This window comes from Rhododendron vialii, chromosome 8a, assembly GCF_030253575.1.
Source record: "Rhododendron vialii isolate Sample 1 chromosome 8a, ASM3025357v1".
Classification (NCBI taxonomy): Eukaryota; Viridiplantae; Streptophyta; class Magnoliopsida; order Ericales; family Ericaceae; genus Rhododendron; species Rhododendron vialii.
The window spans coordinates 24,178,302-24,244,780 of NC_080564.1; the positions used below are offsets into that span (position 1 = coordinate 24,178,302).

The window sequence follows — 66,479 nt, forward strand, 5'->3', positions numbered from 1 at the left end:
AAGATGTACCTTGGATACAAAACTAAGGAAGTGATCAAAGATGCTAAAAAGTAAAGCTTACATTGTTCTATTTATGATGATGTATATCTGAAGGTCCAGATAAAGAATGGAGGGAGAATTATAAATATACAAATACAAATACATATATATAGGTACTATACATGAGAAGGAAATGGTTTTCATGCCGTGTATGTTAGGATGAGAGAGTGTTTGTTGAGGAAGATGAGACGAACGGAACAAAGCAAGAGCTGTACTATACATGAGGTGGAAATGGTTTTCTTGCCCTGTATGTTAGGATGAGAGAGTGTTTGTTGAGGAAGATGAGACGAACGGAACAAAGCAAGAGCTGTATTCGAAAACTATCAAATGAAAACCATTTAAGCCAATGAGCAGATTATTTAACTCCTACAACGAATTCTTCTTTAAATTAGGATAACTGAGGTGAAGGATGCTATAGAAAAGGAAATGTTTTAAGACCAGGTGTAATTTTTCTAGAAGCTTGGAAGTGTATAGAGATGGAGAAGGTTGGGTTACTAGTTTATCTAGCAAGAACTTGCGTAAGTAATGTCTAACTAAATAGAAAGTGTGCAATCCTTGCTAACCCTACACAGAACCAATAAAATTCTGTATTTGCTCTGATTGTGATAGCATAGAACTTATGGGACGCCATGGGACTTTGGGGTAGCTATATTAGATGAAGATTAAGACATGGCAATGCTTTAATTAATTTAGGTTTATGCTTGAAACATTTGCAATGCAAGCTATTTTCCTTCAAGGCCACTGACAGAAATGCAAGGAAAAGCTCTCATTTGTAATTATTGACAACAAAAAGTTCACGAGATGCATGGTGAAGCTCTCTTGTTAAAGCTAAGATAGAATACAACATTATAGCTGATGCCTTTATGCAGCAGCCCTAGTTGTACAATAGTTAAGGTTTGTGTCGGCGAGAACATATTATAGTTGCCAGCCAAACTTAAAATATAACACAATATGCAAACTCTGGAGTGAAGCTTTTACCTTTCCAGCCATTAGTTGTAGTTGTACGAACTACATAGTTCGAACTTTCCACGTACTGAAAACGTTGGGAATCATGTGGACTTTCATGCTTTATAGTCAATTGAAATCTTTTAAATATATGTTCAGGCAGAGAAACCCACATTGTCAAATATCAACTTGGACATACCAGTTGGCAGCCTAGTCGCAGTTGTTGGTGGCACTGGTGAAGAAAAGACGTCACTTATATCAGCAATGATTGGGGAGCTTCCGCCTATAGATGATTCAACTGTTGTCATCAGGGAAACCGTTGCTTATGTTCCCCAAATTTCATGGATTTTCAATGCTACTATGAGTTACAGCACTCTCCTCTTTTATGAAAACTAGGTCTCAAAGCTGAAGATTTACAGTATTGAACATTCTAGGGTCTATGCTGGTGCCCATTAAACCCATGACATTCATGAATCTTATGTGCTAAGTTTATCCTTTACAGGTACGGGAGAACATACTATTTGGTTCTAACTTTGAAACTTCTAGATACTGGAAGACAATTGATGTAACTGCATTGCAGCACGACCTGGACCTACTTCCTGTTAAGTATCAGTATCTTTTGTTTCTGACAAGTAAATTTTAGTTTCTCCGTACCATAATGTTTGTCCATTTACAGCATTCTTGTCGTTACAACTTGTTCAAAAGATCTCAATTAGTTATTTTAGACAAAACTTTCCAATACACTTAATAGTAATAAAGTGGAATAGAAGACGTTATTTTGGGATGATAGTTGGAATGGACAAACAATTAGGACGGAGGCAGTATGATGTAGACAAGTTCTCATTAGTCGTGATCTTACAGAGATTGGTGAAAGAGGTGTGAATATTAGCGGGGGGCAAAAGCAAAGGGTTCCATGGCCAGGGCTGTGTATTCCAATGCAGATGTATACATATTCGATGACCCTTTAAGTGCTCTAGATGCCCATGTTGGTCGACAGGTAAACATATCATGTTAAACCAATTAAATAAAGAAATGCAGAAATGCGATCCAGAAATTCCTCAGAGCACAGTCATTAAATGTAGCATTAGTCTTCTATGCTTTTCTATGACATAGAGGGTCATTTGTATTGAAATTTTTACCCTATATAGATAAAAGATCCCCAGAAACTGATAAACTTTCCTTCCCAGTGGAATAATCAAGCTGAAGAGGCTTTCTCCTTTTCATCTTTTCTTTATTTCTTTCCAGAATGTCATCCGGTGTTCGAAATATACTCAGATACTCTTAATTCAATCTCCCTTTGAAATTACCTCAAGCTAGTTGATTTATTTTTTCTTCTTGTTTAATCTCCTATAAAAATTTGTCCAGGTTTTTAACAACTGCATCAAAGAAGAGTTGCAAGGGAAAACCAGAGTGCTCGTAACAAACCAGCTGCATTTTCTTCCTGAGGTGGATAAAATTATTCTTATAAACGAAGGCATGGTCAAGGAGGAGGGAACATTTGAGGAGCTTTCTAGAAGTGGCATAGTTCCAAAAGCTTATGGAGAATGTGGAGAAAATGGAAGAGCATGTGGATGAAAAGGAGGACGACAATAATAGTGATTTTAAATCCTTGAAGTCTGCTGATAGTGTAATGCAGAATGGATTACCAGAAAGTGGGAACCCAAAAAGTACAAGTAGTAAAATCTGTTCTTATCGAGCAAGAAGAAAGGGGGACAGGTGTTGTCAGTTGGAAGGTTTTAATGAGGTAGTATTCTACGTTATTTTTAGTTAAACTATGATGCTACTAACTGTTCATTGACTCCTTGATTTGCTGCCAGTATTCTGTAACAAAGCTGTTTGTCTGACTTATGTCTCGAAAATTGACTGCTGCAGTGCTGCCTTTATTCATTCCCTAGTATTTTAACCGCAGAAAATGGTTGCTGATATGCTGATATCAATAGAATTTTAACTTAATTCCAGCTTTCCATTGTGTTCCACTCACAAAACATTTGACACAAGTTTTGCGTATGACTCCCACGCAAATGATTGGAGCCGTTCAATTTATTTAAAACATGTTTTTAAGAGCTCCCATAAAAAATCAACTCATTGATATCTGTAAGGGCTTTATCGGTTCATTCAGTTGATTCCTGTCAAATTTTACAAGATATACCTATGTCTCTCCTAGCATAGGTCACTTCTAATGTTTTCTAGTACACCGTAGCTTTACCAAAAGTACCATATACTGAGTACTTTTTGTTGCTCATCTGCTCAGGTATAAGGATGCTATAGGAGGTTTTTGGGTTGTCATGGTCCTATTTATGTGCTACGTTTTGACAGAAGTCCTTCGAGTTTCGAGTGGCACATGGTTAAGTTTTTGGACAAACCATAGCAGTTCGAGTTCAGGACCGGGTTTCTTCATTCTGATTTACGCACTTTCAACATTTGGTCAGGTACTTGGGAAACTTCATCTTGCAACTTCATCCTCCTAAGATTGCTTTTCCAAATTTCAACGCGGTTGTGTATGTCCTCTTTGGTTCAATACTTTCATTCTTTTCAATCACATGACCAAAATTCTTGGTCCACATTTGTATAACATTGGAAAAACGTGTACACTTATATGCATCAATATGTTAGTATTAGGATTCATGACATTGAACAACCACGCCAGTGTTACTCACTGTGTGCTGGTATATGCTGTTTTAGATGTTACCAAACACTAAATTGTTCAGAAACATTTTCTCCCCAGTTTTCATGGTTCCAAGTCTTTGGGTGAAAGATCGCAACATTTTGAGGTCCCTTTCGTTGCTTACTTTGGAGACTTACCCTGCCTGTGCATTATTCAGGTGATGGTGACCCTGTTAAACTCTTTCTGGTTAATCACTTCAAGTCTTCACGCAGCTAGAAGATTGCATGATACCATGCTACAGTCTGTACTCAGAGCTCCTATGCTATTCTTTCAGACCAATCCAATCGGGCGGGTAATCAACAGATTTGCAAAGGATCTGGGCGATATAGACCGCAATTTTGCTAATTTTGCGAATGTTTCTTGGCCAAGTTTGGCAGCTTCTGTAAACTTTTGTACTGATTGGTATTGTGAGCACCATCTCCCTCTAGGATTTGTTCTATGCAGCCTACCTATATCATCAGGTCAGTTTTCTTCCTTTTTATTTTCTTCTTTGATACTTTGCTCTTTCAAATGTCACATTTGTTTTCTGAATCGCAAGTGGAACGCAAGATCAAATCATTACCCGTTCCTGACGGTGGGGATGTTAAGCCCTTTTTAGATTCTGGTGAAGGTTTATTTGAGAATGGTTCAATGAAACTGTTTCGACGGTATAGTGTAAGAAATTTGGCTGATTAGAAAATTAGATAAGTAAATTGATTAATAATAAGAGGTGATCTGTTGAGCCATAAGACTTGTGATACTTTGATAAATGTATCTTTGAGGATTAAAGAGTTGGATAGTAGAAATTTGGATTTTTGAGACTGTTCAAATGGTAGTAATCAATTTTAGACGTTGAATATCTAGAGCTTGATTACTTGGTTTGGGGTAGAAATATTTTGGATTCTTTCCACGACTTCTAATTCTAACTTGACATATGAATCCATTAGTTATCTTCTATGTTGTTCCGAGATAGTCATTTTAGGTGAAGTTGAATTATAGTTTCGGAGATATTCTTATTGCTTTATTGTTGGTTCGTAGCTGAGGATGGTAGTAAGATGCTACACACAAAAAAAAAAAAAAAACACTGTGAGAGCAATTTTCGTATTCTGGGAATATGATTATTTCGGAATTAGATGTGAAAGAGATGAATGGATAGCTAGAAATTGGATATAGAACCTCATAATATCACTTCATTAGAAGAAAAAGATTTTAGGATGTTTAGGCATTTAATTGTTGTGTATGTTATATTGACGGTGGAGCTTTATAGCTATATGTTAAGGGATTGATGGGTGTACACAATTTTGTGGATTAGGTGTCTGTTTTGTTTAGAATATTTTTTTTTAAAAGTTGTAATTTCTTCGGTACAGCATTATACAGTGGTGATTTTGAAGTGTGTAGAGTCATTATACTAGAGTGTGGATAGTGTTTTTTTTTCTTCATTATGTCAGAGTTTGAAGGAACCCTAAGAATTGATCTTGTGAGTGATTTGATGTTGTTTTGGTGGCTAGCTAAAAATTTAAAGTTGTAGATGGTTAAAGAAAGAATACAAGTTGGAGGTTTAGATTTCTTTTTCTTAGAAGACATGATACCATTTGATTTGGTGATCTTATTGGTTGAATTAGAAAATGTATGCCAGGTTGTAAGCATCGGTGGTCCACTTGGAACTAGATTTGATGCACTTGGGTGTACTTATGTGGGACATAATGAGGCAGTAACTATTGAATGGTTGGCAAACTTTTGGGGTTTCTTGATATTCGAGGTGTTCAATCTTATGGAGGCATGATTCTTTTTGGAGTTTCAAATAGCTACTTACATTTTTATTTTTTGATCTTGATGAGAGTGATTTGGAGTTGTAAAGAGATTGGAACGGTTACATGAATGTCAAGATGGGGGTTGTAGTTGATCGGCGCACTAAGTCAATTAATTTTGTTGCTACTACGATGAGACATACACATTATATTGTTTGGCGCAGTTGTATGTTAGGGAGATTGTTTGACTCCATGGTGCACATGTGTCATATATGATCGTGTCCCCGTTTTGTATCCAAATTTTGGAATGCCTAATATGCAGCGATGGGTACTCGTTTAATTTTTTGCTTTGCTTGCCACCCGCAAACCGATGGTCAGAGTGGGAGGACTATATAGACTTTGGAGGATTTATGGTGAGCATGTACCTTTGAGTGGATAGGAAATGGGGATTATCAATTGTCGTTTATGGAATTTGCGTTCAAAAACAATTATCATTCGAGTTTAGGAGTTGGTCTATCTGAGGCTTTGTATCGACGGAAGTGTAGATAACCTATCTGTTGTCTTAGAGTGGAAAGGAAATTGGGATTATCAATTGTCGTTGATGGAATTTGCATACAATAACATTTATAATTTCAGTGGTACCCGTGTTAATCTGAATTTTATTATATTTGTTTTGACTCTTGTGAAGGTTTATTTAAGAATGGTTCAATGAAACTGTTTCGACGGTATGGTGTAAGAAATTTGGCTGATTAGAAAATTAGTTAAGTAAATTGATTAATAATAAGAGGTGATTTTTTGAGCCATAAGAGTTGTGATACTTTGATAAATGTATCTGTGAGGATTAAAGGGTTGGATTGTACAAATTTGGATTTTTGAGACTGTTCAAATAGTAGTAATCAATTTAAGATGTTGAATATCTAGAGCTTGATTACTTGGTTTGGGGTAGAAATATTTTGGATTCTTTCCAGGACTTCTACTTCTAACTTGAGAGATGAATTCGTTAGTTATCTTCTATGTTGTTCCGAGATAGTCATTTTAGGTGAAGTTGAATTATAGTTTCGGAGATATTCTTATTGCTTTATTGTTGGTTCGTAGCTGTGGATGGTAGTAAGATGCTACACACACAAAAAAAAGAACAATGTATGAGGAATTTACGTATTCTAGGAACATGATTATTTCAGAGTTAGATGTAAAAGAGATGAATGGATAGCTGGAAACTTGATATAGAACCTCATAATATCACTTCATTAGAAGAAAAAGATTTTAGAATGTTTAGACATTTAATTGTTGTGTATGTTATATTGATGGTGGGGCTTTATAGCTATATGTTAAGGGATTGATGGATGTACACAATTTTGTGGATTATGTGTTTGTTTTGTTTAGCATATATGTTCTTAAAAGTTGTAATTTCTTTGGTGCAACATTTATACAGTGGTGATTTTGAAGTGTGTAGAGTCATTATACTAGAGTGTGGATAGTGTTTTTTTTTTCATTATGTCAGAGTTTGAAGGAACCCTAAGAATTGATCTCGTGAGTGATTTGATGTTGTTTTGGTGGCTAGCTAAAAATTTAAAGTTGTAGATGGTTAAAAAGAGAATACAAGTTGGAGGTTTAGATTTCTTTTTCGTACAAGACATGATACCATTTGATTTGGTGATCTTATTGGTTGAATTAGAAAATGTATGCCAGGTTGTAAGCATCGGTGGTCCACTTGGAACTAGATTTGATGCACTTGGGTGTACTTATGTGGGACATAATGAGGCAGTAACTATTGAATGGTTGGCAAACTTTTGGAGTTTCTTGATATTCGAGGTGTTCAATCTTATGGAGGCATGATTCTTTTTGGAGTTTCAAATAGCTACTTACATTTTTATTTTTTGATCTTGATGAGAGTGATTTGGAGTTATAAAGAGATTGGAACGGTTACATGAATGTCAAGATGGGGGTTGTAGTTGATCGGCGCACTAAGTCAATTAATTTTGTTGCTACTACGATGAGACATACACATTATATTGTTTGGCGCAGTTGTATGTTCGGGAGATTGTTTGACTCCATGGTGCACCTGTGTCATATATGATCGTGTCCCCGTTTTGTATCCAAATTTTGGAATGCCTAATATGCAGCGATGGGTACTCGTTTAGTTTTTGGCTTTGCTTGCCACCCACAAACCGATGGTCAGAGTGGGAGGACTATATAGACTTTGGAGGATTTATGGTGAGCATGTACCTTTGAGTGGATAGGAAATGGGGATTATCAATTGTCGTTTATGGAATTTGCGTTCAAAAACAATTATCGTTCGAGTTTAGGAGTTGGTCTATATGAGGCTTTGTATCGACGGAAGTGTAGATAACCTATCTGTTGTCTTAGAGTGGAAAGGAAATTGGGATTATCAATTGTCGTTGATGGAATTTGCATACAATAACATTTATAATTTCAGTGGTACCCGTGTTAATCTGAATTTGATTATATTTGTTTTGACTCTTGTGAAGGTTTATTTGAGAATGGTTCAATGAAACTGTTTCGACGGTATGGTGTAAGAAATTTGGCTGATTAGAAAGTTAGTTAAGTAAATTGATTAATAATAAGAGGTGATTTTTTGAGCCATAAGAGTTGTGATACTTTGATAAATGTATCTGTGAGGATTGAAGGGTTGGATTGTACAAATTTGGATTTTTGAGACTGTTCAAATAGTAGTAATCAATTTAAGATGTTGAATATCTAGAGCTTGATTACTTGGTTTGGGGTAGAAATATTTTGGATTCTTTCCAGGACTTCTACTTCTAACTTGAGAGATGAATTCGTTAGTTATCTTCTATGTTGTTCCGAGATAGTCATTTTAGGTGAAGTTGAATTATAGTTTCGGAGATATTCTTATTGCTTTATTGTTGGTTCGTAGCTGAGGATGGTAGTGAGATGCTACACACACAAAAAAAAAAAAACTGAGAGGAATTTACGTATTCTGGGAACATGATTATTTCGGAGTTAGATGTGAGAGATGAATGGATAGCTAGAAACTGGATATAGAACCTCATAATATCACTTCATTAGAAGAAAAAGATTTTAGGATGTTTAGACATTTAATTGTTTTGTATGTTATATTGATTGTAAGGACCCGTATTTTTTCGGATATTATTTGAACATTTTAAAAAAAAAAAAAAATAATAATAAAATAAAATGTGAAATTGATTGAGTTTATTTTAATTGTGGGTCAATGTGCAAGAGTTTAAAATATGTGGGTGTTAGTGTGATAAGGTGCATGTGTGTATAAGTGTGTGTGTGCCAGGGGAAAATAATTCCCAAAACCCCATCCCATTCTCTCTCCCGTTCTCTCTCTCGGCTCTCTCTACCTCTCTCACTCCCTCACCCAAAAACTCACCTCTAAATTCAAAACCCACAACAAATAACCTCCATTCCATCTTCTACTCGTGTATTGTGGTCCGTATCGCTCCGGTTCGAGCTCGGAGAAGTTGTATTCCGGTTGGAACAAGGTTTTCGGAAAGCTAGGGCTTGTAACTTCTTGGGTTTCGTGCTCCGACTTCGAGGTAGGGAATTCTACCTCACTTTATATGCTATTTGAGTGTTTTTATGCCTTATTCGAGCTGGTATTGGTTGTCGTTGAGATTGGATCGAAACTTAAAATTTTCTGTCGAAATCTGTTGAAATCGTCTGTAAGTAACTCCTCCTACCGGTAGGAGCTTTTACCCTACCGGTAGAACGATTGAGAAATTTTGTCAACCAGCTCAAACGTACAGCAGCAGCTCAAAAGCTGCTCAATGTATCGAACTTCTACCGGTAGGAATTCCTTACCTACCGGTAGGTCAAGCATGTATCGAACTTCTACCGGTAGGAATTTCTTGCCTACCGGTAGGTCACGCTCGAATTTGAATGTTGACCTTTCTGTTTCCAAGTTCTACCGGTAGGACTTGCTTGCCTACCGGTAGGTTGCGTGAATTGGAGTTTCTACCGGTAGGACTTGTTCACCTACCGGTAGGTCTAGGTTTTATCGGAATGTTAGCCTTTCTGTTTTCAAGTTCTACCGGTAGGACTTGCTTGCCTACCGGTAGGAGACTAGAAGTTTCACCTGCTTTCACCTGCTTATTTGAGCTGCTGCAGTATCTTTCAGCTGCTTTCCTATATCTTTCAACTTGCATGTCAAAGCCTCTCATCGACTCTAATGAGCTTGTTTGTGTATTCTTCCAAGTGTTTTGATGAGTATTACTCATTTCTCACTTAGAGTGGCATCCAATGGACTAGAGTGAACATGTCTAGGGATTCGATGAGTAGTGTTGCAATCCGTTCCCTCTCTCGATTCGTAAATTTCTTAGATTCGTTTAGTACATGCTTTTACGGACTCCAAGTATAGAAACTAGATGATCAGGCATCGTAAAGTCTAGTCATGGGTTACTATGTGGCGTGTGAAGGTACGGGAAATGTACTTAGAGGTACGGTGAGGACGCGTGAGGTTATGGTGTACTTAAAGGAATAGGCGTGTAATAATTAATTAGTCCGAGTCTTGATATGGATGACAGTTAGGAACGGTTTGAGACGTAGTCAACGTGGTAGATTGGTAGATTGTTTGGAATGCTTGAAGTGAAAATTGATGTGAGAAAGAATTGTTTGAAATGAGGAAATAACTCGTGTCCTCTCGACTCGTCAAGCCTTTTAATCCTTTTGACACTCTCTCTATGAGGCTCAAGTGTAGAAACTAACGGATAAAGTATGGTAGGATTATATGTACGGGCTTAGTATGCTATGTCAAATGTGAATGGCTAAATTAATGAAAAGGCATGAACATGTATATTTGTGGAGTCACGTAATGATTAATTAAAATTCAGTGGTATAACCGTTAAAGGGATGATGAAATTGATTATGAAATGATGTCGATTGTGAAAAGTGTGAAAGGTGACCCAAGTGGTCGTTATTGAGGGAAAAGACTCGGGGTGACCCTGCGCTCGAGGGAACTAGACCCGAGGTGACCCAACTGATTCATATTATTGGAGGAAAAGACTTGGGGTGACCCTGCGCTCGAGGGAACTAGACCCAAGGTGACCCCACCTGATTATTGTTATTGAGGGAAAAGACTCGGGGTGACCCTGCGCTCGAGGGAACTAGACCCGAGGTGACCCTAGTGATTATTTGATGGGAAATACCGGATTAAAGGAAAAGAAAGGTTTTGCAATTAAGGGATTTAATGAAGATCAATGTGGACACGAGAAAGATTGTACTATCATACGGAGAATAATAAGATGTTTTGATTTGATTATAGACAAGTGTGAGATGACGTGAGTTTAATAATGTAACTAGTTAAAGAAGTAAACGGCTAGTGACATTGATGTGAAGTCTAGGACTCTTAGGCGATAATTCGCAGCTTGTTGGTAGTCATTTGTGGTATAGGCGTATCTGTCAGTACTCATTCATTCTCGGTGCATGGTTCATTCAAATTGCATATAGCTTGAGTTTAGAATTTTCTACTGGGCTAGTGTAGCTCAACCAAATCTTTCTTTTCAGGTTCTGATGCCGGGCAATAGACTGCATGCATTATGTGCTTGACAGTAAAAGACTTTTGGAAGCTGACATCACTGGTTATTTTGTCATCTTTGTGAAGATCTCATTTTGTTAAAGGTGGTTTTGTAACTAATTATTACTGAATTTTCTTTTGACTAAAGTTGTAATTATCTAAACTTAAGGACTTGTTTGTAAATTAAACAGGTGGGAAACTCATTTGGGTAACGTATATGATATGCGAGGTTTCTCTTTTATTGAAATGTACTACTTAATTATGTTGAAAATCGAGGGCGTGACAACTTGGTATCAGAGCGTAAGTTTAGAATACCTTGAGACCGTGGGGAGACTTTTGGTCTCATGGGTTCAAAAAAAATCGATGCATCTTTTTACAAAAATCACAGGTGTGCTTGCATGAAGAGTCAGTATGTCGATGTGACATTGCATATATATATCACATAGAGTGGCACAAAGTTGTTGACTTCGGTTGGAAAGGTTGGAGACCTGTAGCACATAATTAGGTGGCTAATGTTGATGATTTCATTTCTTATGCTTCCATAGTAGGATGTCTTCGAGACGTGGAGATAGGTGTGGTGAGACTGGGGATCGTGAGCACCAGGGCTGTAGTGCAAACGGGGAGAATGAAGTGAGTCAATGTACCAGGGATGAAGCGATGTTTCCTGAGATTGCTGAGTGCGGAAAAGGTGTCGAGACACTGGAAGGTGCGCAAGGTGGTGTGAATGTGGGAGAAATTAGGCATCGAGTCGTTAGCACAAAATCATCTTCTAAGAGTGTTGAGAGTTCAGGAAGGCAGAAACCTAGAGTATTAAATCACTTTACTCAGGACCAGCAGGGCTTTAAGCCACCTCTTTATATCGGGACTCCAAGAGCTCTTCTCAAGTGTCAGACTATGTGTTATCGATGTCGTCAGTTTGGCCATATTCGTTCTCAATGTCCACGGCGTGGGGGATCTTGTTATACTTGCGGTGAACGTGGCCACATGGCAAGGAATTGTCCTCGGGGATTGGGAGTACATGGTGAGTCGAGCTCGATGCAGCAGGAAACACATACGTCGAAACAGCAACAGATGCAGTTCCGCCGCTAAACTACCACCCCCCCTTATTCTCTAGCTCTTAGAAGCGTCACTTGTTTGAGGTATCATTTATTCCTAGTTGTGCTACTCATTCTCTACAATACTTTTGATTTGGAAGCATTTCACTCATTGAGAATCCTATTCTTGTCCATGTTTGGAATAGAAAATAAGAAATCTTAGTCCACGCGTGTTGAGAAATATCGATAGATCATATTTGCCGAGATTAGAGGTTAATCATTCCGTATTGAAGTGTTGTCTTTGACCTCTTTAAATTGCTTATATCGAGATTTGGTCTGATTTGGACAGGGATTGTTTGTATCCATGATGATTGGTGACATCTCAAATGTGAGTTTAGAAGAGTTGTTTCTTTTATTACCATCTTTCATTGGCCGAGCTGAATATTGCCAGAATTGTATCGTAATTTATTCTTCCATGAAATCCAGTGGGTGGATGACCCGTTATAATTCTCAGTATTTGAGTCAATTGTCATGCGATCCCTTCCTAACTTTTCTTGGGCATATTTAAATTCTTATAGCGAAGTATCTTATGACACTGTTGCTATCAAATTTGAAAAGTGTTTCTCGTTCCCTATTCAAGGTCTTATTTGACATCATCCTGCTTGAGATAAATTTTCATTGGTCAGTTTAGATTTCCTTGATGCGATTATCATTTTCGTCGTTTGCTTGTAACCGTTATCCCATATGAGTATTTAATTTGCAAACATCAATCTATTGAACCCAACCTTTGACTATGTACCGTATGAAATACAAATTCGTTAGCACTATCAAAATTTAGACCTTGTTCCCATTATTGCCTGCTTGGGCCATCATCCATTTTGGTCCCATGACTAAGAAGTCATATGATTTGAACTCATATCCGTTTTGTATCTGTTTGTTTGCCCTTGCCTGTTTGGTTGGTTCGAATTTCCATTGTTGGAGTCAATCTTGTGGTGACATATCTATTGATGTCTATTCATTGACACCGTTCAATACAAATTCAATTGTGGAAATTTCTTTCAGTGGTATTTTACTCTGTCGTGGTTCCTCAATTCTGGAGGCACATGATTCATCTTGTAATGCTTAGTCTCAAATTGTTGAAAGTTCTACTCATTTCTAGTATGGGAAATTTCCTATTTTGGATCAATTGGTTTGCGAGAGATCAGTCTCATTACCTAGTACTTATTCTTAATATCGAAATCTTTTGTTTGAGAAATGTTATCCGTTGACTCCTCTGACTTGTAAAGCAATAAGAGAGTTATGACCTGTCACTTCAAATTTCGTGAGTTGGCATAAATAGGTACTTCGAGTTTGTTGCCGAACCGCCGTAAAGATTCCAAGTGCTCTCTAAATTTCAGATGCCCTATTGCTGTTCTTCAAATTCTTGATTAATGCTGCTTGAGTTTTGTAGCTTATTCGTTTCATTTGAGATGACGAATCGAATCCTTCTCGTAATATAGAATGACCCAACCTAGAGTGAAAATTTGGTGCGGCCTTTAGAAGGATTGGCTTGTGTTATGGACCCGCTAAAACAATTAATTCGATTCGCCAACGATAGTTGGAAGCTCGAGGGAGAATGACCGAAAAGAGAAAGGTAAAGATCGTCAAAGATTGCTAACTGCGGAGGGCTGACCAAAGGATTGTGTTGACCGTCGACGTCACCCAATGTTATTTGAAGAAGGGAAATCATGAATTTCGTAAAGCATAGTTGCGTTGGGGCTTGTCTCGTTCTGGCAGAAAGGAAGCGTTCACCGTAAGAAGGATAGTCTAAGTGTCGGACACTATGTGCGTGTTTTGGGATACCCAGGCGACAACCGGTGAAATCCACTTGGAAGAGGCGCTTGATCACCGCCCATTCTAGATGGAAGTCTCGGGAAGTCAAATGGATTATCTGATTATACTTAGGAGGTAAGATCTCCATGGTGAGATAGATAATTGTGTATAGGATTTGTATAATAAAGAAAAGTTTAGAAACTGTGTACCGTTTGACGTTACCGCCTGACTTTTTCAAAATATATGATGCATTATGTATACGGAGATTGAGGAGGTATGAAATAAATCCATTGCATGTGTTAGAGAGGTCCGAAATTGAATTAGAAGCTCAAGTGTCCTATGAAAAGAAACCGATGCGTACCTTAGACTCGCGTAGTCCATTGTTGAAAGGTAAGCTGATGTTGTTAGTGCATGGTTACGTGGAAATGGGGGTACGAAGTTCGAAAGATATACGCGTGTTTGTTGTGGTTTGCTTGATATGAATCTAGACGTGGACTTCGATGATTATTGAATTGTTGCGTGATGGATAGTGCTACGGTTCGAGTGTGTTGATATGTTATTTGGCATGGCTAGATTAGTTTTAGCAAATTTCGAGGACGAAATTTCTTTAAGGAGGGTAGGGTGTAAGGACCCGTATTTTTTCGGATATTATTTGAACATTTTAAAAAAAAAAAAAAATAATAATAAAATAAAATGTGAAATTGATTGAGTTTATTTTAATTGTGGGTCAATGTGCAAGAGTTTAAAATATGTGGGTGTTAGTGTGATAAGGTGCATGTGTGTATAAGTGTGTGTGTGCCAGGGGAAAATAATTCCCAAAACCCCATCCCATTCTCTCTCCCGTTCTCTCTCTCGGCTCTCTCTACCTCTCTCACTCCCTCACCCAAAAACTCACCTCTAAATTCAAAACCCACAACAAATAACCTCCATTCCATCTTCTACTCGTGTATTGTGGTCCGTATCGCTCCGGTTCGAGCTCGGAGAAGTTGTATTCCGGTTGGAACAAGGTTTTCGGAAAGCTAGGGCTTGTAACTTCTTGGGTTTCGTGCTCCGACTTCGAGGTAGGGAATTCTACCTCACTTTATATGCTATTTGAGTGTTTTTATGCCTTATTCGAGCTGGTATTGGTTGTCGTTGAGATTGGATCGAAACTTAAAATTTTCTGTCGAAATCTGTTGAAATCGTCTGTAAGTAACTCCTCCTACCGGTAGGAGCTTTTACCCTACCGGTAGAACGATTGAGAAATTTTGTCAACCAGCTCAAACGTACAGCAGCAGCTCAAAAGCTGCTCAATGTATCGAACTTCTACCGGTAGGAATTCCTTACCTACCGGTAGGTCAAGCATGTATCGAACTTCTACCGGTAGGAATTTCTTGCCTACCGGTAGGTCACGCTCGAATTTGAATGTTGACCTTTCTGTTTCCAAGTTCTACCGGTAGGACTTGCTTGCCTACCGGTAGGTTGCGTGAATTGGAGTTTCTACCGGTAGGACTTGTTCACCTACCGGTAGGTCTAGGTTTTATCGGAATGTTAGCCTTTCTGTTTTCAAGTTCTACCGGTAGGACTTGCTTGCCTACCGGTAGGAGACTAGAAGTTTCACCTGCTTTCACCTGCTTATTTGAGCTGCTGCAGTATCTTTCAGCTGCTTTCCTATATCTTTCAACTTGCATGTCAAAGCCTCTCATCGACTCTAATGAGCTTGTTTGTGTATTCTTCCAAGTGTTTTGATGAGTATTACTCATTTCTCACTTAGAGTGGCATCCAATGGACTAGAGTGAACATGTCTAGGGATTCGATGAGTAGTGTTGCAATCCGTTCCCTCTCTCGATTCGTAAATTTCTTAGATTCGTTTAGTACATGCTTTTACGGACTCCAAGTATAGAAACTAGATGATCAGGCATCGTAAAGTCTAGTCATGGGTTACTATGTGGCGTGTGAAGGTACGGGAAATGTACTTAGAGGTACGGTGAGGACGCGTGAGGTTATGGTGTACTTAAAGGAATAGGCGTGTAATAATTAATTAGTCCGAGTCTTGATATGGATGACAGTTAGGAACGGTTTGAGACGTAGTCAACGTGGTAGATTGGTAGATTGTTTGGAATGCTTGAAGTGAAAATTGATGTGAGAAAGAATTGTTTGAAATGAGGAAATAACTCGTGTCCTCTCGACTCGTCAAGCCTTTTAATCCTTTTGACACTCTCTCTATGAGGCTCAAGTGTAGAAACTAACGGATAAAGTATGGTAGGATTATATGTACGGGCTTAGTATGCTATGTCAAATGTGAATGGCTAAATTAATGAAAAGGCATGAACATGTATATTTGTGGAGTCACGTAATGATTAATTAAAATTCAGTGGTATAACCGTTAAAGGGATGATGAAATTGATTATGAAATGATGTCGATTGTGAAAAGTGTGAAAGGTGACCCAAGTGGTCGTTATTGAGGGAAAAGACTCGGGGTGACCCTGCGCTCGAGGGAACTAGACCCGAGGTGACCCAACTGATTCATATTATTGGAGGAAAAGACTTGGGGTGACCCTGCGCTCGAGGGAACTAGACCCAAGGTGACCCCACCTGATTATTGTTATTGAGGGAAAAGACTCGGGGTGACCCTGCGCTCGAGGGAACTAGACCCGAGGTGACCCTAGTGATTATTTGATGGGAAATACCGGATTAAAGGAAAAGAAAGGTTTTGCAATTAAGGGATTTAATGAAGATCAATGTGGACACGAGAAAGATTGTACTATCATACGGAGAATAATAAGATGTTTTGATTTGATTATAGACAAGTGTGAGATGACGTGAGTTTAATAATGTAACTAGTTAAAGAAGTAAACGGCTAGTGACATTGATGTGAAGTCTAGGACTCTTAGGCGATAATTCGCAGCTTGTTGGTAGTCATTTGTGGTATAGGCGTATCTGTCAGTACTCATTCATTCTCGGTGCATGGTTCATTCAAATTGCATATAGCTTGAGTTTAGAATTTTCTACTGGGCTAGTGTAGCTCAACCAAATCTTTCTTTTCAGGTTCTGATGCCGGGCAATAGACTGCATGCATTATGTGCTTGACAGTAAAAGACTTTTGGAAGCTGACATCACTGGTTATTTTGTCATCTTTGTGAAGATCTCATTTTGTTAAAGGTGGTTTTGTAACTAATTATTACTGAATTTTCTTTTGACTAAAGTTGTAATTATCTAAACTTAAGGACTTGTTTGTAAATTAAACAGGTGGGAAACTCATTTGGGTAACGTATATGATATGCGAGGTTTCTCTTTTATTGAAATGTACTACTTAATTATGTTGAAAATCGAGGGCGTGACATTGATGGTGGAGCTTTATAGCTCTATGTTAAAGGGATTGATGGATGTACACAATTTTGTGGATTAGTTGTCTGTTTTGTTTAGCATATATTTTTTTTTTAAGTTGTAATTTCTTTGATGCAGCATATATATACAGTGGTGATTTTGGAAGTGTGTGGGGTACGCTATACTGGAGTGTGGATAATGTATTTTTTTTTCCTGTTATGTTAGAGTTTTGGCGGAACCCTAAGAATTTATCTTGTGAGTGATTTGATGCTGTTTTGGTGGCTAGCTAAACATTTGAAGTTTTAGATGGTTAAAGAGAGAATACAAGTTGGAGGTTTAGATTTCTTTTTCTTAGAAGACATGATACCATTTGATTTGGTGATCTTATTGGTTGAATTAGAAAATGTTTGCCAGGTTCTAAGCATCGGTGGTCCACTTGGAACCGGATTAGATGCACTTGGGTGTACTTATGTTGGACATAATGAGGCAGTAACTATTGAATGGTTGGCAAACATTTGCAGTTTCTTGATATTCAAGGTGTTCAATCTTATGGAGGCATGATTCTTTTCAGAGTTTCAAATAGCTACTTACATTTTTTTTTTTTGATCTTGATGAGAGTGATTTGGAGTTGTAAAGAGATTGGAACGGTTACATGAATGTCAAGATGGGGGTTGTAGTTGATCAGCTCTCTAAGTCAATTAATTTTGTTGCTACTACGATGAGACATACATATTATATTGTTTGGCGCAGTTGTGTGGTAGGGAGATTGTTAGACTCCATGGTGCACCTCTATCATTTGTGTATGATCGTGTCCCCGTTTTGTATCTAAATTTTGGAATGCCTAATATGCAGCAATGGGTACTCGTTTAATTTTTGGCTTTGCTTACCACCCGTAAACCGATGGTCAGAGTGGGAGGACTATATAGACTTTGGAGGATTTGTGGTGAGCATGTACCTCTAAGTGCATAGGAAATGGGGATTATCAATTGTCGTTGATGGAATTTGCGTTCAAAAACAGTTATCATTCGAGTTTGGGAGTTGCTCCATATGAGGCTTTGTATCAACGAAAGTGTAGATAACCTATCTGTTGCCTTAGAGTGGAAAGGAAATCTGGATTATCAATTATCGTTGATGGAATTTGCATACAATAACATTTATAATTTCAGTGGCACCCGTGTTAATTTGAATTTGATTATACTTGATTTGACTCTCGAGAAGGTTTATTTGAGAATGGTTCAATGAAACTGTTTCGACGGTATGGTGTAAGAAATTTGGCTGATTAGAAAATTAGATAAGTAAATTGATTAATAATAAGAGATGATTTGTTGAGCCATAAGACTTGTGATACTTTCATAAATGTATCTTTGAGGATTAAAAAGTTGGATAGTAGAAATTTTGATTTTTGAGAGTGTTCAAATTGTAGTAATCAATTTTAGATGTCGAATATCTAGAGCTTGATTACTTAGTTTGGGGTGGAAATATTTGGGATTCTTTCCACGACTTCTAATTCTAATTTGACTGATGGATTCGTTAGTTATCTTCTATGTTGTTCCGAGATAGTCATTTTAGGTGAAGCTAAATTATAGTTTCGATGATATTCCTATTGATTTGTTGTTGGTTTGTAGCTGAGGATGGTAGTAAGATGCTACACACACACAAAGTATGGAGTATCACCAATTTGATCATTTGTAGTTTTGGAGTTCTTACGTTATTTGCTACTAAGGGTTTCAACTCTTCCTTTTGGGGATAATATAGGGACGTGGTATTGAAATGACGAGAAAATTTTAATTCAAGTTTCAGTGGTGTTAGATTTTGGGTTAGTGCATAGAGTTAGTGTCCAAGATGCGACGTGAATTTCAGAAATTTGAGGCAGTGATGTGTAGTATATGTTCTTTTGGAAAGTGAGACTATGAGTTAGTTAGTTCGATCATTAGCTTTGAAAGCACTATTGAGTTTGGGTAATTGACAAAGGCCGTAGACATGTGCACAATGACCTTTGATATTTTCTTTTTTTGGACTCTCGTGAAGGTTTATTTGAGAATGGTTCAATGAAACTATTTCAACGGTATGGTGTAAGAAATTTGGCTTATTAGAAAATCAAATAAGTAAATTGATTAATAATAAGAGGTGATCTGTTGGGCCATCGGATTCGTGATACTTTGATAAATTATTTTTGAGGATTAAAGAGTTGAATAGTAGAAATTTGAAATTTTGAGACTGTTCGGATAGTAGTAATCTATTTTAGATGTCGAATATCTAGAGATTGATTACTTTGTTTGGGGTGGAAATATTTTGGATTCTTTCCATGACTTTAAGTTGACTGATGACTTCGTTAGTTATCTTCTATGTTGTTCCCAGATAGTCATTTTAGGTGAAGTTGAATTATAGCTCCAGAGATATTCTTATTGATTTGTTGTTCGTTCGTAGCTGGGGATGGTAGTAAGATGTTACATACACAAACCAGAAAAAACCCATTGTGGGAGGACTTTTACATATTATGGGAACATGATTATTTTGGAGTTAGGTGTGAAAGACATAAATGGATAGCTAGAAACTGGATTTAGGACCTCATAATATCACTTCATTAGAAGAAAAAGATTTTAGGATGTTCAGACATTTAGTTGTTGTGTATGCTATAGTAATGGTGCAGCTATATGTTAAGGGATTGATGGATGTATGCAATTTTCTGGATTAGGTGTCTGTGTAGTTTAGCTTTTTTTTTTTTTTTCAAGTTGTAATTTCTTCGGTGCAACATATATACAGTGCTGATTTTTGAAGTGTGTGAGGTCACTATACTAGAGTGTGGATAATGTTTTTTTTTTTTTTTAATTATTTCTGAGTTTGGAGTAACCCTAAAAATTGATCTTGTGATTTATTTGATGCTGTTTTGGTGGCTAGTTAAAAATTAAAGTTGTAGAAGGTTAAAGGTTTTTTTTTCTTAGAAGACATGATAGCATTTGCTTTGGTGATCTTATTGGTTGAATTCTATAATGCATGCGAGATTCTAAGTATCGGTGGTCCATTTGGAACTAGATTAGATGCACTTGGGTGTACTAATGTTGGACATAATGAGGCAGTAACTATTGAATGGTTGGCAAACTTTTGGAGTTCTTGGATATTCAAGATGTTCAATCTTATGGAGGCATGATTCTTTTTGGAGTTTCAAATAACTACTTACATTTTTTTTTTGATCTTGTTGAGAGTGATGTGGAGTTGTAAGGAGATTTGAACGGTTACATGAATGTCAAGTTGGGGGTTGTAGTTGATCAGCTCACTAAGTTAATGCATTTTGTTGCTACTAAGATGAGACATATACATTGTATTGTTTGGCGCGGTTATATGTTAAGGAGATTGTTTGACTTCATGGTGCACCTGTATTAATTGTGTCTGATCGTGTCCCCCTTTTGTATCTAAATTTTTGGAGTGCCTAACAGGCAACGATGAGTACTCGTTTACTTTTTATCTCTGCTTACCACCCTCAAACCAATGGTCAAAGTGAGAGGACTATACACACTTGGGAGGATTTATGGAGAGCATGTACCTTAGAGTGGAAAGTAAATTGGGATTATCAATTGTTGTTGATGGAATTTGCGTACAATAACAGTTATCGTTCGAGTTTTTTTATGTAATTATTTTTATTTCCATTTATTATTTGGTATTATGTTTGGGTCGTAATTAGTTATTTTTGTGCGCATTATGGGTATTATTGACACAATTGTAATTCTTTGAGTATGAGATTGATTTTGGGTAAAATAGTGGTATTGTGTAATAATTCTATAAATTTGTGTTAGGTTAGATTGGATTGGATTTTAGTTAATTTATTTTTCTTACTTATCTACCTGAATTCTAATAACCTGATTAGCTATAATTGTTGGAAACATGGGTTAGTGCTTCAGTTTACATATTCCTATATATGGTTAAGAGTTTGGGTTTAGTTTTCACACCATATTAAGATAAGAGAGGAGCCTTTGACTGGTATTTTGGCTAGTTGGTGATTTGGTAAGTTTGATCTTGTTCTTCATTATTGATCTCTTTCCCTTGTTCTCTTTTTCTCTCAATTCACCAGTCTTGCGTATGAACTAAGAACTTGGGGTTGTTTTTGGAGTCTTGTTAGGTGTGGTTTTGGCTTTGTGTGGTGGTGTCAAGTTCAAAGTTTAATTTGTGGAAAATGCAAAATTGGGGGTTTGGGCAGTTTGTGGTTCCATGATCTTGGTTTGTTCCGAGATAGTCATTTTAGGTGAAGCTGAATTATAGTTTCGGAGATATTCTTATTGATTTGTTGTTGGTTTGTAGCTGAGGATGGTAGTAAGATGCTACACACACAACAAAAAAACACAATGGGAGGAATTTACGTATTCTGGGAACATGATTATTTTGGAGTTAGATGTGAAAGATAAATGGATATCTAGAAATTGAATATAGGACCTCATAATATCACTTCATTAGAAGAAAAAGATTTTTGGATGTTTAAACATTTAGTGTTGTGAATGTTATATTAATGGCGGAGCGTTATAGCTATATGTTAATGGATTGATGGATGAACGCAATTTTGTGGATTAGGTTTCTGTTTAGTTTAGCATTTTTTTTAAAAGTTGTAATTTCTTTGGTGCAGCATATATATATAGTGGTGATTTTGGAAGTGTGTGGGGTACGCTGTACTGGAGTGTGGATAATGTTTTTTTTTTTTTCCCATTATGTTAGAGTTTTGGAGGAACCCTAAGAATTGATCTTGTGAGTGATTTGATGCTGTTTTGGTGGCTAGTTAAAAATTTAAAGTTGTAGATGGTTAAAGAAAGAATTCAAGTTGGAGGTTTAGATTTCTTTTTCTTAGAAGACATGATACCATTTGATTTGGTGATCTTATTGGTTGAATTAGAAAATGTATGCCAGGTTCTAAGCATCGGTGGTCCACTTGGAACTAGATTAGATGCACTTGGGTGTACTAATGTTGAACATAATGAGGCAGTAACTATTGAATGGTTGGCAAACTTTTGGAGTTCTTGGATATTCGTGATGTTCATGTTAGACTTGTCCTACATCGCTCATCTAAGCCACTCAAGCTTGGTTAATAAATTCTAGAGGCTACTCCACCTATTGCCAATTGGTTTTAGGTTGGAACCCTCCAAGAAATCTAACATGGTATCAGAGCTAGGTCTTGGGTGGCCTCATCTCTCGTGGGAAAGTCTCTGTCATCTCTGTCGCCCGAGTCAGTCAGTCAGCTCCTAGTCTGTCACCTTCACGTGCATTCAGGCTGCACGTGTGGGGGAGTGTTAGACTTGTCCTACATCACTCATCTAAGCCACTCAAGCTTGGTTAATAAATTCTAGAGGCTACTCCACCTATTGCCAATTGGTTTTAGGTTGGAACCCTCCAAGAAATCTAACAGTTCAATCTTATGGAGGCATGATTCTTTTTGGAGTTTCAAATAACTACTTACACTTTTTTTGATTTTGATTTTGATGAGAGTGATATGGGGTTGAAAAGAGATTGGCACGGCTACATGAATGTCAGGTTGGGGGTTGTAGTTGATCGGGTCACTAAGTCAATGCATTTTATTGCTACTAAGATGAGACATACATATTGTATTGTTTGGCGCGGTTGTATGTTAGGGAGATTGTTAGACTTCATGGTGCACTTGTATCAATTGTGTCGGATTGTGTCCCTGTTTTGTATCTAAAATTTGGAGTGCCATACTGGCAGCGATGGGTATTTGTATACTTTTTAGCTCTGCTTACCACCCTCAAACTAATGGTCAGATTGAGAGGACTATATTGACTTTGGAGGATTTATGGAGAGCATGTACCTTAGAGTGGAAAGGAAATTGGGATTATCAATTGCCGTTGATGGAATTTGCATACAATAACAGTTATCATTCGAGTTTGGGAGTTGCTTCATATGAGGCTTTGTATCGACGGAAGTGTAGATCACCTATCTGTTGCCTTAGAGTGGAAAGGAAATTGGGATTATCACTTGTCGTTGATGGAATTTGCATACAATAACATTTATCATTCGAGTTTGGGAGTTGCTCTATATGAGGCTTTGTATAGACGGAAGTGTAGATCACCTATCTACTTGGGTGAGGTTCAAGATCGGCGACTTTTTGGGCCTGACTTGGTTGAGGATACAACTCAAAAGATTCCACTGTTCGGGAAAGACTCGTAACAGCTCAGAGTGGACAAAAAAGTTATGCGGACAATCGTAGGAGGGATTTGGAGTTTGCAATAGGAGATGTGGTGTCCCCATAGAAAGGAGTTACTTGGTTTGGCAAAAAGAGAAAGTGAGTCCTCGCTATATTGGGCCATTTGAGGTTTTGGAAAGGATTGGTAAGGTGGCTTATTGTTTTTGTGTTATCGCATAGTTTTGGCTAATGTTCATAATATTTTTCATGTGTCGGTGTTGAAGAGGTATGTGCATAGTCCGTCCCAAGTTATCGATTACGAGCCACTTCATATTCAAGAAAATTTAACCTATGATGAACAACCCGTTGAGATTCTTGATACAAAGGAAAATGTGCTTCGCAACAAAACAATTCTATTGGTCAAAGTGTTGTGGCACAATCATGAGATTGAAGAAGCTACATGGGAGCATGGCAAAGAGATGCGCGTGAAGTACCCACATTTGTATGCATGAAGTAAGTAAGTAATTTCGAGGACGAAATTTATTTTAAGGGGGGAAGGATTTACGATCTAGCATTTTTTTTTTATGTAATGTAATTATTTATATTGCCATTTATTATTGGGTATTATGGTTGGGTCGTAATTATTTATTTTTGTGCTTTTTATGGGTATTATTGACACGATTGTAATTCTTGGAGTATGAGATTGATTTTGGGTAAAAAGGTGGTACTGAATGGTAATTCTATAAATTTGTGTTTGGTTAGATTGGATTTTAGGTAATTTATTTTTCTTACTTATCTACATAAATTCTAATAACCTGATTAGCTATAATCGTGGGAGACGTGGGTTAGTGCTTCAGTTTACATATTCCTATATATGTTTAAGAGTTAGGGTTTAGTTCTTACAACGACTCTTGTAGGTTGAACAACTTCTCCTTGAACAGGGCAGTTTACCCACCATTCTCACTATCTCTCTCTCTCTCTCTCTCTCTCTCTGGTCTGAAAAATCCTGTTAGGCTCCCTCTGTTGTATTTATGCATCCATTCCCATTTTTTGAGAGTGGTATTTTTGTTTCACGGCCATTTCAAAGGTTAGATGGTTATTCTTGCTTCAATTTCACCATTAGTTTACTTTTTATGTTTCCCAATTGTTTTGCGATGAAGACAGAAGATCCCCATGCAAACTTATGAAAGGAGTCCTTATGATTTTGGCTACTAACTATTCTATACAATCTTCCAATGACAGCGAAAAAACTCTCCTTATCCAATTCATGACAATTGCTTATAAATGCTCTAATTCATGAATGATTATACTTTCACAATTTATTATTTCCATTAAATGCATTTTGCCCCCTTTTCCTTGTCCCTTCTTTTCATCGAATTTTAATGTTATAAATTTAAAAGTTTCCTCTTATGCAAATGTTCCTGTAAGTAGTTTAGGAATTGCAACTTTGAGTTGTAATGGATGACCTCTCATATGAAAGCGTAGGACCATTTGAACCTTCTATTTTTACCATTTTGAGTTGTTTACATTTTTTCTTTTACTTTTTTGAAAAGCATTTTGGGTTATTTACTTGATCTTTGGTCCATGTTGACCATTACTGTTTCTGCGGCACACATGATGCACGTGCATATTGTACCAAATGAAATAGAACAATATCTTAAACTAAAAACCAAAATGAGTAATAATAGTATTCAAATGAGCAATATCACTATCTATCTATACAAATAATAGGGTACAAACCTGCGTACTCCAATGACATTGACACATCATTTTGAAGAAGACACTAAAATGGAATCTCCCTTTAATTATTTGTCCCCTAATTTGTCATTTGCATATTTGGTATTAACTATTGAACTTACTCTAGCTACAGCCATTGAATTCTCCTTTCATGCTTCATTTCGTCTATAAAAAGTCTACTTCTCCATACCAAAAGCTTGTTTACATTCAAAAGTTTTAAGTTTCTGACCAATTGTCTTGTCCCATAAGGCGAGAAATGTGAGAAGCTAGAATTGAGAGGACTCACCGAAGACCAAAAAGCTCTGGCGTTGAAGTTTTGGAATTCAATGAGAGGAATGATGGATAATTTGGTCTCAAATCCTCCTTCAAGTAATTAGTTTTGGGTTAGTTTATCTGTAATTTATTTTTTATATTTTGTTCCCTTTTGCTCGACTTAGCCATATGTCCAGTGAAACACGAAGTCCTTAATTTGGAGACTGTTCGGTACAAAGTGTTATTGACCTGGAAAACTAGCATCTACATCTCACTGAACCTTATCTTGGTTCATGACAAAAAACTGCTCATCATTTTATGATTCTTGCTGAACTGACAGAAAACCAAAATCCAGCTGACAAACTGGACTGACATTCTGGAACAAGATGGAAATAGAAGAGAATTGAAGAATAGTATGAAGTCTTCGGCAGGTTGAATTTAAGGCTGTCTCTCCATATCCTGACAGGGATGGAGAGACAGCTTGGAACTGTTCTGATCAGCGTGGAGCTGTACATCTTTGTTTAGTAGGGTTTTAGATATATCCATTTGATTAGCTACTTATAACAAGAAATTTGAAATCGGTTGGAATAGCTACCTACAAAAGACTAAATGGGATATAGCATATTCTTTGCAAAATTCTGAGAACTAAAAAGAACTCTATTTTAAATATATTATCCTGTGTTGTTTTTGTGTTGTACTACCATCCTTTATGCCCCTAGTACCTAAAAAAAGCAGTCTTCACTGGTCCTGAACTGGATACGGTTATGGCTCAGAAGTCAAATATGTTCACGTGTTTAGCCGGTGAATTTTGTATTCACAGTCTCGTGAAAAGTAGTTGGGACATCGTATTGCTAATGTATGCGATATGTCATCCTTAGAAGTAATACACGAATTGGATCCATCAATGTGGGAAGTCCTTTTTATTGAAGCAAAGTGAGTTTTATATGTTTCTGCGGATTCATTGTAGTTCATGTGTCAATAAGTCACCATTTTTATTTTGGATCAGCCATAAGCTCCTGCTATAATTAGTTTGGAGTCCACGATTTTCAATTTTGAAAGACAATCAGTCAATACTTACCAAAAGTCTGCTGAATAATTATTCTACTAGCAATTTGAGTTCAGTTTTTTTGTATCACCTCTAAATGCCTTGGAATGTTTTATCTTGTGTAACTTCTCCCTGACAATCTCACACACAGGGACATCAGACTCGTCCAGCTAGTGAGTTCTTGATCTGGTAGTGTTTAGTCCGCTACTTTTGTTTTATGTCATATTTTAGTTTGGTAGTTTCTCTAACCAATTCTGGAAACAAATAGCATCACCAGGTGGTATTATGTCACCTTCTAGTCTCTACCAAGTACTCTCCACATCCATGATCTTATTGGGGTTAGGCTGTTAGTGATTTCATGTTCACATCCTTGTTTGCTTTTAAAGCGCTTGTGGCAGCATTTTGGGTCCACTCCTTTCTAGACTGCCTGTTGCAGGAGCAACAGATGCAGATTTGAAGGGCAAGATGGATAGAACAGTTGCATTTCCATGAAGGGTAGCAAATTGACTGGATTAAAAGAGTTGCATTTCAGCATTGATGAAACATACTTAGAGGCTCGTTTACTAAATAGTCTCCTTTCTGTAAAAGTGTTCTATTTTCTGGTTTTTCATCATCTAAGTTGCATATCCGCAGATCCGCGTTTGTATATTTTGATTCTTTTCACTACTTTTTCTTCTCATTAGATGGGATTTTATTTGAGAGAAACAAATAGGAGAAGACTAGGATATCATGGAAGATATGTTAATTTATCCCTACAATTGTAACGTGAACTCATCAGAGGTTGGAACAGATTCAAGTCACTAGGTGTTTCACAATAGCTGCTTCTTAACTATTGCTGCCGAGACAAGGTCAGTTTGACATCTTGGTACATCCCCAGTGGTGGAGTTGCTATTTGTCTAGATAGTATTATAATGTAGAAATCGTAGTGTCAATTTGTTGAATTATAGAAATGTTCTGTTGTTGGACCGACAGATACTTTAACCATAGGCCATATACCATCGGAGCATAACTTTGAAGCTTCCCAAGTTATGATAACCAAATAGGATGCCATTAAAGTCTTTTTTCGTCAACTTGCAGACATCAGAATGGTGATTATGGTCCTCTTTTCGTGGCTAATGAGATGTGAAAGATGGGCCCTAAAAGCTAAATTGAAGATGTCACAAAAAAACAATAGCTGCTTCTGAGTTTGGATTAGTGGTGACAATTATGACACTATATAAAGATGCATACAGTCCCTTGTCGTAGGCAATAGAATGAGTGGCCTGAAAGAAGTAATTGACACCGTTTAAGCTTGCTGTGCGTGCACTTATATTTTCTTGAGCTTTAAGTTTTGCTGCTTCTATGCCTAATTATCAGATCCATTTTCGATTCCTATTCATATTTTGGGGTACTAAATTCCTTCTAACAGACTTTGTCACAGTTGCTGAATCATGAGCTCCGTACCTTTAAATTCCTTGAGCAATATCTAGACTCTGTAGTTCTAGAGAGCCTGCACGGCCTGTAGGCAAAAATTAAGTGTACGACTGCGCAAAATGCAAACTCTTCTTGCGGGTTGCTTTTTGGAGCCTTCAGGAGATATGGTTTGAAATTCAGTAGTGCAGACACGGCAGCTCTCGACAAGTTCGTATATGTTGGGTTTTGCCTATGTGATTTTGAAAAAGAAAAAGGAAATAATTATGGTTAGTTTGTTTTTTAATTGGTTCGGTGGTGCAGCAGTGAAATGGGTTGGCTGTTTGGCTCTAGAATCCTCTCTTTAATTAGCCGGCTGTGCTTGGAAAGTCCCAAGGAGCATTTGTGGCTAGTTCAAGATATATCTCGGCAGATGAAGAGGCGTGTGCCAGCCTTTGTCAAGCCTATTAATAGGCTTACTATGCCGTGTGTGACAAGTGAGTAAAAAAAGGCAGAGAACCAAGAGAAAAGTCAAGTGTGCTGTGTGAGTGAAAAGAAAAAAAGGCAGAGAGCAAAATTGTGTGAGAATATTGGTGAGTTTGTGGGAGGGATAAAAATACCGAGAGCTTGAGAGCTAGAATAGGGTATTTTGTATCTCATTGTACTCATTCAATATTAGTGGAAGTTGTTCTTTCTCCGTGGACGTACCCGAGTTTTGGGAACCACGTAATCTTGGGTCTCTTTTGTGTGATTGTTTTTTCGTTACGCTTCCGTTGTGCGGGTGATCGGGTTTTTTACCCAATAGTATACCCATATTGCTCTGTTTCACCGCTCTCAATCTCAACGTCCACTTTTGGACAATCCAGATTTAAGGAAGAGTTCTTTTAAAATTCGGACCACTGTTGCCGAGCCAAATGGTGAGATTGAGAGCTGCGGTGAAATGTGAAACAGAGCTGTGCACATAGCACCATTGTATTTTTTGCAAGAAAAAATTCACTTGATCTCTAGTCGTGCTGTGGTTACCCGCTTAACATATAAAACTTAGTTAACAATTAATGTTTGATAGTATACCTGAATTCACAAATTATTACATCCTTTTTAAAATTATTAAGATGAAAATTGATTTTAGCACTCTTTTTTTGTTTTTTTTAATCTTCTATTGTGCGAAACTGCATTACAAAGATATTGTTGTAAAATGCTGATCCTGTATATAACTGTATTTATTTGCGAATATCTTCAGAGCACCATAGCTTAAAAGTCTATTTGCCATATTACCAAGGCAACTACTCCAGAAGAGTTCATAGAAATATTTCGCTTCTAAAATCTAAAAACAAATTAACAGTACTATTATAAATTCCCAATTGAGAAAAACAAGAATAAGAGTACGTGTATAAGGGGGGAAAATACAACCAATAGGTTTGGCCAATGACCATGAGACTATAAAAGGTTTTGTCCTCCAAAAAGGTGCAAGGTCTAATCTCACAATGGCTTGAGAATTTTTTTTTCAAAAAGCAATTCAAACAAAGCATAAACGTTTCAAATTTTGGAGCCTCTGGAGATTTGTTATGTCGTTAATTTCAAGAGTCCAGGATTAGTTAAGTCCACACACTTGATTATAGGGAAAAAAAGATAAAGTCCAGGGAAAACGGATTAGTGTCTAGTCCAGTCCAGTTTTAGACCATTGACAAAGATCATAAACATTTATTTTGTAGAGCTTATTGAGTATGTTATTCACGCAAAAAATTAGTTTGATTGCACATCGACAAGTACCTAAACCAAATAGATTTGTACAAGAAAAATGCGATGACAAAATAAATTGAAACTCATAATTTCCCATTTTTTTCTTTGACAAGTATATTTCGATCATGTTAATATTCTATAAAGCTAATTTTTTTGCGTGAATGACACACTCAACAATTTACAAAATAAATGTTGTCATAGTTGTTGTGGGTCCACATCGGCCCAAAACTGGACCAGACTGAACATTAATGAAACTGGACGGAGCTTCCACGGGGAAAACGGATATCGTGGTAAACTACAAGGGTGATAGATAAAAAAGAAATGCTAGATACAAAAAAAATTGGTAAAGAAAATACCCTTAAAATGCACATGAACGGCTCAAATGTACTGCACAGTAAATCTGAGTCGTTTATTTACACTTTAAGAGTATTTTTTTTGCCAATTTTTTTTGTCCGTAACACTCTTCTTAAGTACTTAAAGAGCCGTAGTGCGTAGGAGTGCGTGTTTCTGTGTGTGTGTGTGTGAGAGAGAGAGAGAGAGAGAGAGAGAGAGAGACGAGGAAACGGTCTAAATTCTGGAAAGTGGGTAAGAGAGGGATTTTACAAAGTTCAAAAGTCTAGCCTCGACGCGCTTCTCTTTCCATTATTAGTTTTGGTGATTTTGAACTGCTCAAATACATTAGCGAAGGGAGAAAGAAACCCATTTTATTTATTTATTAACTCCTCTGTAGGAGTTATGTATATATATAATAGATTCTATCTTCGACTTTTCTGAACCCCATTGATTCGGTTTGGTTTGTGTACATACGGAGTCCTAATATTCAACACAAATCTATTGACCAGTCGCCCCCATCTAGACATGCGCTAGTTTTCTTAGGACAAGTTCTCCGTTGCAATATGGAGTATCACTTTCCTTGAGAAATTTCTCACCAATTTCACTCGTCTCTATCTACATTCCCCTTACAAACCTCCTCCTCTTCCCCATTTGGAACTTCCCCCATTCTCTCTCTGGATTATCTCTCTCTCTCTCTCTCTCTCTCTCTCTCTAGATTTGCTTATCTGGGACCACGTTACCCACAAGTTTAACTCAGTTTTGGCCGAATCTCAGGTACATCCCCAAGTTTCTTAACTAGTACTACTATAATTCCTGATTCGTTTTTTTTATTCTGTTTGTGGTTTTGAATCCTCTTACCATGTACAACTCGGTTAGTTCAAAATTACTCTATTTCTGTTACTATTTCCTAAGCATCCCACGGTCAACATTGTCTTAGTGCTCCATCTTCATCAGATTGAATATAAGTTTTGGGTTGCTTTATGCAATTCGGTCTTCTTGAACCCCCAAGGGGTTGGCCTAGTGGTCAAGGGATTTAGGGATTTGCTCTCTCCTTAGGTGTAAAGTTCGAAACCCCTGAAGAGCTGTCAATTCCCTTAGGACCAGTCTATACGGAGTTTTGCTCCGGTTTTAATTGGGCTCCCCGGAAGTGGGCGGTGGGATTGGCCCCCCAGGATTAGTCGAGATACGCGTAAGCTAGTCCGAACACTTGAGTTATCACAAATAAAAAAATTGATCTTCTTGGTAACTAGTGGAATGTTTGGTTACTGAGAGGCCAGGAAGATCAAATTAAAACAAGACTATGGGATCGTGTTTGGTAGGTAGGAAATGTGGAAAGTGCTAATTTTTGTTTTGTAGTATTTTCTCCAGAGCCAAACAGCGGATACATAGGATATGATTGATGAGATGAGATGACATTATGATTATGTTGTGTCTTTAGATTTTCCTTTAACTGCCTTTAAATTTAGTTGTCCCCTAAAGCTATTTTAAAATTTACAATGTGCAAAAGACTGCTTTATAAACTTTAATCGCTATTTTGTTTTGTACTTTGCTAAACTTCTGTATTTGATTGCTGCGTAACAGTCTGATATTCTTCCTTTTCTCAGGCACACACTGAATTCTCCATATAGATTTCATTGTACCAGCAGCTATCTTTATTGCTGATTCTGTAACGTAACAAATTCCAGTCATTAAGTCCTGCACCTTTTTCCCATTGAACAATGTTTACTCACAAGAAATCTCCGTTGAGCAAGAATGCCAAACAAAATTCAGTTGACCCCGGTTTCCCTGGGTATTCGAGTCCAAACCCTTTTGATTCTGACGATGAATCAGGCACGAAGAAAAGTCTTAATCCCGCACAAAGATCAAATTCTGAGCCTACATTAGTTAACTCACATCTTGGTACACATTCTTCTGATAATGATGAGAGGAACCGAAACTCTTCTTCTTCATACTCCCTTACTTATTCGTCAAGAAATAGATACAAGAACGATTTCCGTGATGCTGGAGGATTAGAGAACCAGAATGTGCAAGAATTGGAGAATTATGCTGTGTACAAGGCCGAAGAGACAACAACAACTGTCAAAAGCTGCTTGAAGATAGCAGAGGACATGAGAGAGGATGCTACCAGAACTTTGGCCAATTTGCATCAACAGGGTGAGCAAATCACCAGGTCCCACATGGTTGCCGCAGACCTTGATCACGATCTTAGTAGGGTATGGCTTCTTCACATTTTCTAAAGTACATCATTGCTTAAAATTTGTGAAGTATATAAAGCTACTTATTTTCACCCTCTATTTGTCCATGGATGCGCTCCATCTGAGTCTTTAGTAATGCAAATTTATGATATTGCCCTTTCATTGGTGCAAAAGAGTACATCTCTAAATGCAAGTGAATTTCATAACACTGTTTCTGTATACGAGGGTTGTGCGAAAGTCATTTCTCAAGTATAAAGGCCATTGCATATGTAGGACATAGTTTTGAATGCAAACAACACGATTCCTTACCTATTCTATCAACAAACCATCTCACAGTCAATATTTTTATGCACAGTTGCTTCACTGCTTGTTTCTAATAGTTTTGTCTCCATGCTATTGTTTCTGATTCTAGAGATTCTTCTTTTAAAGTGTAATCAGAACTTACAGTTAATCTTTTTTACTGGTTGGATTGTCTGCTTTCTACCCTCTGTCTTTCCCTTCTTTCTTCTGTAGTAAAGAAGGCTTGAAGAAACTTTGGGCTTCAGATTCTCCCGTAGGCCAGCTTATTTAAAGTGTAATCAGAACTTACAGTTAAATCTTTTTTACTGGTTGGATTGTCTGCTTTCTACCTTCTGTCTTTCCCTTCTTTCTTCTGTAGTAAAGAAGGCTTGAAGAAACTTTGGGCTTCAGATTCTCCCGTAGGCCAGCTTATTTAAAATGGATCCATGTAGGGTTTTCAGATGTCTTATTACTTAATCACCAAGGGGAAATGAAAGAATGGCAATCCATAAAAGGCATACTTGAACCGTTGAATGGATTTATAGGTCCACTGCCTTCATCCTTCGGGCTTGATTATGTGAAGATTTCCCATCAATAGTGAACAGGAACAATGAAAGTTGTTTTTTTTTTTACCGGCATATTGCATGAACGCTTGCTGTGTGTGCTTTATTATCTTTTGTTACTCTAACAGTCATGTTCTTTGCTGTTGTTTGTTCCAAAATTACCTTCAGTGAGTTATTCTATCTGGAACAAATCTTACATTGTTCAATTTCTCGTTACAGGGCGAGAAGCTTTTGGGAAGTCTTGGGGGCATCTTCTCCAAGACTTGGAAGCCAACGAGGACTCGTCATATAAAAGGGCCTGTTATGACAAGAGGTTATATTCGTCATATGCTCAGCTCATTTGTTCATTAATTAGACTGCTTCCAGTCCAGAGACGGGGTGGATTTTTCTGGTTTTTGGTGTGGGATAGAAGATAGAGAGGCAGTAAATTGTGTTTAGCGAGTTATATGCATGTTTGACATAGCTGTCAATTTTTGCAGATGAACCTGCTCAAAGAAGGGGTGACCAATTGGAACAGCGCGAGAAATTGGGATTGACTACTGCACCCAAAGGACGGTCCAACACACGAACACCACCCCCTGAACCCGCCACTGCATTGCAGAAAGTTGAGGTTCGTGCCTATCTTTTTGATTCAGCTGGAAGTTGGAATGTTTATAAGTTAAACACAGCGCGAAGTGATAATATTCTGCATGATGTGCTTGTTTTATCTACCCAGATTGGTTCGTTGGTCAGATAAATTTAAAATGTGCCTAGTACCTATATCTAGGTTGAACTCAATGATTTAGTCAACTTCTTGGCAGCTATGGAAACATGGATGCAGTTGTTAAATGATTGCGAATCTTTCTTTTTTATCTGATGATTGGGAAATCTCAGTTGACAAGTTCCTGCTACCTTGTCTAATAAATCAAATCCAAGTTGTTCAGTTATGATTTCATGGGGCAAAGTCTACCAGTCAATTATAACTTAATGTATTCTCAACTTAATTATTACAGGTAGAGAAGGCAAAACAAGATGATGGACTTTCGGACTTAAGTAATCTATTGGAGGAACTCAAGTATATGGCTGTTGACATGGGGTCCGAAATTGATAGGTTAGTAGTTTTTTATTTACCGCATATTTTTTTTTGCTCTCTCTGACACACACACACACACACTAAAAATCAAATATTTGTATGCAGGCAATCCCCGGCTTTGGATCGTATGATGGGTGATGTGGACGAACTGAATTCCAGAGTGAAAGGTGCCAATCAACGCGGACGCCGTTTACTTGGGAAGTAGAAGAGTGCGGGCTTCTCATTGACAGTGCCTCTTTGTACTACTCATTTCTGCTTAATATGTAGTAGGCTCCCAACATATTTGGTGTTAGATTCCCTCCTCTCGCTTCATTTTGTTACTATCATATCGATACTCGGATCTTGTACCTGCTTTCATATATAAACAGTTATTTATTTATTTTTTGATCCGCTATATAGCAGATACATGCCATACACAGTTCTATAATAAAATGGTTGTACATTTATATCGAAAATGTGTGCATGGGCAGTGAACAACAAATTTAAGCTCTCTTAATCTATGCTCTTTCTTCGTGCTGCACTAATAAATCATTTGAGTTTTTCTATTTCCTTTTTGATCTGCGAAAGTCAGTGTTGTTAGAATAGTTAGATAACACCTTGGAAGAGGAAGAAATGGGAAAAGATTACAGATAGCATATCAAGGGAGAGATGTGAAATTTCCAATATCTAAACAAAGCATAGAGATAGGAACTGTCCTTTCTTTGCATTAGGTTGTGGGTTTTCCCTGTTACACGAAAATCTCCTGAACCAACAGACTTTTGCTGGGCAAGGACCCAAGAATGATGAACTAGCACCAACTGAAAAAGCTCATATATTCCAGATCACCCGAATTGCTAGTAACCTTCCGGATATCTAGTCTTGGCTATTCCATTAGTAATCAGCATCCCTCGAAAAAATTGGACAGCCACCCGAATTGCTACTCAAAGCACCTACATGTGTATTGAACCAAGGAACCAAACTAGACAAGATACCATACTCAAAACACCTACAGGTGTCCGGACCGAGGAACCAAAGCTTGATCGAAATAACAATTATGGCAACTGGACTCGGAGCCTAACTGATTCTATCACCTATACACGATCACGACCATAATTAGATCAACATTTGTCACTAGGAAAATTACACAAGGAAACTAATGCCACTGGGATTAAAGTGAACAAAAACTGGCAACAGTCCAGATACAGGAAAAAGTGAGAAAATGTGGTGTCATGACTTTAGGAATGAGTTTGGGGCAGGTCCCACAAGCAGGGGTATGGAGGAATATGGAGAGAGATAAAGGTATGGAAGGGATAGGAATCCATGACTTTACGCTTGAAAGGCATACTCTGACAATGGATCTCTCTTTTGGCAACAAGGCTATGCAAAAGGATTACAAATCTTAAGGGACTCAACCATTTACTCTACTGCGGTTTCCCCACTGGATGGGTTCCCATCCCCAAATATGGAATGCTTAGCATCATATAATCCATAACAATATATGACATCATCAATTATGCAAGCATTTTTTTCCAAATGTGATTTCCACAGTTCCACCAATGCAAACGAAGATAAACCCATCATAAGCCCATATATCGTCATAGAAAAAAAACGTGATGCAGCAATATGGATGTTTTTATATCACTAGACATAATTATGGGACCAACATAAACTCTTGGAGATATAGATATTCCTAAATAAAAACAACATAATTCTGGAAAGTCCAAACTCCGTTCAAACAATTTGTACACCAACATAGATACCAGATATGGCACGCTAGGTTGAATTACAGCAATGTTGCTTAAAATTGCTAGCTCTCCTGAGTAAACTAAAACGTCTTCCACTAAAAATAAAACAACAAATGTCATGCCACTCGTTATTAATCAAAAAACATACATTTAACGTAACGAATTCAGATTCCACTACATATAAAGAGAAAAGTCAAGAATGACGGTGGTTGATAGCAGCACATGACCTTCTCTCAATAAATCACTGTCATTGATACCTTTACCTTGATACTCGGCATAATCTAATAAATCACTGTCATTGATACCTTTACCTTGATACTTGGCATAATCTATTGACGAATAGATGATGTAATATCCACTTGCATATTTTTACGTCCATAAGATTACACAACCAAGTTAAATACTGCACCCATCCATGGTATCAAAGGAACAAAGCTAAGAAGCACAGATAAAGACACAGAACACCGGATACAGCAATTCTGAAAAAATGGTGACAAGGGAAAAATATGTTTGTGTATTTTCATTGGTAATTAGTTGTTAGTCATATGACCCAAAACTAATAGTACACTATGTATTCTTACTTTTCTCTTTTAAAACATAATTTAAACAAGGATTTTATCGGGTTAAAGTTTTTTTAGTCGTCGATCTTACCTTATAGTTCCCAACTATCATAATTTAACTGCTGAAATAAGTATTCGATATTGTCAAGCCGACTCAAGCGAGATCCCCTACCATGTCCCCACCGTGGCTAACATGAGACACGCATGTCCCTCATGGGTCCCCAATGTGTCCCCTTACTAAAACTAATACCACTAATTGGATGCCACCTGGCATGAGCCAAATGCATCCCCACGTGTCTCTGGCGTGTTGCGTATTCTTGGAGTGTCTTACATAGATACGGGGACTAGTTAGTCATGTGATGCTTCAGAGGCGCACAGAAAGGGAAGCTAAAATACACACGAGTGAAAAGACATCAATGAGCTTTCTCCATACTAACCAACTTCACAAGTTGTGTCTTCGATTGTTAGCACCATATATCAATTTATCACAAGAAGACCAAAACCCATCCTAGGAACAGAATTAAAAAAAAGAACCAATACCATGTCACGACAACCCCATCTACATTCAATCTTCTATAATGATTCTCACCAACTTCATTGAGTTCATCACCTCCCCATCCTCTCTTGAAACACATATTGCCCTTGGTCTTCTGTCTGATTCAAAGAATGTAAAACGTTGCCCACCTAATTGCCCTAATCTAGGACCTAGCCATGAACATCTAATGAATAATCAGTAAAATCTAAAACCAAAGAACATTAGCAACAAATTTAATCACTTTCACGCTAAAAAGTACAAGTTTGTGCATGGAAATTTCTTCACCCTAAAATCGCTTTGTATAAAACGCGTCTTTAAATTAACTAAACAGAACTCGCACAAGTCAATATTACGACAGAAAACACATCTCTTACAAGTTACAAAAATAATCTTTCCTCTTGAGTTTGTTTTTTGAGAGATCAATACACATCTTCTTCTAGTATTCCAAAAATATCCAATTTATTCACAATGCAAATCAAGAAATTGCAACATAACGGCAACAAAGTCCCGGGCTCAACATTGGGCACTAAATCAACCCAACAAGGATTAATAAGATCAACAAAAGTTAGAAATAACATCCAGAATTAGACCTTTTCCTTTAGTATCAAAAAAATAAGCAAGTCATCCTATGGTAAGTTTATAAATTTCATCCTAATCACCACTGGTCTAGGATTCTGTAACTTCGGCTACCAAAGCCAGTAGAAATAGGAGCTAAAGTACCATCCGGAATTGGATCAATGTTTGATCTTTATAACATTGGGTAAAAAACCCAGTTCAGATAGGAAATCAACAAACAAGGCGTAACCATTAGCATTGGTAAGAGCTAAAATTACCATCCAAAATTGGAACTTTTGCCCTCAGTATCTCAGGAGTAAGTACCTTCATAACAATCACAACAACCTCTCAGTTTGTATATAACTTCGTGCAACAACCCACTTTAGCTAAGAAACCAACCCAACAACACATACCAATAAACATCAAAATAAGAGCTATAAATCCCATCAAAATTCGGGTCAATACTCAAATCTCTGCAACACTGGGTACATACCCAGTTCAGATAACAAATCATCAAAAAATTGCGTAACAATTAACATCAGTAAAAGCTAGAAATAGCATCCAAAATTGGACATTTCCCTGAAGTATCTCAGAAGTAAGAAAATCCTCATAATCATGACAAGTTCTCGGTTTACGACCCACTTCAGATAAGAAACCAACCCAACAAAGCATAGCAATTAACATCAAAACAAGAGCTACAGAGATCCCAACAAAAATTGGGTCAGTACTCAATCTCTATAACATTGGGTACCAAGCCCAGTTCAGACAATAAACCAGCTAAACAAATAAAAGCTTGAAGTACCATTCCAAAACTGTATCAATGCTTACACAATCTCCATGACGCTCTTGACCTTGGGCGCGTAGAGCGAGTACACGACGGCCTGCCTGGTGGCGACCTCCAACTGGGTCTTCCCATCGGAGTAGGCGGCGGCAATTACTGTTGGGTCGGATAGGTCTTTGTTGTGACGAAAGGCGTCGATGGTCCGACGCTTGGCGTACTCCCTGATGTTGTAGTCGGCGAACTTGCGGGATGTGCGGAGGAGGGAGCGGAAGAGTGAGAGAACCTCAGAGCGCCCTGGCGGTGGCACGAGTGACGCCATTGGAAAGAGAGAGCGTAAAATTTGTAGGAGTTCTTGCGGAGGGTTTCGCCAGAATTTCAAGTGAAAGCTACAGTGTAGAGAGTCCAGAGACCAAAGAGAATTGAAAATGGGGGTCTCAAATTTTTTGCCACAAAAAGAAAAGAGTTAAATTATGGTGGCCGCTATTTGCAGCCAAATTTGGGTTACTCTCAGCCGATTGCTACCTACAAACCACCATCTTATAAGGATTTACTATTTGCAACCAAAAAAATATCCCTGAACTTCCCTTTTTGCCCTTGTATAAAGAATACATACAACCCAACAATCAAATATCCCAACACCTCTTTTTTTCTTCCCGTTCGTTCCTTTTCTGACCTGGGTCTTCAACTCCCCACCCCCCACCGTTTCTTCTCTGGTCCACAACGCCACCACCCACCCACCCACCATTACCGCCAGGTCCGGTACCACCCACCCCACAGTGCCGTCTCTCTCTCTCTCTCTCTCTCTCTCTCTCTCTCTCCCGTTTCTTCTTCTCTTCCCTTTGTGACCACCACAACACCACTCCCACCACACCACAACAACAACACTACTTTGAGGTGAAGGAGGTGTGAGAAGGAAGTACAACACGCCGGCATCACCAGCAATTTCGAAGTTGAACATCGGTAAAATTTTGAATCTTGTTATTACGCGATTTTTTTTTATTTCCGTTTGATTTTTTTCTTGATAAACCCACGAGCGTACTGCTATTTCGTGTATCTATTTCATGTATTTTGAATATAATCGAACATCAGAGTCCGATTGTTTGACACGATTTTGGATATTAAAGTCTAATTATTTGCCCCCTATTCGGATTTTAAGATCTGAAATTTATTACCTCATTCAAATTTTAGTATCTGATTGGCCGATTGGCCCTTGTGTATTACAGCAGTAGCTAAATTTGTTCGTATAGCTCATTCGGAATGTAATATCTGAATTTTTTTGCCTCATTCGGATTTTAATATCTGAAATATTTGGCCCCATTCGGACTTTAAATTTTACCCGAGTTGTGTATGTATTTTACCCCAATTCTGTAATCAGTCTCTGTAAGTTTTTCACTCTAAACGTTTTCATCATATAATGTGAACCGATTAGATAATGACACAAACCATTGACATTGTCCAGGAATGATTGACAAAATTTTTGGATTTTAATATGTAGCTGAATTTGTAAGGTAATATCATTCGGAATTTAATATCTGAAATGTTTTGCCTCATTCGGATTTTAATATCCAAAGTATTTTACCCCATTCGGACATTAGAGTCCGATTTGTTCACTCTATTTCAGTCATTAGAATCCGATTGTGAAAACCCATAAACATTCATAACATTACCCCACTCGTAGTTCTTTCTTCCCCATTGAAAAAGAATAGGAAAACCCTAGTTTGGCATGAAGAACTTGAAGTAATCTCTTGGAGTTTGACATGTAATCTGAAAATTTCTCTTCTTGTGGTAAGAAATCTTCCTTAAACTACAAGTATTGATGAATATGTGCATATAGAATCAACCTACATGGAAGAGATTTAAGAATTAGGGTTCTATAGTGCTTACATGGTGATTTTATACCTAATTCATCTTAAATTCTCAAATATTGTTAATTTGTATGGATAATATGATTTTGATCATGGAAACCCAAGATTGATGCATGTTAGTTGGTATATAGATGGATTATGAGCATGAACTTGTAGAATTTTGAAGTTGCTTACTGCTATTGATGTGAAGACATAAATTTGGGCAACATCCAAAGCTGTATTTTTCATCAAATTTGTTATACTTAGACAAGTTTATTGGTTATGGGTCCTTTCGAGTCTTAAAGATTATTAAGTTGATGTTGTTTTGGCAATGGAATCATCGAAAAATATGAAATACACGATTTGTAATGAATATTCGATCACGACTGCTCTGCCGAAAAATTGTGTTTCCTGCACAGAATTTCTGACTTTGAGATTGAATTTGACTTGGTTCTCTTGCTTATAAATTTTTAGAAAAAATCAAGGATGAACTTTGATGTGTTATTATGAGTTATACCAAATCCCAGGTCATTTGGGTGTATACTTTGATCTTGGCAGATTTTATAAGTTGGTGTGACACTGCTGGAAATACTTTGACCACAGCATGTGGTCTGAGTTTGTGGAATTAATTGAGCGACCTAAAGAGGTCGTATTATTCTAATGTTTTGAGTAGTTGTTGTTCTATATATCTAATTTGATCTTATAAATTTGCGGTTTTTAATTTTGTACGGATTAGTCTTTAAAAATACAACTTTGAGTCTTCTATTTGGGAGGGACATGCATTTCATGCATTCATATGTTGGTTTGTGCAAGTAAACTTGATTTTTTCTTTTCGTAAAGGTGATTTGGTGATATCAATTGTGTACTAGGTGTTAACGAGGTTCCAAGGTCATCTGAGATACGTAGGCTGTGAGCGACGTGTTGGTGAATCTTTTGTGTAGAAGTTAGAGATGGAGTTTTCTTGACACTTGGCTCCTATCAAGTAACCTCTTGCTGCGATTTTTGCTCCGTCACTACAACATCTGTGACATGTTTCTCAGCATCCATTGTGTGATCTTCCGACTTCAAATCGTGGTGTATTGATGGGTCAACTATTTCTTGTTTATCAATGGAGGGAAATGAAGCAATCGAGATTTCCATTGACAATGTAGGAGGAAGAGGAGAGGAGGAAGATAGGCAGACTTGGCTGCCGGTGGAAGGGGCCTGGTGGTGGGTGATGGCAGCTGGGGATGAAAATGGAGGAGTTTGAATGGGGGAGGGAGGAGACGTTCTGGGAGGGAGGGAGGGAAATCAAGGAGATGATTTTTTGTGGTTGTATGTAATGAGTTATGTAATATTCTTAAAGGGTAGAATGGTCAAATAACATGAGGTTTAAGAGGTATAATGGTCAAACTGCATGAGGGCATTTTTGTCCGTAATTGATAAAAATTTTAATTGGCTGCAAGTAGCAAGAACTACGCTGCAAATAGCGACCAACTAAATTATTTTGTGCGAAATGATAGACAAAAGGTTTGGTAGAACGAGCGATGCTATCAATACAATTTAAAACATCTCAGACTCCAAACACAATTGCATTCGGTGTCGTATGATAAACATAGGTCCACGTATATCGAATGGTTCCGAATGCAATTGTGTTTGGCGTTGTAATGTAAGCTTTTTGTTGATAGAATTAAATGAACACCTTTCAATAGGCAAATGATTTTGGCACTCCAACTTTTTATAATGGCACTCTAAAATTTGTCTTTTAGTGTTCAAATTATACATAACAAGGTACACTAAAAGATAAATTTTGGAGTGCCATCATCAAAAATTGGAGTGCCAAAATCTTTTTCCCTTTCAATATTACTATGAATTTATGATAAAGTAATTTGTCTGACCGTGACACCTCGTGATGTGTTGACATAGCTCAGAGTTCCACTCATGGTCGGCTGGGTATGCACGATGAGATCCGAAGTTGAGTTGGCCAAAAAATTTGCACTGCCAACTTGACTTCGATCCCCACCTTGTGTACACACGACCTGCCCCTTAGTGGAACAGTGACATCATGTCAACGCGCTACATGCCGTCACAGCTACACAAAATTTTAAAAATTAAAATTAATTTTTAGCTTCCGACAATAGTCATTTGTCACATTTTATTACAATTACTTCAATGGTGTTGATGCTAGGCAATATCTTTCTTCCCACAATAAAGTAGTATTACTTGCTTACTACTTATTAAACCACTGAAATCCAAGTCAAAGGACTATAAAAGTGCAAAGAACGAAATATGCAATTTCAGATATCTAGGACTTCCTCAACATGTTTCTCCCAACTCCTCTGGATAATATGCTTTCAAATATCCATTGAACTTAAGATTTTTTTGTTTCAGTAGTAATTTTAAAGCCGAACAAAACTGTTTAGCAAAAATTAATCTGAAGTTGAGTTGTTTTGGCTTTGGTGGCTGAAATCCGAGTGGAAAAGCTGGATGTAATTTAAAATCGTAACGACCCTAAAATGGTTTTGACTAATAAAGTGGCAAGACTTTAGTAATATGGCATTGCTTCCTTTAAATTTTTAATTCATTGATCAAAATTTCATATAGCTCTAAACTAAATATGACTAAGAGAAGTTGATACTATTACCTTTTTAGCTTATGTTTCTTAGATTAAGGAGGCTAACTGATACTAAATGTGATAAAGTACTAAATTAGGACAGAAGAGTAACAAAAGGGGCTATAATTGTAGCACTAAATAATACTAGATTAAGGGAGCAAAGTGTAGAGTTTTTTTAGATGAATGGGGTAAAATGAAAAAGGGTGATAGTTTAAGAGGTAATAGTTTCACTAAACTTTTTCTAAAAATTATGGTTTCGTCCTCATTTGAATTTTTTCCACGTTTGTTAGTTTTGCGAATAACTTTTATGACTTTTTGATTTGTCTCAGTGAGACGAATCGGAAAAGTAAATTATTTTTATTTTTATCCAAATTGTAAGGACCCATAATTTTAGAAATCATTAAAAGAGTTTATTCAATATTATAAATGAGGAAAACATGAAATTTGTTGAGTTTATTTGATTTAGGGTTAATATAAAAGGATTGTTAGTGGAGGGAGTGTAAGTGTAATTAATGTGTGTGCTAGTATATATATAGGTGTGTGTTTGTGTGTGTAGGGGATTAAAATCCCAACTCCTTCCTCTCTCTCATCTCCCAATCTCTCACTCTCTCCCTCGGCACCTCTCTCTCCCTCTTGCTCTCACACTTTAATCCACTAATACAATTTCAACCCTCCATCAATCAACCTCCTAACCTTCACCTTTTCGTGTATTGGAGCTCGTATTGCATTCGTAGGAGCTCGGTGGTTCGTATTTGGCTCGGTGTTGATTTGGAGGTCGAGGCCCGATCTCTCTTCGTGTTTGCTCTCCAACCTCGAGGTAGGGATTTCTTGCTCTAGTTATATGTTTATGAGTTGATTTTGCCCCATAATCGTGCCTTGAATCATTGGTAGTAGTGTTGTGTTCTTCCTTGAAAATATGCAGAAAAATATGCTCGAACTGAGCTGTTATCGACACCATTTGTATTGTTATCAATACATTTGTGTTCCAAAAATCAGAAAATCACTTGTTATCGATACCTTTGGTCCTTGTTATTGATACCCTTGTCTGGAACACTTTTTGGTGAAATGGTATCGATACCATTGTGCTAGGGCTACGACTTCAACTTGCCCGTATGATCTACGACAAGCACTTGTTGAAGTGCATAGGACTTTGAGGGGACCGGAGGCTGCTGAAGCGAGCATAGCAGGCCCTAGTTCGGATCGTTACTCGAGTCGTTACACTACGTGTTGGCGCCGTGACTATACTTGAGACTTATCTTTTCCATGACTTGTTTTTGATGGACTTTATGACCTTGTATTTATTTTGGACACTTTATGGTCATGGTTTATGGACTAATTTCCGTGGTGGAATGACTTTTGTTTTATTGCGGATAACTATTAGCATATTTTGTGATAATTGGATACAGTGAAAATATGAATGCTAAGTAGGGCACCAAAACGTAAATTTTATGGTTTGAATCATTCTTGATACTTTTCTAGCCACAAATAATTCGGTAGACAATACTTGTATGTGAAAATTTAGATTTAAATGAGGAGTGTCGTACGAACGGACAATGCTCTAGACAAACATAGAACACTACCAAAAAAAATGGTTTGCCTAAATTTCATATTTTACAATAAAATTCTACGAACTCAAATTTTACATAAAAGTCCTTTGAGCCAACTTAGTTTAGTTCGATTATGTCCGTCGTTACCACATCGTTCCCCACTATGTTTTTAAACTTTTTGATCTTGTCACAATATTGTGTATCCCATCCATCCGCGAATGAGTAGTGATGTATATACCAATTCCTTGCAATAGGCGGGATGGGGGAATTTGGTCGCAAATGAACCGTTACAAAGTGATCGCTGTAAACATGTCCGAGCGCAATCAAATGTCGACTCTCAGGGGGAAGGGGCGGATATTGGGAAAGAACACATTTTACGAGGAATAAATTTTTTACAAATATATATTTTCATGTTGGCACATTATACGAGGAAGAATTACATCCCATTTTAACCAATAATAAATAAGTGCGTTGATTTTCAAACTCCCCTTTTAATATCCACTCTTTTTTGTCTATTACAGTCCATTCATTCGGAAAAAATTAATTTCGGAAATAAATATTCGAAATCTATAACTAGATTTGGACTTTAATTTCTGATTTATGTACCAGTACTTAGAATTTTAATTTTTCAGGTTTCTCTATCACTCGGTACTTTTGTCGTCCATTGTATACGATTTTGATAGACGTTACGTTCTCAAGATCTTGAACCTTCAAATGGGTTAGGATTTCTCTGGGTTTCACCAAAGCAACTGACAAATCAACCACCGTGCTAGTCTGCTCTGCTGACAACCTCCCGGCATACGAATGACCCTCCAAGTACACCACTGGAGGATGGTTGTGAGTGCCATTGTAGATATAGATAGTCCAACCATCATTGTCCTTTACAGCTTTCAATTCAAATGGGTATTTACATTTTTTGGTGCCTATGGACTGCACTCTCTTCTTCACAGCTACCTCCTTCCCATCAACCTTCTTCACAAATGGCCTATACTTACCGCTTCTTTCACATGAAAACCTCATCCAAGGTGTGCGATTCTTAATACATTTCTCAAAACCCTTAATCACAAAGATAAACCCGTGTTGTTTACTAGTGTATGTTATCCAATCTACCAATGCTTCATCGGATGAAAAAACCTACACACACATGAAAAAAATTATAGCCCGTAATATAAAATTGCACATGATAAATGCTCTATCAAAAAACACTCACCGTCTCCGTTGTAAAATACTCTGTATAATCGTATGGAGGACGAGTGGAAGTAGTTATAGTCGATGACACTACATAACTATCAAGTGTTGAAATGTCACCCTGTAACACCCAAAGGCAAACCAGGTAAGTGCCGGATTCTCTACAGTTTCATTCAGATATTAATATCTAATGGAGGATTTTGAATGTGAGGAGGGAGGAGACGTGGTCTGGGGAGGGAAGGAAATCAGGAGTATGTGGTTGTATGTAATGGGGTAAAATGGTCAAATAGCATGAGGTCTTAGGGATATCATGGTCAAATTGCACAGGGGCATTTTTGTCCGTAATTGATAAAAGTTTTAAACGGCTGCGAGTAGCAAAAATTACGCTGCAAATAGCAGCGCCCTTCTCAAAAGATGAAGGGAAATTACGCCAGGAAAGGGCACAAGCTTTAACTGCCTCAATCACCTGCTGCACCACCATAGCTGAATCAACATCAGCACGCTTGAAAATCCTTGAATTCCGATCCTTCCAAATATAGTTTATAGCAGCAGCAAGACAAAGCTTATAGATGGAAGACCGCAGCGAGTACTTGCTCATACTCATCCCCCGCACAAGCTCAGAGGATAAATCTGAAGTTGAGGAAGTGAATCCACATTTAAGACAAATCTCATGCCATACAGATGCAGCAAAAGGGCAATGAAAGAAAAGGTGATTATGCGATTCAGACCCATCAATACACAACACACACCTGCATTCAGCAAGAACACCCCAAGTACACAACCTGTCTTTGGTAGAAAGTCTCTGAAGAATAGCCTACCATTGAATAAACGACCATCTAGGGACAAACTTACGATGCCAAACCATCCCACTCCATGCCACCTCAGAAGCCGTACTTCTAAGTAGGCTTGGCAATTGGACCCGCCCTGCCCTGCCCCAATCTGCCCATCTCGAACGGGGCGGGTTTTTGACCTCAATTTCGGTTATAGGATCGGGATCGGGGTAAAAAATCTAAAACCCGGCCGGATTCGGGGTGAAAGTGAAAATAGCCCGCCCCTAGACCCGCTCCGAAATGTATTTATATATAAAATTATTCTTTTATTACTAATCTAATTATCATTATACTAAATTTTTTATATTTTTATCATTTTTCTAAAAAACCCTTCGAATTTTACCTTTATATTTCACCATTATACTAAAATATCACTTTATTTATAATTATTTTGTTTTTAGGTTAATACTTTTTTTTTAATTTCTTACGGTGCGGGGCTGGTAAACCCGTTCCCCAATCAGGGCAGGAATGGGGGTACCAAATAATATCCGGTCGGGGCGGGGTCGGGGCCGTGTAATAATTTTCGGGTCAGGTACACAAAAACCCGCCCTGCCCCGTTGCCATTCCTACTTCTAAGGGCCATCCAAGCTGATTTAGCAGAGTAAGATTCATTTGGAGTTTTACACACCTAGGGGTTGCCCCAGTGGTAAGGGCGAATGACTAACTTTGAGAGTACTCCCCTTGGTCAGGAGTTCGATTCCCCACCGAATGAGTACCCTGATAGTAAGTGGGGAGCCGTGACTGGTGTGGCCGCACTAGTTGCCCCGAGGTTTGGGGTGCGCAGTCGGGTCCAATTGTGGCTTGGTTGTAGGGCTATTCCTTGGTTATTAAAAAAAAAAAGATTCATTTGGAGTTAAGGTCCAAATGACCTATCTACTTTATCAACTGCAGGTAAGAGGTTCCCAGCAGTCCCATTAATGATTTCTCTAATAACTACAGATCTGCTCCTTGGCCATTTCCATCTGCCTGCATCAATAATGGAACTAACCTTTGCATTGAGAGAACTCCCAAAGTTGAAAGCAAATTTTTCCCCCAATTTCTGAAAGAGAGGACTTTAGTATGCCAGTTATCCCACCATAGAAATGTTACCTAACCATTGCCAACAATAGTTTGAATGAATTGTTGGCCCTCACGTCTAAGGCCAAATATTTTCCTCATTGTCCAGGAGGAATCTGCTGGAATATGTATGGAGCAAAAGCATTTAGATCTGATAATGAAGGTATGGATCCATTTCACCCATAGGATGCCCTCCTTTTTGCAAATGGCCCGAAGGTGCCTTAACATGGCAGCCTTATTCCATTCCTTGAGCCTCTTGAAACCAAGACCTCCCTCAAGTTTAAGCTGCAACCTTAATCCTTGGTGTTAGTGAATTGTCCTTGATAAGTGTGAAGCAAAGTCCCGAATTGCCTTCGATAAAAGTAATTGCGGTGTACAAGTGTTGGACACCCCTCACCTCAATAGCTAGCTTTTGGTTGAGTTACCAAGACCGTGTCAAACAGGATCAGCTGGAGTACCCGGAAATGGGGGTGTATTTTCCTGGCCTCCAAGTAGAGAGGGTTAAGAAATGGGAAGGAAATGAATTGCCTGAGTAGGAGGAACACCAAGTAAGATCAAAGAAACTAACACACGAAAGTACGGTCACTGGTGCCTAATCTGAGCTCTCCGTCTTAGAAGAGAGTGTGGTTCTATTGGGCAACGTTTAACTGAGAGGGCACCCGCACCTTAATATTAGCTTTTTGGGATGAGCTCTATCGAAAATCATGACATGTGCATGGATATATGTCTCTATATGTATAGCATAGATGTTTGTATGTATCTGTATTGATGCACGAATGGTGAATACTGGAATGGCTGTTTGGTCGTGAAAGAATGAAGGCAACTTAAATATCTATATACGTGGTAATGTAGTTTTAGTTTTGAAACAAATCAGAGCATAGAAGACGAGTCCTGCTTGTAGGAAAGAAAATGAGATATTTCTGCAAAACGACATGCAGGGCTGGGGCCAGGGACCTTTCCGCTCCTCTCTTCCTCTTTGCCTGCTTGGTGTGATAATTGAGGGATTCTAAGATCTCATATGAGAGATGAGACTACTTCTGTTCTCCTCTCTTCTACTTTCTGCTTTGTTATTAACTTGCTACCGGTTCCTGATAATCACTTTTTCAGCGTTGAAAAAGGTCATACTGAAAAGCCAATGCTTCCCTGCATCAAAGTTTTTGTCCTGGCAACCGAAAAATCACAGAAGGATTACAACATTTTGGTGCTTTTTTTTCTATTATCAACTACGAGGTCTTGAAAATATCTCACTCATATAAGGATGTTTCAATATGTGGTTGCTCTGAAACTGTAAATCCATTCTGCATTTGTAAGTCTCTTGTTTTGGTATCAATGGGTTTCTTGGAGACGTGTCTGTCTTGGTGTGTAAAAACTGCTTAGAGAACACATTAGTTGTATAATGCGTCCCCTATCTAGAGATGCGGGTTTTTATTTTCTTATTGAGGATTATTAATTATGTTGTGGTTCGTTACAGTATGGTTCTTGACTTTATTAATTACGTATGACTGGCAGTTCCGACTATGAAAGCTATGAGAAGGATGGTTACGAATCTGCAATTTGATCTTTTGAAGTATGTCATGATTTTGATGGTGAAAGCAGCAGCAGGGGCATCAAATCTTGCCAGAGCAATATCTGTGTAAGACTCCTTGCTGAAGTCATGTTGCATCTCAGAACCTACATTACGTGGTTCCGCCATTTTGGGTGAAGCACCCTTGTTGAGACAAAACGATACCGATGTTGGTGTGGAATACGTACTGGACATGACAATTCAAAACTGACACAGCGTTTCTACATATTCATCACCTACGGGTTACGTGGGCTAGTTTTTCCTGTAGTGGCCTGAGAAGTTAGGGTGTGTTCTAAGTGTTGGGATTTTGGGCTAAGTCAAGCAAGAGAAGTCCATTATGCTTCATTGGCTGACAACTTATTAAAGAGTTTTAACTTTGAAGCCTTAATTAGACTATCCAGTATCCATGCTTTGGCAAGTTTATAACTCCTGTTGATATGGAAGAACATACTAATAATATTGAAATTTGGATCCATGTTTGCGTATGAGCAATTTCTAGGTTTTACCTATCCGACCCTTGCCTGGACCTGATGCCCTCACTCGTCCATGTAACATAGTTCAAAAATATCAACTTAGAATGCTTTGAACCACGCACAATGAGTAAATCTGAAATTCGTTTCTTTTGTTTTTCTCTTTTTTTATTTGTTTTTTTATTTGCATTGTTTTATTTTCGCTTGTCAATTGGGTCCGTCCTTGGTTTGTAATATGACAATCCACCTTGGCTGAGGATTAATCTCTTCTAAAAGAGTCCAACTTGAGAACCAAAACAGTCATATCATGCTTCATATACCCATTGAATTTCTTGATTTCACATGGAAAGCTGATATAGTTGTTTTCTGAAACTCAAGTGAGAGTTGTACAGTTCAGTTTGATCAACGGGGCTCATTCTACATAATCAGTGATCCCTGGGCAAAGCTGTTACGCTCGTACCGGAGCTCGGATGGAATGGTGGGTAGGTTCCTAGCTCAACAGAGGAAGGATCCCCTTGGTTCATTTGGCTGATATTTGCATTCATTGACTAACTGGACTTTTAATGAGGCTAGCGCCTTTATCAGCCAAACTTGGAGAAAGTCGTACCTCATACTTATTTCTGCAGTTGATAACATTTTATCGGATCCAAAGTTTTTGCTGACACAGCAGTTTTATTCTATCGATCGTTCCATTCAGTTGTTCGGTGTTTATGAAGGTTGCTGAAGACATAGATGTCCTGAAAGCTGCATGTTTCGATGATGTGAATGTCTCAAATCGACATGGCTTATTCCAGCGAACAAATGGGTTGTTATACAGATGTGCACAAGTTGGTAATGCAGGTGCTCAGTATGTGCTAGCAAAGGTAAAAATTTTGTGCATCAGCTGACTTCCTGTTTAGCTTTAACTGTGATAGACTGATAGCAATATTTGTCTTTGGTAAGTGTCCGTCCTGGCTTGCTAATGTCATTCTCTTGTCTATAGTGACACATTATTCTCCTAATATTTGATTTTGACATGACACTTTATTCTCCTCTCTATAGTGGGTATTTGTGACATGACTGTCATGACACAAACTGGACACGAAGTAGGAGGGTTAGGTTTGGCTATTACTTGGAGCTTGATAGAGACATGATGCGAATAAAATGAATGTTAAATAGGTCAGATCTTTGTCAAAGCCATGAAACCCGTGGTTGACTGTTTAAACCTTAAGGGCTTGGTGCTGCAGTTCATGGAGTCAACTCAACTATAAGCTATCTTATGGCACAATTGTTATTGTTTTTGGATGTGTTTTGTTCTTTTTATTGGATCTCGTGTTGAATATAATGTAGCTATTTATGGAGATTGAGACATGTATTTGACTATTGGTGTGGTGTTTTCAACTTCTACTTGTGTGGATTACTCCTGAATTTTTTGAGGTTTCATTACTGCCATTGTCGATGTGGATAAAGATGTGTCTATAGTTTTCAGAAAAAAGCCATGTTTTAAACGTGTTGTGAGGTATGTATGCATGCTGACACATTTAGAAATAACCTGGGTTGTTGTCAATATAGTTGACAGGATTCTGCTCCTTATTTAATTTTCATTCTCCATTCTTAAATATAAAAAAAAGATAGTGTACTCCTTTTGTTCTTAAAATGTTTTTGGCTCCTTGTTCTTTACTTCTGACCAGATTGTACTGTTGAGCTCTTCTCGGTTGTTGGATATGGAAAATGAAGGTGCAATTTTGTCTAGTGATTGTAGCCTGATAAGAAAGTCATGTTGTGGCAAAATTCCAATGGATGATGCTTTAGTGGCTTCCTTTATGTTGTCCCATTTTTCCCCTGACCAAGGATGTAGTACAACAGTTTCGTCCCAAACCTTGGTCCACTCTCAACTTGTGAGGAAGTTCTTGTTGCATTGTAGCGCCCATGACTTGGCCCAGATGCATTTTCATTTGCAGTCTTATATTGACTATTTAGTCAAACCTTGACTCCAGGGGTTCATATCTCCTCCATTTGATTGATCGAATGTGTGAAGGGAATCGTGTGAGAGTTACCAAAGATGTGATTTGGAACTCTACAAAAACAATCTTGCAAGTTGAAATCAAACGTGTGTACGAGCGATCAAGGCAAGGCAAGGGAGGTATTCTGTGGGTAGGGAGCCTCCTTGCTTTTAACCGGCCAGCGGACAGAGGATTTTACTTGCATAAATATGAGGAACCATCAGATCTCTTTTCCTGCGTAGAACATTTCGATGAGGACAATGGAGTTGTAGCCTCACAGTTTGAAGAATGCCGCAACAATACACTAGCTTGTTTCGATAATGTTTTCCCTTGAATTTGTCTAAATATGTGGCAGCACTTGCCTTGCTTTTGAATAAGTAGAACAGGTTTGAAGACCGAATTTCTGTCTTAACTGTTTTGAGAAATTTGGAGCTCCTGATTACGTGCTTAATTTTTTGTATCCTCGTAGTCAACAGGATTTTAGTTCTGTGTTTGTTTTTTTGTTTGTGTGCCGATAGAACACTTGCTTTCTTGTAGACAAAGAAATGAAAATAAAATGGTAAACCAAAAGAGAAAGGAGAAAGAAAACGAGGAAGAGTAAAGAGAAGTGTATGGAGAAATTGGTTTTCCTGAACTATTTTTCTTTTCTTCTCAAATCAAGAACAAAACATAGAAACATTATGATCATTTCCCTTCCAGTTCCTTTTGTTTATTCCATAACTTTGCACACCCTAATTCTTTACTAAAATCCCATCTTCTATCCAAAGTAAAGAAAAATACTAAAAACAAAACTTGTAGGTTTTTCTTAAGTGCCAAAAAGTGGAAACCTGAACAAAAACTTCAATGCCTCGTCAATGAGTGAGCTCCAAACCAACTGCTAAACCCCAACCATCTAAACCCATCACCCATGGCTTGCCTATGGTAGATCCTTCACTGCAATGTTTGGATCCTTACAAGTAAGCAAATTTTATTTGAGAGTTTGTCTCTTCTATTTGAACGTCTCTCCCTTCGAACAATTTGCATGTAGCCCCTTTATTTGTTTTTCTAATTAGCAGTTGTCGTTCATGTTGGTGCACAAGAAATGATTATGTTGATCTAGTTTGCTTCAGCCCTCATGTATGTATAGTCTACTGTTTTGGTTCCTAAATGTCGTTGAAAGTCTGCAGTACAGAGTGATTGCTCACAATCTTTGTTGGACATACCACATGAACGATTTTGGTCAAGGAGGTTTGTATAGTGTACTGTTTTCAACATTCATTCAAGAAACATATGTGATCTTAGAAATTTTGGTTTTGGCAGTTAAAAATATATTTACATTTCTTGAAGGTTAGGAACTTAATGACAAAACAGTGAAAATTTTGTGAACATGCCCTTTTGCCCATTGCCGGTCTGTCTCCACTGTTGCCGCCGCCTCCTCCTGCTCCACCCTCCCCTTTTCTAAAGCCACTACTTCACCTTCTCCCTTTCACTTCTGCAGGCCCCTCCCCTCTTTTGTAACTGCCAGAGCCACTTCTCTCCTCTCACTATCCTCGTCATTGATTAGAAACCAAACAAATACAAGATAGTCGCGAACTAACGTATGTGGGCCCCGCTTAATAATATAAAGCACCATGCTGGGCACTTAGGTAAGGATAGGGATGTGTTAGTTGGTCATCTATCAAGCATGCACAGTTGTATTTTGAGTTTACCACAGAACTGCCTGAAACTCTCATGTTCTATGTGAAATTCTCTATAGCACCTCTTGTACACCATTTTTACCTAGAAAATGAAGAAAAAGTACTGAGAAAGGAGAATACTATTAGGTTCCCCGTGCCCTTGAATTGAGAAGTGGATGAATCTGACCGCAACTGACCACCGTACCCGAGTCTGTTTAACATAGGGTGGGAACATAGAATTAGAAGGTTCCTCAATGTCATTGATAGTCTACAGTACCTAGTGATTGCTCACAGTCTTAATAGGACATGCCACATGAATGATTTTTGGTCAAGGAGATTCGTAAGCCTACGAGTACCTTCAAGAAAAGTATGTGATTTCAGAAATTTGGTTGTGTCAGTTAAATTTATATTTCTTGAAAGGTCTTTTGGGTAGGGACATGGAACTTCATGATAAACCAGTCAAAATTTTGGGCACATGCCCTTTTGCCCAAATTTCGACGGTTGCCTCCTCCTCCCTTTCTAAAGCCACTATTTCACCTTCTCCCCTTCACTGCTGCAGGCCCCCTCACCCTCTCCCGCAACTTCCAGACCCCCCTTCCCTCCTGTTACTATTCTCATCATTGATTAGAAACCCAACAAATACAAGATAGTTGTGAACTAACGTATATGAGCTCTGCTTAATATGTAAAGCACCTATGTTGGACACTAAAATATTTTCTATGAATGAAGTTTACAGATTGTTCAAAAAGAAAAGGTAAGGATAAGGATATATCTGCTATGTTTAGTTGGTTATTTACTGAGCAACCATGGAACTATGCCTGGAATTTTGACGTTATATGGGAAATGCTCTATAGCACCTCCCAAACACCATCTTACCATGAAATTGAACAAAAGATTAAGGAATGTGAATGCTATAATCTGAACCTTGCTTGTAAGAGGGGAAATATGTAGCTTTTCCACACTGTTTCATGATGGCAGCGACCAGGGCCCTTCCTGCTCCTCCTTCTGTGCCTGCTTGTGTGAGGATCAGGGAATTTTGAGAGACTATATTTTTTTCTTATTATTCTCTCTTCTAGATTTGCATTCTTATTGCGGTTGAGGTCGAGATTAGAAATGGAAATTAACTCGTGTGACCTGGTTCCTATGTAGCACAGTATAGACAAGGACACAGGATTTCTAAAACAATAGGGACACGGATATAGCCGGGGACATGACAACATATTGCACTTGTAACCCAAAATACTTGAAGCAATACACATTTACCCCCAACAAATTTAAAAAATTGCAGATTCAACCCCTGCCATGTTCCCATATATGTCCCCGCTGTGTCCTCCCGTATCCCTGCCATGTCCCCCCTCAAGAAGAAAATATTTCAATTTAATGGACACGCACATGGCGTGCCCCATACATGTTTTGTTGTGTCCCATGCGTAAGGCAAGGATATGACAACTTCTAGGAGTGTCGGTGCTTCATAGCCTAGTTACAAAGCTCATATGACGACTTTGGTTAATGACATTGGAGGTGATTCGAGGCAGAAAATGAAAACCAAATTTGGGTTTGAGGCCTTAATTGAGCTTTATAATTTGACTACCGTGGAATCCCATTCATAGTTCCAATAGTTACCTATGTTTGTTAAACTCGTTTAGGCATTAGGTTCTAGATACAAAACTCCTCCCATTTGCGCTGCCTCAAAAATAGGCTCCTCTGCAAACACCATTTCCTTGTTCAAGTATGTGTGTCTCTTTGAAATTGATTTCATAGACATGCATTTATTGCAATTTAATCTCATTATTGCCTTGGTCTCTCTCTCTCTCTCTCTCTCATGCATATATGTAAATGATCAATACAGATATTGTTATATATATGTATATGCATATCTAAATACATTACTCTTTTTGCATGTCGCTTTTCCTTTAGAGGTAAAAGCAATGATGTCTTTTTATGTAATCTCTTTGATAAGATGAGGTTGAGCTTGAATGGGATTAGGCAAGGCAGGTTTCTGCGAGTTGGGAGGCAGTGGCACTGCTTTGTGGACAAGGCAGGGTTGGATCCTTAAATGGAGTGGGTCCGGAGAGAGTATCCTAGTTCCATACCTGACTTTCTGACATCCCTAGTCTGGTTGAACGGGTGAATTCTAGCTTCATCACTGGCATCATAATATGGGTAGCGAGTGCTTTTCACATGCAATAGATTGTTGACAGCGTGTGCTTTGCACGTGCATTTGGGCTAGTTTCCTTCCATAAAACAATACATTGTAGTATTGCTATCTTTTCATTTATTGTAAGCAATAATTGATGGACAATAGAAGTGTTCTACATTGGTACATTATTTCATTGTCAATAAGCATTGCTTTATCGAGTTAGGTAGAGATGCAAATTGGCATTTAGGTTAATTTCCTTATGAATTGCTCTACCGTGTTTTAGAACTTCAGTGTCTACAAGCATTGATTGATGGAAATTGATTAGGCATTTTAACCTAAATATTAGTGTTCCTATTTCAGCTTGTAATATCAGCATTGCATTTGTCGTGTATATGTTAATAATATGGCTTTGCATGTGTAATTCCTCTCTCTCTCTCTCTCTCTCTCTCTCTCTCTCTCTCCTTTTTAAAATTTTTTTTTTTTTAATGGTTTCCTTTTCTCTATTCCTACGAAGGTATCAAATGGTATTGGCATGGTAGCTGGGCAAGGGTTGCGGTGGCATCGTTGTTAGGTTTGAGAAAGAAATTAGAAATTGAAATTTAAGCCTTGTGACCTAGTTCCAAACTGTCATGAGGCGTTTTGGTTCCAAGGGTAGAGGATGAGAACATGATTTGGGTTGGGCCTTGATTAAGCTATATTACATAAACACTATTAACTTTAGTGATATTTCCAAAAGGATCCCAATTCCCAATTATATAAGCTCAGGTGTTAGGGTAGTTTCTATACACAGTTCCTCCCCTCTCCGCCTCCTCCTCTCTTGGCTCCATTGTTGACGATATCTTCTCCAAATCCAGGCATGTTTGCTTCTTTTCAATAAATTTCATAGTTATGCGCATATGTTAGGGAAATCTCATTACTGCCATCTCTCTCGATCTCATTTGTCCTCTGAGGGAAAAGCTCGGACATCTCGATTTCTTATCTCAATTCAAGCTGGAGGCGAGCCAGTATGGGGATAAGTTAGGCGGGGTTTCTTAAGTAGGGAGGCACCACTTTGTGGACAAGGCAAGGCTGGGATATCAGATGGAGTTGGGTCTGGATGGGGAAGCCTTGTCCCATCCCTGATCTAGTTGAATGCCTCCCATCAGCGGATATACCTTTTCTTATTTTTGTTTATTAAGTGTTTCCTTTCGCAAAACTATATTATACTGCTCATACGTCAATATCCTTGGGTGATTTAGATTTAGGTATTTGAAGGATTTGGCAATTAAGATTTGCAAGAGAAATAACTTAGAAAATCTAACAAGCTATTGTAGGATTCTTTGTTGGCTAATTTTTTTTTGCATTTCTTGGAACTCCTACTTTAGCTTCTCACTTTATCAATTAGTGGGTGGTTAGGTGAGATACCAAGTACAAAAGTTTGACTGAGATTTTCCTTGCGCTTCACCAGGGAAGTTATGTGCATTACCATTTGTTGTTGGCTAGTTGATTGATTTTGGCTTTAGTTTTATGCTACAATACCATCAGAGGTTAAGTTTTTTAATACTAACACAGGTCCATTGTTTGTACAAGCTACAAGATTCTATTTGCCTAATGTGAAAGGTCTGACTGGTTCCTGTTTTGCAATGTCACCACCAAAAACGAGGGAAATGTAGGGCCGTGGTATGGAGATTGTTTTATTGTTCATTGTTCACTTGCTTGGTCATCCAACTGCAGGAAATAGATAGGTACAACCACAGGATCACATGAGTTAGGAGGAGAGAGGAAATTTGGCCTATGCACTTTGCGGGCATAGTAAATGAGGCTTGCTTGTAGGAGGGGAAATAGGAAACTTTTCCAGGCTGCTTGTGTGAAAAATCGAGGAATCCCGATACTCAATAGCAGACTATTTTTTGTTCTCCTCGTTCTCTCTTCTTGTTTTTGCTTTCTTATTGACCTGCATCCAGATCCTACTTATGAGTAGCTTTTTTCAGCACTCAAAAGGCCACAGTGTTAAGCACAACCCTTAAACCATGAGCACAAGTTTCGGATTATTTGTTTTGTGTAGCGAATGCAAGGACCTTGAAGGGTATGTTGCTTTATTTCCGTGTATTTCAAATTTGGTCGCTCTGAAACTTTGAATCCATTTGGTTAAAATGGATTAGTATTCTCTTCCTTGAGCATCAATGAGGTCTCTTGGCAATGTGTTTTTGTTGGTGACCCTATATAAATTGCTTTGGAGGGCACAGTAGATCTATCCCTTATCTAGATTATTCAATTTATGATAATTTTTTTTAATTGCAACTTATTGACCATGTTGGGGTTCGTTACACTGATTTCTTTGCCTTTGATAATCATATATTAGTGGCAGTTTGAACTGTGCAAGCAATACAAAGGATGATCACAGATCTACATGTTGATCTTTTGAAGTGTATCATGATTTTGATGGTGAAATCCTCTGACGGGGCAACAAATCTTGCAAGAGCAATATCTGTGTAAGACTCCTGTGTGAATTAATTGTCAACTTAGATTGCTATGAACTGTCGGAGTTTGTCCCACATCGGTTAATATCTCTTCCAAAACTAGTAAATGAGCCTAGGTGGCCTCTCCACTCATTGCCAATTGGTTTTGAGTTGGATGCTTTAACATGAACCATACGAAATCAGTCTCAAAATCTTTCATCTTCTTTTCTTTTCTTCTGTTTTGTGCTCTTAAATTAGTTACCTTTTGGCTAATTATGTGACAACCAGCCCTGAGTTGGCTTTACTGAGTATTGATCTCATATGAAATATTCCAAAGAGAATTGTTCTATCTCATGAGACACAATTGTCAAAGCCACTGCAGTCATGTTGTGGTTTAGATGTACCATGGAATCCCTCAAGTGGTGGTTTTATGTACCTAATTAAGGGTCTTGCTAACCGCTGCCCAAATGGCATTGGTTAAACCTTGAGGACTAATAATGCCGAACATACACTTCACATGTTCCACTAAACTTCTAGCGTATTTTATTACAATTTTTGCTATTTTCAACAAATTTTAAGAGATATACTGAAGTTGCCTGACCACCTATTGGCCAGTGCTTAGCATTTACCATAATAAAAATGTTGTTTCAAAACCTTCTTGGAACTTAAAGTGAAGTTGACAGTCGGTTTTGTTTGGTTCATTTGTCTCAGTATTACATTAAAAATGTTGACTTTTAATGGCCTCTATGTTGATAACAACCTTTCTTTACTCTTCCGAAGTTTATGCGTAACTGTCATCTTCATTGGTATCCATTCAGTTGTTCAGTGTTTTCGAAGGTTGCTGATGACGCTGATGTCCTGAAAGCTGTATGTTTCCAAGGCGTTAGTGTTTATAATCGTGGTGGGTTATTCCAACAGACTAATGGGTTGTTACACAGATGTGCTCAAGTTGGCAATGCAGCTGCTCAGTATTTGCTAGCAAAGGTAATGATTTTGTGCATCAGCTTATCTTATGTTTGATATTAATTGTTGTCACTCTATTCTTATTTGGCAATGGTGTTGACGTTCTCTAAAATGATTGTCTTTTCAATAGAGATGACATGATTTTCCACATAGTTAAATTGAAGGGATAATATTTTCGACATGACACAATAACAGGACACAAACTGGACAAGTAGTAAGGTGGGCGCTAGTTCCCGAAATGAACTTGGAAGTGTCGTAACTCGATGAAACAAAGTAAACAGGTCGGATTACTGTCAACCTGGGTAACCCGTATTTGACAAGGTTAACGCGTTCGAATTGGTTGCTTTCATGTCCATTATCAGAAGGCACGTTGGTTTGCTGTATAAAGCTACTCAAAGATTAAGACCTATGTAAATAGTTGCATGGTGTTTCTCACCTTCTACTTTTTTGGTGAATTTTTCTCATCAATATTCCCATTATGGATGTAAATGAGGATATGGGTTCATTCTCATTAACAGGTTAAATAGTTGTACATAATAAAAGCGAATGTAATAAATAGTGCGATACAGGTCGTACTGGGGTTGTCAACTTGTGTCATACCCCTTTTTTTTAACCTTATCAACATTCTTCCTATCATTTAAGCAACAAAAGACATTCTATTCAAGAAACAAACTTTTAATTTTTTTTTTCATCTAGTGGCTGAATAGTTTTTGTTTCCCAAGAACTGATACGAAACAGTTGTGGGAAATGAAATTCCAGTGTTTCCAATGGGTTACATCATTGAGACACTTAAAGAAAACAAAGAAACATTCCAAAACAAAAGTTGTGTCAACATAAAGTTGAATTCTATTTGACATTACGTAAGAATTTCTGTTCGATTAATAAGGTTTACTTTATTTCTTCTATACTTTTTTTTTGGTGAATTAGTAGTGAATCACTCTATAGATCTCGATATGTTCGTTTAGATAGGTTCATGTTCCTAAAACATTCATGGTATTTTCAATTTCCTTCTCTCTTTTGAAATGTGTTGGAAACATTTTTGAACATGTTTCAGTGTCAATGCTTGCTGAACCAACACACACAAATGAAATTGTGATCCTTGATTATACTACTTCTACCCTTTAAATGTCCTTGCCTTAGCTGCTTGTTTTCTCTACTTCTTTAGGTAATACTCATGAGCTCTTCTCAGTTGTTGGCCACCGTAATGAAAGTAGGGCATACTTCTTCTGGTAGTCGAAGGGTAATATTAACAGAATGTCTTCACAAAATGCCACGAGATGATGCCCAAGCGGCCAATTTTATGGCCCTTTTTGCCCCTGACCAAGCATGCAGTACCAAAAATTCGAGCCAAACCTTGCTTCACTCAGAACTTGTGAGGAATTTCTTGTGTCAATGCAGTGCCCACGAGGCCACTCTGATGCATTTGCATTTGAATGATTACATCGATTGTTTCAGTGAACGTGGCTCCAGGGGCAACTTTGTTCTGCACTATCTCATCAACAAAATGTGTCATTACGGTCATCGTGTCAGAGCATTAGACGATGAAACTTTGGAGGATAAGAGAGAAATGAAAGAAGTGTTCATGGAAAACATGGAACGTCTAACAGCATGGAAAAAATCAAGGCAAAGCAACCAAGGTGTTGTCCCGGGAGGAAACCTCGAGGACTATGTACAGCCTCCCGAGGAAGAATGGTACTTGCGTTCGAATCGTGTATTTGCCCACCAAACTTATGTTTCTATTGAAGAATTGCCGTTCGAGAGCTTGGATGTTCTCTCGGAGTTTGAAGACAGCCGCATCAGTGCACTAGCTTGTTTTTGTCATGTTTTCTCTTGAATGTGTCTCTAAGTTTATGGCAATTATTGCCTTGCATTTGAAGAACTACAAATACTTGCAACCCTTTTCTATCTTACCTGCTTTGTAAAGGGGCTCTCTCTCTCTCTCTCTCTCTCTCTCTCTCTCTCAACCACAACTAGCGGCATCTCCTCCACGGCCACCGTCGATAACTTTCTGGGATCCCCAAGAGTCATTTCATGGGATCATAAACACATTACAGCCATAGGGTGTCCAGTTATTCACGTTTTTGCTTGAAACAGTTGATTTTACTAAGAATCTTATCTAGCCTGGAGATCTGTTGCCACGGATGGTTAACGGGTTTTGGTAATTGCTGGGCACGCTTGGTGGTGTTGGGTGTTGTGATTTGTTTTAGGGAATTCGAATCGATGAGAAGGGTGTTATACCAAATTGGGGTATTGATTGTGGTTATTAGTGAGAATACCAAAAAATTAGTGATGGGTTTGACGGTAGCAGTGGTTATCAATTTCTGAGTATACACGAAAGTCCTTTTTTGACTCTCTTTAGCCCTATGTCTCTTATTCCTAGGGGGTCTTCCTCCACTAGTAAGATTTTTCGGAAAACTCTATTTATTATGGTGTGGATGGCGGTCTATATTTTTTGATTTTAATAGGACTTCTTACAAGCGTTCTTTCTATCTACTATCATCTAAAAATAATCAAGTTATTAATGATTGGATGAAACCAAGAAATAACGCCGTACATGCGAAATTATCATAGATCTCCTTTAAGATCAATGAATTCCATCGAATTGAGTATGATTGTATGTGTAATAGCATCTACTATACCAGGAATATCAATGAACTCGATTATTTCAATTGCTTAGGATGCCCTTTTAGCTTCTCGGGTCTATTTCTTAGTTCAAGATCAGTCTTACTAACTGGAATCATAGAATTAGTAGAATCAAAGAATTAGTAGATCTGTTTGATGAACCTACTGGGTTCTGAAAAGGGTTTCATTGGTGGGCATGAAAAAAAAAACTTAAAGGGTGTGTTCCCTAAGCGGTCGCATGTTCAAAAATTCGAATTTTATGAAGGCCAAACATTTTAAACTTTAGGGCCACCAGAGGTTACTTTGTCCGATCATTAACTTCAGGGCCTCAGAATTAGTCGGAGTGTTTGCAAGTTGGCTCGAACATCCGCTCATAAAAATAATGCATCCAATTGGTTTGAACAGTTATTGCACTCGTGCACGTACCCACGGACAGCCAATATGAGTCTATGTCGATATCTTCCTCCTGTATAGTTTTCCTGCTATTAGTTTTGCGTTTTGATGTTTGGGTTTTCGATGTATTATTTATTTTCTAGGAGAATAGTATATATGTTGAGAGAGAGAGAGAGAGAGAGAGAGAGAGAGGCAAACAGTGTGAGAAGTTGCTAGTGTGATTTTTTTGACGTTCTTATCTTTTCTTGAAAACAGGCAATAAGCCAAGAAAAATTATTTGGTGGACGTCATGAAAAATTGGCAATGAGCTGGGTCTTTTAACACTTCTGCTCACAACGTCAAGAAAAATTATTTGGTGGACTTGGAGCATCACTGCCACATGATGCCCCAAGACCAGCGAATAATTACTCCAAAATCAAAGCTACAAATCTGAAAGTTACATTGCAAAGCCTGAATGTCCCCAAGAATGGCAGCCACCTCATGCATCTGCTCGATCTTTCTATTAAGCATTTTGGCAATGAGTTGAGAGTCACCTTCCACCCGAATGCCAAGCTGTGGTACACACCGTAAAGCAACAGCTTCAGCAACAGGAGCACTGCTGCAATGCTGCACATCTCAGAAGCCAAAAACTGGCCATATCCATCGCGAACCACCTCTCCAACCCCTCCTTGACACCTCTTGCTCTTCCACGCCCCATCCACGTTAATTTTGACAAAACCCACTCGGGGCCTGCGATACTCTGAAACTTGGTTTACATTTGCCAAATGATACTCCTCGACACAATGCAGCGCCAACCGACAAACCACATCTGCGGATTGCGCCTCGCGTTCGAACTGAGCGTTATTTCTGTACTTAGTATATGATACAAATTCTTTGAACAGAGCTAAACCATATACCCCTACCATCCATCGGTGGCTCAGTTGATAAAAATAGATGTTAAAATTTTGAAAGATGTAAAATATGTTGGTTTTATAAGAATTATCACAAGCTACAATTACATCAATTCACTACTTTATATCACAGCGTAATTTACAATTCTGCAACTAGAATCTGTATAAAAGACTACACCCTGTATAGTTTCTGGAAAGAATCACATGCAACCAGAGGCTTCAAAGTAGGGTAATACTATGAACTTAATGGACAAAGGAGCAATAGACATCGGAGAATGTTCACGAACATGAACTGGATTCAGACTAGGAAAGTCTCCACCATTGGTAAGTTGTAATGGTTTTCCATTTAGTAACATGGTTTTGCTGCGAAGATCATCATCTTTTGGAGTCAGATGGTACTCTTCTCTGAACAATGTTCCATCTGATGGTTTGCTTCCAATCCACGACACAGTTCTCTTGAGGCCGTGTGCAGAAGACTTTCTGCTGTTATTGGTCATCTCATTCGCGTGTAAGTTGATGTTCATACTGTTGTGAACAACGATATTGAACTCGGTCTGGTTGCTTAAATTGATCAGAAGCAAAGTGATTCCTGCCTGTAATAAGAGGACAATGATAGTTAAGAAAGATAAAAAGAAGCACGGTGACAAGACTAAAAATGTCCTTACAATAAATGTAGGGACAAGGACTTGAATTGATCAAAGGCACAAGGACTTGATCTTTATGTGTCCCTCATAGCTGGTACTTACATTGAAATGATGCAACCAGTTGTACTTAATGAACAGATAATTCGTACATGAAAAATTGGTGACAGTGTTTCCAGAAAGAAAAGAAATATAGGAAGTCAAGGAAGCGATGCAATGAGGTCTAATCCTTTTATCAACACAATTGAATGGAAATAAAACTCAACTGAAGTAAGAACAATACAAAAGATATGAAAACTGACTTGCATGCCTATAGTAGTTAAATGGGCTATATACTAACAAGCAAATGATAATTGAAGTCAGATATTATGAACCTAAAATAACAAGATGCAAGAAATCGAGCTTGAATACGATAAGGCGTGGCATAAAACGTACTCATATATGATATTAGACTTCCTTCGAAAATGTTATTACTAGTTCTGTTTCCATACATAACATGCCAAAAATAGTCCACACCAATTAAGTAAATCGAGATAAATCACAACTCAGAAGTACACCAAGTTTCCAATGTTCATCTGTTTCATGGGACCCCAGTGTATGGGCCTGCCTATGGGCCGTGAGCACTCATGTCAAAACTAATAAGGATTTACTGCATATAAATGCTGGTCTGATGGTCGTAGACTCATAACAGACGTGATCAAGATGGCAACCGCATGACAGTCTTATGAACACATAGCTCTGCTTGGTTATTCTTAGAGCTTGTCCCACATTGATTAATAATTTCCAAGACTTAATGAGCCTGAGCAGCCAATTGGTCTAGAGTTGGATGCTTTATAGATCCGTACATAAAGATATACACATTCATCTCTTTCTCCTTTACCTTGCCAACGAAATAGTCTTACTACATGAAAGCGAAAACAACACTAAGAAACACTGTAATGCTTCCCAAAGTAATTGTCTTATACATGAAACGCTAAAACAATACCAACAAGTACAGTAATGCTCTTACTCTTCCTTTCGAACAATGGGCATAAGAGCGTAAATATGGTGAAGCACTGGTATTAACAGCAAGAACTTCATTTCCCATCAGCCGATGCCACAAAAGTGCACTGCAGAGGACCAAATTTCCATAGAAGCAACTGATCAATGTTACAAATGAACAAACTTTTACAATACTTTAATATCGTTTTAACCATACAACTACTTTATTAGGGACAAAAAATAACTATTGTCTTGCCTGTAGTAATCGGGATTGGGGACGAATGTGGTGGTGTCAAGGAGACCATAATTTCCACCAACTAAAGTTTGTCTGCAATATACTCTAGTACCATACTTTGCTGCCATTCCAAGCTGATCTAAGTACCTAAATTTAACATGTGAAAAAGTTGCAAATGAATTGCCTACCTTTCTATGACAACGATGCAATTTTTTTTGCAGAGATAACAAAGCAAGATTACCAAAAGCTGTTAATGAAGGTGTTAGATACATTTCGGCCACCACTGTTGTATGCCCCACCAGATTCTCCAACCCAAGCAGAAGCCCAAGGACCATGTGTTTCAACAGTTTGTTTAAGGTCACTGAACGTTAGTGATATCTTGCTCAAATGATGGGGATCCAAAATTCTACTCACAAGGTCACGATCAACACCTGAAAAAAATGAAACTACAATTTCACTGGCGTGGAATAACAGTTGTTTCATAGGCTTTTATGTCAATGTGTTACAAACTAGTTTGATTGGTTACAGCGTACGACCAGCCTCGGTTCTGCATTCAGTTTAATTAGGTCCAAGTTTTACACATCTTTTTACACTCATTCCTATCCACAGAATAAAATAAAAAACCAGTAACTGCCTCGCGATCTTCTGCAGTCATATCCATGTTTTTTGTGCTATTTTAATGTAAGTCCAAGTTACAATGTCTGGCAGCTACCACAGCTCTAAACATAACATATACTACGTCACATTTTTAGTTTCACTGCTTGAATCAAACTGGGATTAATTGTATCAAGATCAAAACCTAGAAGATATATTTCTGCTGATTGTTTATGACTATGAAGTAAGTGAATCCAAAAGAGTAGGAATGAGAATGTCAGTTTCATAGGTTAGTATGAGAAATTCTTCATTCTTTCTTTTGAACCACTTGATGTCCACTTTACAGACGTGCCATATTTGCCTTTCTGCCTATTCTTTTGTTTGGGCTGCACTTACCACACTCTTATTACATTAGGTAGTGTATCCTAAGATTCAAGTAGAGAAAAGAAGAAAAAATGAAAAACAGAAAACAAAAGGAAAAAAATGAAAAACAGAAAACCAAAAGGCAGGAGAAAAGAAAACAACAAAATACAGAGAGACAAAAAACCGACAAGACAAGACAAAAAGGAAAAAGAACAAACACCAACTGCATAAATCGATACCTCACTTTTAGAGAATATATATTGTGGAACCTTATCAAGTTGAACCACTTACCCACCTGCACCGAGATTGTATATATGATGAGTCATGGCATTGACTACAAGTGAGCCTGAAACCTGAAGCAGCATATTATACCATTGCTTATCATAGAATCCTCCAGGTGCCACAAGTAATGGTTTTCGGTTGAAGTTCTTATACAACTCATCGATCATATTTTTAAGCTTGATCAAGTCCTTTCCATACTGTCCAACTCCAACACTTGCACCAATACCACTGCCACTTAACTCATTGCCTGCAGCAGTGAAGGCAAGAATAAGAATGCAGAAGATCACTGTGAACCGGGAAACAAAGTGATTTGAGGACAATAAGGTACCAAATTCCCATGAATCTACATGGTGGCCTTTGGAAATAGTGTACTTAATGAAGTCATTCGCATTACTCGAGTCCCAATCTCCTCCCCAGACACCACTTTTTATTTCGTGCCTACCGTATAGTGCATTCAGGCCAAATGTCACGAGCACTCTGTCACAAAGAGCAAAAACAATTCGCATTTCTGTGAAAATAATGAAGAAGTAACCATGTAACCTAAATGGCAAGGGTTTTGGTGGAAACAGTTCATTAGTGATCTCCACTTATTGATTTCTTCTGAACCAAGTGGAAGAATGGAAAAACATGCACCATAAGGCAACCACAATCCTCAGTTGCTAGACAGATTCTCTGAGGAAATTTATTTGCAGTAACAAGTAATTCCAAGAGGATGTTATGCTAATTGAACTGCTTTATATGGATTAAATACAAATTCCAAGAAATTAAGCTACACGATGAACTCTAATACCAAGAATAGAAAATCAGAATGGAAAAAAGGTAGGACTATATCTTACCCTGTCTTATTGAAAAAGTTGTTCACTTCATCCCACCTTTCCATATGTAAGCACCCCTTTGAAAACCCGAATAAACCATCTCTGGTTTTTTTAAAGGGATTGCAAGGGGATTTTAAATCTCCTACATCATAAAGTACTTGGTCCTGCAAAGATCCTCCTAGTCTTATTCTCAAACCCTTGAAGGCTGGTTCACAACAAGAAAGGAATGTACAATTAGATAACAGCAGTAATCTTATACAAAAGTACCAGAAAAATAAATCACTCAATATTATACATCAGGCTCAGAGTACTCTTAAACATCGTAAGAGAAGCTACTACTCTAAATGACATGGACTGACTGACTGAGCATTTGAGCTACACAAACCTTGAATAGACTTGGCAAGAAAAGGATGAGATAGGTCCTGAAAAGATTGAAAACAATACCCAGCTGTTTAGTTGTTGTTTTTTT

General features: G+C 38.0%; 4 protein-coding genes, 1 long non-coding RNA gene and 1 pseudogene across 11 annotated transcripts in view; 4 read left to right on the forward strand and 2 right to left on the reverse strand.

Annotated features, from left to right (window-relative positions):
- Positions 1-4,077, forward strand: part of LOC131298682 (ABC transporter C family member 12-like) — a 9,046-nt pseudogene extending 4,969 nt beyond the window's left edge.
- An 18,360-nt stretch (positions 4,078-22,437) lies between these two features.
- Positions 22,438-27,258, forward strand: LOC131299205 (uncharacterized). Its single transcript, XR_009190660.1, has 2 exons — positions 22,438-25,284; positions 25,494-27,258. It is a non-coding gene; the product is annotated as an uncharacterized LOC131299205 (long non-coding RNA).
- A 2,715-nt stretch (positions 27,259-29,973) lies between these two features.
- On the forward strand, positions 29,974-34,148 carry LOC131298058 (SNAP25 homologous protein SNAP33-like). The gene is made up of 6 exons (XM_058323336.1): positions 29,974-30,434; positions 31,265-31,873; positions 32,917-33,010; positions 33,177-33,307; positions 33,690-33,787; positions 33,875-34,148. The coding sequence occupies exons 2-6, from the start codon at positions 31,379-31,381 to the stop codon at positions 33,972-33,974; spliced, it is 918 nt and encodes a 305-aa protein (XP_058179319.1). The 5' UTR covers positions 29,974-30,434; positions 31,265-31,378; the 3' UTR covers positions 33,975-34,148.
- Positions 34,149-37,698: 3,550 nt separating this feature from the next.
- On the reverse strand, positions 37,699-38,390 carry LOC131298470 (uncharacterized). The gene has a single exon (XM_058323950.1). It carries the CDS (start codon positions 38,241-38,243, stop codon positions 37,968-37,970), a length of 276 nt encoding a protein of 91 aa, XP_058179933.1. The 5' UTR covers positions 38,244-38,390; the 3' UTR covers positions 37,699-37,967.
- Positions 38,391-45,670: 7,280 nt separating this feature from the next.
- On the forward strand, positions 45,671-60,117 carry LOC131298035 (uncharacterized). Of its 6 annotated transcripts, XM_058323299.1 has the most exons (8): positions 46,771-48,183; positions 48,492-48,615; positions 49,714-49,879; positions 50,687-50,893; positions 50,993-51,149; positions 57,141-57,264; positions 58,050-58,215; positions 59,360-60,117. In XM_058323299.1, the coding sequence occupies exons 6-8, from the start codon at positions 57,167-57,169 to the stop codon at positions 60,026-60,028; spliced, it is 933 nt and encodes a 310-aa protein (XP_058179282.1). In that variant the 5' UTR covers positions 46,771-48,183; positions 48,492-48,615; positions 49,714-49,879; positions 50,687-50,893; positions 50,993-51,149; positions 57,141-57,166; the 3' UTR covers positions 60,029-60,117. The 6 variants fall into 6 exon arrangements, with proteins under 6 accessions (XP_058179285.1, XP_058179283.1, XP_058179287.1 ...); XM_058323300.1 differs by lacking the exons at positions 50,687-50,893; positions 50,993-51,149 and adding an exon at positions 45,702-45,805 and having other exon boundaries at positions 46,866-48,183; XM_058323302.1 differs by lacking the exons at positions 46,771-48,183; positions 50,687-50,893; positions 50,993-51,149 and adding an exon at positions 45,671-45,805.
- A 1,961-nt stretch (positions 60,118-62,078) lies between these two features.
- LOC131298108 (heparanase-like protein 1) overlaps positions 62,079-66,479 on the reverse strand; it is a 7,474-nt gene continuing 3,073 nt past the window's right edge. For both annotated transcript variants that reach the window (XM_058323410.1, XM_058323409.1), the window contains exons 3-10: positions 66,396-66,432; positions 66,032-66,215; positions 65,524-65,672; positions 65,209-65,442; positions 64,198-64,387; positions 63,978-64,103; positions 63,750-63,849; positions 62,079-62,692 (exon numbers count right to left, since the gene is read on the reverse strand). In XM_058323410.1, coding sequence (XP_058179393.1) covers positions 62,300-62,692; positions 63,750-63,849; positions 63,978-64,103; positions 64,198-64,387; positions 65,209-65,442; positions 65,524-65,672; positions 66,032-66,215; positions 66,396-66,432 — 1,413 coding nt within the window. In that variant the 3' untranslated portion in view covers positions 62,079-62,299. The remainder of the gene's footprint in view (positions 62,693-63,749; positions 63,850-63,977; positions 64,104-64,197; positions 64,388-65,208; positions 65,443-65,523; positions 65,673-66,031; positions 66,216-66,395; positions 66,433-66,479) is intronic.

Bases quoted from the DNA above. Each gene is read 5' to 3' on its own strand.
- LOC131298035 (XM_058323302.1), top strand. From the start codon at position 57,167: ATGATCACAGATCTACATGTTGATCTTTTGAAGTGTATCATGATTTTG. The intron at 57,265-58,049 runs GTAAGACTCCTG...GTATCCATTCAG, and splicing joins CTTGCAAGAGCAATATCTGT to TTGTTCAGTGTTTTCGAAGG. The intron at 58,216-59,359 runs GTAATGATTTTG...CTACTTCTTTAG, and splicing joins CTCAGTATTTGCTAGCAAAG to GTAATACTCATGAGCTCTTC.
- LOC131298470 (XM_058323950.1), bottom strand. From the start codon at position 38,243: ATGGCGTCACTCGTGCCACCGCCAGGGCGCTCTGAGGTTCTCTCACTC.
- LOC131298058 (XM_058323336.1), top strand. From the start codon at position 31,379: ATGTTTACTCACAAGAAATCTCCGTTGAGCAAGAATGCCAAACAAAAT. The intron at 33,011-33,176 runs GTTATATTCGTC...CAATTTTTGCAG, and splicing joins AGGGCCTGTTATGACAAGAG to ATGAACCTGCTCAAAGAAGG. The intron at 33,788-33,874 runs GTTAGTAGTTTT...ATTTGTATGCAG, and splicing joins ATGGGGTCCGAAATTGATAG to GCAATCCCCGGCTTTGGATC.